The sequence below is a fragment of the Pinus tabuliformis genome, chromosome Q, assembly GCF_031772625.1.
Source record: "Pinus tabuliformis cultivar Carrire ecotype Pingquan chromosome Q, CPIR1, whole genome shotgun sequence".
Lineage (NCBI taxonomy): Eukaryota > Viridiplantae > Streptophyta > Pinopsida > Pinales > Pinaceae > Pinus > Pinus tabuliformis.
This window is the reverse complement of record NC_142296.1, coordinates 1118719691-1118791779: the sequence shown is the minus strand read 5'-3', so window position 1 is coordinate 1118791779 and position 72089 is coordinate 1118719691. Positions and strand designations below refer to the sequence as shown.

The 72089-nt window shown below is 34.7% G+C and overlaps 1 protein-coding gene across 1 annotated transcript; it reads right to left on the bottom strand.

Moving 5' to 3' along the window:
- Positions 1 to 34666: 34666 nt before the first annotated feature.
- LOC149223444 (peroxidase 11-like) lies at positions 34667 to 36276 on the bottom strand. Its single transcript, XM_089383301.1, has 4 exons — positions 36048 to 36276; positions 35692 to 35883; positions 35419 to 35584; positions 34667 to 35070 (listed from the first exon to the last, which is right to left on the bottom strand). The coding sequence occupies exons 1-4, from the start codon at positions 36270 to 36272 to the stop codon at positions 34667 to 34669; spliced, it is 987 nt and encodes a 328-aa protein (XP_089239427.1). The 5' UTR covers positions 36273 to 36276.
- Positions 36277 to 72089: the final 35813 nt, after the last annotated feature.

Sequence of the window (72089 nt, the reverse complement as noted above, 5' to 3'; positions counted from 1 at the left end):
TGTACATATCTAATTATGAATACCTCCCTAGTTAAGAGGGAGTGCTGACGAATGTAACTAGTGTCGATCTTCATAATTGTATTTGAGTTAAGAGGAAATGTATTGATCAAAATAAAGAAAACAAATTTTATTATAAAATAAAATTATCTATTAACATGAGTTTCATTCTTTATTATTTTATTTCTAGGTCAAATCGTCCACTCTAGGCGACTGGGGCTTATGTCAAGAGTCCTTGTCCATGTCATCATACAATAGACACTTCTTGGGCTTTGTCTATCTAGAAATAAAACTTATTTTGATGAAAAATGAGTCATTTACACCTCCTCCACCAAGTTAGACTCAAGGAAGAGAAGTTGGCCCAATTAGGAGCTATAATCCACTATATAAAGGCAATAACCTAACCTCATTTGGAGAAAAAGATGAGCAAGTTCGATATGTAGTAGCTAGAGAAGAGAAAGGGGAGAGAAATACCTAAGGAGAAGGAGAAAACCTAGGCAAAGAAGAAGGAGACACTTGTTAAGCAAAATGAAGCCAATTTATCTTTCTTCTACCACACATGCAATTTTCTGGGTTGTTTCTAGAGGGCTAAAATATTAGATCTGTAGTAGGGCCAAAATTCTAGAAGCTAGGGGTCAAAATTTTGTGTTGTACTTTAGTTGAATCTGGTTGACAAGAAGAGAATATTGTAATTTTCACAATCATCTTGGAAGGATGAATTGGTGGAGTGGGGAAGGTCTTTTGGTCTAGTCAAAGGTCTTGGTTTGTCTCAATTTGATTTACTAGTGAAATATTTTGACTAGGTTTTCCCTTTCATAGGGGTTTTATCCCTCGATGAGTGCCTACAACTGGTGTCATTGATCTTCATTATTTTGATTTGATAATTGCTTGATAAGAAGAAGATAAAGAACACAAATAAAGTTTATAAGAATGTAACAATATCACAAGTAATTGTCATATAAGAAAATATTTCTACCTTTCTAATTTTCTAATAGCTTTTTGTTTAACTTCCATGTCTTGTATTATTCTATTTACCTATGTTATTTGTACTCTAAAAATATGTGTTTATTTTTCCTTTACACATGTAACAATGAATTTCTAGAAAGTATTATGGGTACTTGTTTCAAATATGAGGGAATGATTTTATTTTTTTCACTAAAATATTTTAAAAGGTATGACATTGTAGTAGATAGAAAATAACATAGATTACAAGTAAGAGTCCTACTTTTAAGTGGCCAAGTTCTTGTAAATAGTTTGGAACGTACCTTAGTCCCACTCAATTATATATACTGGTCAGGTATCTAATCTATAGCACTACGTTTGTTCTGACTCTTCATAGAGCACATAATTTTGAGATATTCCATGTACCGATGTATATATCTAATTATGAATAACCCATAGTTAAGAATGATTGTTGAAGAATGTAATGAGTGTTGATCTTCATATTCGTATTTCAGTCATGAGGAAATATACTTATCAAAAGAAAGAAAAATAATTTTACTATGAAAGAAAATTATTTATGAACATGGGTTTCATGCTTTATTATCTTATTTCTAGTTCAAATCCTCCATTGTAGGCTTCTAGGGTTTATATCAATAGTCCTTGTCCATGTCATCATGTAATAGACACTTCTTGGGCTTTGTCTATCTAGAAATAAAATTTATTTTGATGAAAAATGAGTCATTTAGGCCTCCTCCACTAAGTCAGCCTCAAGGAAGACGAGTTAACCTAATTAGGAGCTAGAATCCACTATATAAAGGAAACAACTCAACCTAATTTGGAGAAAGTGACAAGAAAGTTCGATCTAGAGTAGATGGAGAAGAAAAAGGTGAGAGAAATACCTAAGGAGAAGGAGAAAACCCTAGAAAGGAAGAATGAGACACCTTTCCAACAAGAGGAAGCCAATTTATCTCTCTTCTACCACACGTGCGAGTTTCTAGGTTGTTGCTGCAAGGCCAAAATTTCAAATCTATAGTAGGGCCAAAATTCTAGAATCTAGGGGTGGAAATTCTGTGTTATATCTTGGTTGAAGCTGGTTGGCAAGAAGAGAATACTGAATTTTGCATAATCATCTTGGAAGGATGACTTGGTTGAGTAGGGAATGTCTTTTGGTGTAGTCAAAGATCTTGGTTTGTCTCAAATTTATTTAGTAGTGGTAGAGTTTGATGGGTTTTCCCCTTCATAGGGGTATTATCTCTAGCTGAGTGCCTACAACTACTATCATTGATCTTCATTCTTTTAATTTGATAATTTCTTGATAAGAAGAAGATAATGAGAATAAAGAAATCTTATAAGTATATAACAATATCACAAGTGATTGTCAATATAAGAAAATATTTCTACCTTCCTAATTTTCTAATAGTTTTTTGTTTAACTTTCATGTTTTGTATTATTCTATTTACTTATATTATTTATACTCTAAAAATATGTGTTTATTTTTCCTTTTCACATGTAATAATGAATTTCTAGAAAATATTATGGGTACTGGTTTCAAAAATCAGGGAATGATTTTTTTTCATTAAAATATTATAAAATGTATGACATTGTAGCAAATAGAAGATAACATAGATTAAAAGTGAGAGTCTTACTTCCAAGTGACCAAGTCCTTGTAACCAGTTTGGAACGCACCATAATCCTACCCAATTAGATATTTTGGTCTAGTATCTAATCTATAGCACTACGTGTGTTGTGACTCTTCATAGAACACATCATCTTGAGATCTTCTATGTACCTATGTATATATCTAATTATGAATACCTCCCTTGTTAAGTGGGAATGTTGATGAATGTAACCAGTGTCGATCTTCATAATTGTATTTGAGTCAAGAGGAAATATATTTATGAAAAGAAGGAAAATTATTTTTATTATAAAAGAAAATAATTTATTAACATGGGTTTCATGCTTTATTATTTTATTTCTAGGTCATATCATCCATTGCAGGCTTCTATGGTTTATTTCAAGAGTCCTTGTCCATGTCATCATGAATTAGACACTTCTTGGGCTTTTCCTATCTAGAAATAAAATTTATTTTGATGAAAAATGAGTCATTTAGGCGTCCTCCACCAAGTCGACCTCAAGGAAGACAAGTTGGCCTAATTAGGAGGTAGAATCCACTATATAAATGCAACAAATCGACCTCATTTGGAGAAAAGGACAAGGAACTTTGATCTACAATAGATGGAGAAGAAAAAGGAGAGCAAAATACCTAAGGAGAAGGAGAAAACATTAGCAAAAAAGAAGGAGACACTTGTCAAGGAAAAATAATTCAATCTCTCTCTCTTGTACCACACGTGCGAGTTTCTGGGTTGTTGCTGGAGGGCTGAAATTTGAGACCTACAGTAGGACGAAAATTATAGAAGCTAAGTTTTGAAATTCTATGTTGTACCTCGTTTGAAGCTAGTTGACAAGAAGAAAATATTGAATTTTGCGCAATCATCTTCGGAGGATGACTTAGTAGAGTGGGGAAGGTCTTTTGGTCTAGTTAAAGGTCTTGGTTTGTCTCAATTTGATTTACTAATGGAAGAGTTTTACTGAGTTTTCCCCTTGATAAGGGTTTTTTCCTTGGTTGAGTGCCTACCACTAGTGTCATTAATCTTCATTATTTTTTATTGATAACTGATTGATAATAATAAGATAAAGAAGTTAAATAAAGATGATAAGAATATAATAATATCACATGTAATTGTGAATATAAGAAAATATTTCTATCTTTATGATTTTCTAATAGTTTTTTTTTAACTTCCATGTTTTGTATTATTATATTTACTTATGTTATTTATACTCTAAAAATGCAAGTTTATTTTTCCTTTGAACATGTAACAATGAATTTCTAGAAAATATTATGGGCACTGTTTTCGAAAATCAGGGAATGAGTTTCTTTTTTTCACTAAATTTTTTTAAAAGGTAAAACATTGTAGTAGATAGAAAATAATATAGATTACCAGTAAGAGTCTTACTTCCAAGTGACCATGTTCTTGTAACTAGTTTGGAATGCACCTTAGTCCCACCCGATTAGATATGTTGTTCAAGCATCTAATCTATAACACTACATGTGTTGTGACTCTTCATAGAGAACATCATTTTGATATCTTCGATGTACCTATGTATATATCTAATTATGAATACCTCCCTAGTTAAGAGGGAGTGTTGACAAATGTAACTAGTGTCAATATTTATAATTGTATTTGGGTCAAGAGGAAATATATTTATCAAAAGAAAGAAAAATAATTTTATTATAAAAGAAAATAATTTATTAACATGGTTTCATGCTTTAATATTTTATTTCTAGGTCAAATCCTCCATTGTAAGCTTATAGGGTTTATATCAATAGTCCTTGTCCATGTCATTATGCAATAAACACTTCTTGGGCTTCGTATATATAGAAATAAAATTTATTTTGATGAAAAAATTGTCATTTAGTCCTCCTCCACCAAGTTGGCCTCAAGGAAGATACGTTGGCCTAATTAGGAGCTAGAATCCACTATATAAAGGCAAAAAACTTGCCCTCATTTGGAGAAAAACACAAGAAATTTCGATTTGCAATCGTTGGAGAAGAAAAGAGAGAGAGAAATACTTAAGGAGAAGGAGAAAATCCTGGCAAATAAGAAGGAGACTCTTGTCAAGAAAAATGAAGCCAATTTATCTCTCTTCTACCACACATGTGATTTTATGGGTTGTTGCTAGAGGGCTAAAATTTCATATCTGCAGTAGGGCCAAAATTCTGGAAGCTAGGGGTCGAAATCCTTTATTGTACCTCGGTTGAAACTAGACTTTGACAAGAAGAGAATACTGAATTTTGCGCAAACAGCATGGACAGATGAATTGGTGGAGTGGGGAAGGTCGTTTGGTCTAGTCAAAGGCCTTGGTTTGTCTCAATTTGATTTACTAGTGGAAGAGCTTGACTGGGTTTTTCCCTTCATAGGGGTTTTACCCCTAGCTAAGTGCCTACATCTAGTGTCGATCTTCATTGTTTTGATTTGATAATTTCTTAATAAGAAGAAGATAAAGAACATAAAGAAACTTGATAAGAATATAATAATATCACAAGTAATTGTCAATACAAGAAAATATTTCTACCTTACTGTTTTCTAATAGTTTTTTGTTTAGCTTCCATGTTTTGTATTATTCTATTTACTTATGTTATTTATACTCTAAAAATCCGTGTTTATTTTTCCTTTTCACATGTAACAATGAGTTTCTAGAAACTATTATGGGTACTCATTTCGAAAGCGAGGGAATGATTTTTTTTTTTTCACTAAAATATATTAAAAGGTATGACATTGTAGCAGATAGAAAATAATATAGATTACAAGTAAGATTCTTACTTCCAAGTGACGAATTTCTTGTTAACTAGTAAGAATACGATAACCTAAGTATCATAGATTAGTCACACAGACATGTTACAACAATTGCATTTGTCTTCTTGAATTTTGCTGCTAGCTTGTTCCGATCCTTGGCTCTAAAATGTCTATTATTTTAATGAAAAATTTTATCAGCTTGTAGAAAAAACTACAAGATTAAGAAAATATGTTAAAGAAAACAATTTCAAAGTCATACTTACTAGATAAAATATGATTTCTATGCATGTAGATATAGCTATGTTATTATTTTCTTTAACTATATCCCTTCTATTTCCATCCATTTATGCTTTTCAACAATATGCTAGGTTTCTTTCTCCATGTTTTCAAGTGTGTGCAGTCTATAAAAAAAAATTGTAGCTATCCCCTTGTCCTATGTCATGTTTTTTTTTCAAAGTAAAATATTGCATTGTTTTATTAATTTATTAAATTTTCAAATCTTATGATTAGTAAAACAATATTAGAAATCGTTTTTCCTCTCCACATAGTTTATGTTTTCATAGTCTTTGTCATCGCACATGAATTTCTTCTGTAGAGTATTTCACTATGTTCGTTTGAAGTAGTATGAACCAATAGAAACTTATATTAATACTTATCTAAAACTAATGCGCTAATATATGCCTTAGGTGGTTGATTGAGTTTATGTGATATTTTGCCAAAATGTTACTGAGAAACGGGGTAGTGTACTAAAACAATGTGCGAAGGGGAAATGTAGGCGAAGGATGAATGTGTGTGGAGATGCACGAGTGGGGGAATAAAGGTTCTCTCACACATACTCCTCTTCCATGCATTCTTTCAATCGACTATGACATATACTAGCTGCATAACCCTTTGCACCTTCTTGATTTGCATACAACTAGTCAACATTACACAATGCTTCAGAGTAAATATTATTAAGCACGAGAATGATGTCTTGATTATGCACTGATTCGCTGAGAAAATACCAAAAGTACTCACATTTACCGACAATGGATATTTTGTTAATCGTAGGATTAACCAGTGGTTCCTTTATATTAAAGATTTATTTTGTTCTTTCAACATAAAAAAACAGGTTAAATTTTTAAACAAAGTGATAAGTCAAGTTAATAATATCATATAACCTTTCCTAAAGGAAGGAAGAAGTCCCATCTATTTGGAATTGTGAAATTTTATTAGAAAATGAAATCAAATGCTTCCACAAATAACATTTACATTAGTATTATGATCCAATTTGGCATAATTTCTAGAATTTATGTCCCATGAACATGATTAAGTTATAAGTGATGCAAGGTTGTTGGAATATTCTACTATATGTTTCATGAAATTATTTGTTATACTAATTTTAGAAAATTGCAATAAGTAGCTTTTAGCATATACTGAATTGCAAGATTGGTTGAGCAAGTAGTAAAATTTGTTAGAAATTTTCTTATTAATCAATAATGTTTCCTAGAGGTTGGGGATCGTCCTAATTGTGCCTCCAGAATGAAGGTTTATTTTTTCCATTCATTCTTTGCAAGACCTCTTCTAGTTGAGCTATTATGGTGTCTAGTTCGAGTTTTAGCCACCTGGACCTTTTTTGAAGTTCCAACATAATATTCATAAAAATTAATATATTTTGGTTCATTTCATATAACGATTCCTATCTACTTATACCATTGCTTCCTTGGTCCATTTTTCTCATTGTTACTATTTCAATAGTAATAAATTCATTGATATATTCTCTATTAAATAACATAAATTGAGTGACATGGCACCTCTCCCCCCTGAGCTACCAGTTCTATGAAGCTACTATGATATCGTCTAATCCAACACAAAATTAATAAGGCCAAGAATATCAAAATTATGTTTCAAAATCCTAATAGAATTTCCATTTAAAGAAATTTTTCCCTAAAACAAAAATTAATTTCAAAAGGCACTTCACCAGAAAACATTTCTGACAAGATGATACTAGCAAGACACAAGAAATTAAAAAAAATAGACATATGATAAAGAAAACCTTGATAATTGTCACGAGCTTCAATACAAACGAACCAAAATGCTTTCCTAGATATTTTCAAAACAAATTCAGAGCCCATAGGCCTGCAACAAGACTCAACAAATTCAAAAAGTAATAGACATATAATTAACCAAAGCTCGATAACACTTGTCATTTTTAAAACAAATGAAGGAAACCACTTACCTATATCTTTTAGAAACAATTTTAGAACCAACATGCCTACATATAGTGTGTCGAAATTAGTGATAAGTCATTTAAATTATGAATTGACATCAAAGCTATGAAAGGACATTTGACTGTTATCTAGTTTAATGGTCTTCATTTTCCATTGATCATCATCAATCTAGCTAATCTTGATTTACCTAGTTTGCAATTGGAAAAGAATTTTCCAATATCGGTTACTAAAAACCATATCTATTTTTCTTAAATTCCCACTTGAGATAGTCCAATTCATAGGATTGTGTTTCATGATTACTGCATTTGGCACACTTTAGAAATCGATATCAACATAGTGTTGAGAATATTTTAATAGTGTCATTTAATACAAATTTAATTTTCATAGAAAGCTAAGCTAAAAAAAGAAGTAAAGGAAGGGAAAACCTCACCAACTTTTATTTTTTGAAGTTCATATCATATAATCATATTCAACTAAATGTTATTTTATTAATATCCTAATTCTAATTTATTTACGTTTATATAATGATATAGAGACATCCAAACAAAAATTTCATTACATTAACATTAAGAGTGTGTATATGTATAGGTATATGTATATGTATATATGTATGTATGTATGCATGAATCATAATGTTAGTAGCAAAACGAGGGCCAATGATATTCTATGTGTACCTTTGGATATGATCAAATAGAGAGAGTAGTGTTATTTTCTGTGTTAGTTCAAGCTTGATGTTGTATCTAGGAAATATATCTAAAGCAACTTATACAAAATATGAAACAATGTTTTGTTACAAAATAAAAAAACATAGGATCTCATGCACTAAAGCTGAAACTTTATCCACAACCCAATTTTGAGCTTGCTTGTGCACCCTTTTCCTGGATTCTGTTGACGTTATTAAGTAATTCACAATTATATATTAGCAATTCGCTCCTAGTTTAAACCAATTGGATAGTTTACAATATCAATTTCATATAAATAGAATCTAGAGAAGTATAATTTTGATAAGTTGGTTTAATAGGATAAATTGTTCTCACCTGATAGTTAATGTAAAAATAATTCCTTAGCTTTTCCTCAATCTTCTCATTCTTCAATGCTCCTGACATATCAAAGAATTTATCATCATTTATTCCATGCCTATTTAGCATTTCATTGTATGCATCCAAAGATATTAATTTTCCATTCAAGTTTGAATACGAAGGTAGATCCACTCGTCTTAAAATATCAAATCTACTATTAAATGAATCAATTTCCTTCTGAACCAATGTGAACTTCTTCTGCACCTGGTGGATAAAATTTTCTAGTTTTTGACAATATTTCCTATTTTCCTAGAAGATATTTTTTAGAACACTAGGTGACAAACTAGGGAAATGAGTGAGGCTGGGATATGATAAACTGGGGAAAATATGATGCCAAAAATTGGTTTCAAAACTAATTCCGTAATTTTAAAACTATTTTAAAATTGGAATTTTATAATTAATTTTGTAACTTGACTCCATAGGATAGGTAGCTTTTAAATTTTTAGTATGTCAAATAAAGGATCCATCGAAGAGGGGTATATGTGGGAGAACCTTTATTCCCCCACTTCAAAACTTCCATGTGCATTTTTGTTTAACACATTTCTTCCACAAATTCCAAAACATCCATTTTAACTAGGAGCTACATGAGTACTTTAGTTTTCTATTGGTTCATGTTACACTAGAACTAGCATTTTAAAAATAATTTCATAGATTTGAAACCAATTTCAAATTGGTATTTTAAACGGATTTCGTAACTTGACTCCACAGGATGCAAAGCTTTTGAATTTTTTGTGTGTGGAGTAAAGGATATATAGAAGAGAATATTTTTGGGAGAACATTTATCCCTCCACTCCCACACCTCCACACACATCTTCCACACACTATAAAAGGTAAATTTTCATGTTATTTGGAACACATATTTTCACATTCCATAGTAATGTTTTGGAGAAAATTCACATAATCTCCACCAATCTCCTACGCTGCAAATCACCACATATTAAAAAATTAATTAAGAATTTATCCTACGATTAATAAAATCTATCCTATCGATAAATATAAGCCTCTTTAGCATTTATTTGGCAAATCAACATGTAATCAGGACATTGTTCAAATGCTTAATAACATTTACTTGGAGGCATTGTGTAATCATCACTAGTTCTAAACAAATCAATAAGGTAAAGAGGGATATGAAACTAGTATATATCCTTGTAGATTGAAAGGATGTGAAAAAGAGGGGTATGTGTGGGAGAACCTTTATTCCCCCACATTTTCACCTCCACACATATTCCACATCTACACACTTATTCTGCACACTATGAAACATTAGTTTTCATGTTATTTGACACATATTTTCTCGTTCTCCGACAACATTATGGTCAAATGTCACATAAACGTAATAAACTTCGTACATCATAGACTAGAAAATATTAAAAAAATAATTATTCTTAGTTATATGATTCATTAAATTCATAACTTTGAAACTAAATTTTAAATTGGCATTTTAAAACTAATTTCGTAACTTGAATCCACAGGATTATAATCTTTAAACTTTTAGAGTGTGGAATAAAGGGTGTATAGAAGAGGTATGTATGTAGGGGAACCTTTATCCCCCCACATCCACACCTTTACACATATTCCCCCTCCAAACACTTCCTCTACACACTATAAATGTCAATTTTCATGTTATTTGACGCATTGTGTAATTCTCTTTGGTTCTAAACAAATCAAGAAGGTGCACAGGGCTTTGTAGCTAGTATCTGTCGTAGCAGATTAAAAGGATGTAGGGAAGAGGGGTATGTGTAGGAGAACTTGTATTCCTACACATTCACATCTCCACATAGATTCCCCCTCCACACACTTCTTCTTCGCACTAAAAAATGTCAATTTCCATGTCATTTGACACACATCTTTTCCCATTCACTGGCAACATTTTAACAAAATGTCACATAAAATCAATCAAAATCCCACACTGCAGAATGCATATTAAAATACTAATTAAGGCTTAATACTACCATTACATAAAGCTCCCTTAGCAGTAAATGTAAATCTTTTCAACATTTATTTGATGAATCAACACGTAATCAATACATTTCTTAAGTGCTTAATAGAATTTACTCTGATAACTTACTTCGTAACTAGCTAATGTTTTAATTTGACTAGATTTTTGTTCAATATTTAGATGTTTATTTTGATGTTTCCTTCACACACATTCCCAATTTCGCATATTCGTACACATTTCTTCCTTCGCATAATTGTTCCATACATTTCTACTCTACACACTACTTATTTTGCATACGTTCTACTTAAGATGATTGCTTTCTGACATTTTTCTTTTCTTGCATGTTGTGGTACTTAATGCTACCAATTGTTTCTACACTATCTGTTGTCCTTACAAATTTTTTTTGGCATAACCTTAATCATTTTTAATGGATTTTTACGATTTAAAATTTGGGTTTGGAACTCCTTACTTTTCATCGATATGCTATGTTTCTTTTTCCATGTTTTAAAATGCATGAGGTTTATGAAAATGTTTTATGCCTAGGTTTTCAAATCCTATAATTGGTAAAACATACATAACAATCACTTTATCTCCACAAATAATCACACGCCTTGATTCTCCTGTCACATAAATAATAAGTTTGTCTAGTTAATATACAATTATCACTAATTGTGGCTCTAAGTTTTTGTTGCATGTATGTAAATCATAATATGTATTAGTTTTTCTTCCAATACATAAAACGTTACAAATTTGTACGAATATTGACTTTTCATTTATACAAAAAGATTACATTGTTCAGAACAACTTAACAAAATCTTACCAGCCTCACCCTTACCAAATTTATTAGCCAATTATTGTTTTTCCTTTTTTGTGTGCGAATCTATTCATTTCATTTATGAAAATTTATTGTAGCGATGTTACTAGCCTCACCCTTACTAGATTTATTGGTTGATAAGTAATTACTAGAGAAATATTACAAATTTCAAAAACGACCTCACTTTCCAAAAATGAAAAGGAACATGGAACCAAAAACCCTTAGGATCAGTCCACAACCAGGAGCCATTAACTAACATGGGAATTTACCAAATAGGATTCTTTGTTCATGAACCAGGTGACAACGAATGTTGCAATACATAATGTACATGTTTCTCCATGTTATCCAATCTACCTTCAAAGTGATCTAGTTTCTCTTGTAGGTTCCGTTGACCCCTTTCCAGAATCGTTGATATGTCTTTCATGAGCCACTAGTTGCATTGGAGATCATTTATGAATGAGATGATCATATTTTGGTTATCATTTCTCTCTTTCATGATTTGTTCTAGAAGCATCTTGAGTTGTTTTAGATGGTTGCAATTTTTTTTTATTAGAACTAAGCTCATTAAAATTAGTTGTATTGATAAGGGTTGGGGTGTACAGATTCACCCTAGCCAATGTTCTCTAGGTTATGATGACTTAAATCCCCTCACTCATCAAACCTACACCTTACACTAACTCATTGATGTGTTATCTTGTATTTCACAAGGAAACAAAATGACTCAAATACAAAGATAGTAGGGACAAACTAAACTAACAAAACCTTCGATGTCAAATAAAATTCCAACCCATCCCAGAATAATAACAACCCACCCACTCTTACAGTTTAATAAACTAGGATGTAGTCCCAAAAGAATTTATCTAAATGAATATTCACAAAATAGAATAAGAAAGATACAAAACCCCCAAGAAGGCAACAAAAATGGGGGTACATAAGCATAAAGCTATTCTCCTAGAACTTCCTACTTCGATGACACCTCTAAAACCCAAACCACAACAATAACCACCAAATGGAGTTGGATCATAGAAGTGTTGCACCTTACCTCATTATCAAACTAGGAATGTAGAGGAGGGATGGTATGCATTTCTATGCATCCCCTCCAAAGAATGACAAATAGTGACTTATCGACTTACCAATTGAATAACGTTTAATTCTCATGCATAACACGTACCTATATACATATTTTTAATTCATTGGTTATGCCCTATGTCAATGTAGATCGCCACTAGTTTAGATATTATTGTACTCTGGGTGAAAAAGGTCATTTTTCCCATCTTTCTGTAAACGAAAAAAGGTTTTCCTAATTTTAAAATATTTTGCTAATTCAACTTTGGAATTTGTGATAGATTACAAAATAATTTTAAAGTAGGAAACAAATGAATTACGTGATTAGTATCTCTAGAGACTTTGACAATGCTATGATGATTGCCCTCATTGATTTGCAAATATCCACAATTCGTGTACATTATGGGGGGTTGTAATTGTGGTTATGCTACATCTCATCAACTGTTCTCTCTGACGCAAATTCTACTGTGAACTCTCGACAATTCAATTAGGACACACACTAATTCTTTACGAAGTAAATTGAAAATTCATGATGTCAACAAATTGCAATATAATAATAATTGATTGGACTCTATAACCTAAAACCGTTTTCCTAGTATATCAAGTCATCTAAAACCTAAACCGTTTCCCACAATTTGCATTGGTCTAAGAGTTATGCAAGGTTCTTTGAGGCAATTTTGTAAAAATTGCACTAATTTCCATAATCCTAGGATCATGCCTAGAATTGAAATAAAATGGAAATTAATATCATATTTGTGTCTCCTTGATTATATATTGGTTGTACTTTACTCTCATTGATAGAAAGTATTTACGATTCGATTTTTCACATTGTTTTAATGGAGAAAATTTGTATTGTGAAAAGAGTAGAAAAACATAATTATGTTAAGAGACAACAGTAATCCATTCCATACTCTTATGTCCTTGAATTGAGTTTTTGGGGTTATCCCCCTTTGATAAACTCAATTATGAGATTATTTTCCATGATGCAAAAGGACTTCACAATTATTTAATAAATTCATGCAAGGTTCTCTTTAATCTTAGGTGTATTTAAGTTTATTTGCATTCTGTGGTTTATATTTTGTTTAAGGGTGCGAGCCACTTGGTTAGGGCCCAACCAATGTAGCTCACTACCACTCCTATACATTATTTTGTGGATTGGTTTTTTATTCATTAAGGTGTGAATTTATTTCTTTTGCAGAGGTGCATAGAGTGCTTGGATCTATTCTTAAACCTAATAAATTTGTGTTTACAAGACATGCTTTGCCTCTTTCATGATTTATTTAATTTACTAGCAAAGATTTTGGTTTGTGTCGAGATTTGTAAATATTGTGGATTTTGGAGATGAAAAATGGTAAATATTACAATACATATGATTGGGCTATGATCCTTTTTCATAATTTGTGATTACAAATTTTTATGTGCTTTGAAAATGCTTATTTCATTAATACTCTATTCTAAATCTTGAGTAAGTGGTATTGGTGTCGAGAGATTTTGAAAGTATATATATATATATATATATATATATATATATATATATATATATATATATATATATATATATATATATATATATATATATATATATATATATTGATATATTTGGTCTATAACTCTTAGTACAAGATCTAGAGGTCTAATTATAAACTCTCTGACATTTGACAAAGCACAACAAACTTATAATATTTCAACCTTTCTATTTCTTGGATCAAAATTTTAGTATGAGATTTTCATCACTGGTTGGAAATCAATCAATATGCATTTGATATTTGATGATATATGCTTGGTGGTTTAAATATAATTTAAGACTATGGATCTCGGTTATAAACCTAAAAGGCTACTCAAAACTCTAATGCAACCCTACTACCATGAAATGTACTTCTTCATTAATAAGAAACATAGGTCATATATTTTATTTGTGGTTGTTGAGGTCTGTATTCTTTGTGACCATTATATTTGGTCTACGGAGTTGAGGATTCTAGATCTTCTACGAGTTGTGGTTTGAATTTATGATCTATTTGAAATCTCTACTAGGTATCAATAACTAAAGAAACATGTTGTGTGAAATAAGCCTCATTGTTTCAATCAGATATTCCAAGTTGTTTTGACAAGTTTTCTTACAATTCAACTTACATCTTTATCATTTTGTACCTGTATAAAGCATTGGTCTCCAAGATAGACATCTATTATTTTTTACTCTTATATTAATAATTGATCGAAGAGTGGCAAGTTTATGGTTTATTCTTGTAGATTTTGAGAGTACCTTGATTACAAGGTTTTTAGTTTGTATTCCTAAATAGTAGTTCCTTTCTTGGATTGATTGCCACATTATTTCTAATGTTTGTTTGAAGAACCAAGATATAATTTGAGCACATGAAAATATTGTGTTAGTTCAGAGAATAGAACATTATTTTGATATGTATGTAGTATCTTATAATTAATACACTTTGGTTTGGTAACACCTTAGGATGAATTTTCATCCATCCATTTGACTAAACAAAAGATTGTTAGAAGAAAGAACAAGAGTGTAGGATTTCTAGCTAGGGTTTATTGATTTCTTTGGATTGAGTATTTTTCTTGATAAATATAAGAGTTTTATCAAGTTTTCATTTATTGTTATATTAAGTCAGTCTTCATGTTTAAATTTATAAGTCATTTAAGGAATTAATACTCATGTTTTCTAGATTGATTAATAATTAGGGTTTGTTCTTTTATTGTTACTAGTTAGAGTTTACTTTCTCATTTTCCAAAAACTAAGGTTTTCTTACAAATTGTTGATGATTCGCGGGATTAATGTTTATGGCTTAATTTCTAAAGATTGATTTTGAGTGCATGATTAGCAAATAGATTGACTAGTGCAGGAATCCAAAGGTATGAGCAGTTTCTAGACAAACTAGGGTTTTGTTTTGCAGGTTGTTGAAGTCTCTCTATGGAATTTCTAGTGTTTCCCCTCGAAGTCCATGGACCCCAGATTGACATTAAATGTTGGTCCATTAATCCACCTTATACTTCACCAAACGTTTTGGAACCGTTGCTGACGAGGTTCTTAGAGGATTGACCTTGGTGACTTGTTGTAGTTTGGTTTTCTTGACTTTACGTAGTTTTTCACAAAAGCTTTTGTTCCTTTATTGCACATTTTGTTTCCATTTTTAGGGTGTTGTAAGAACCCCCTATATATACTTATCCACATGTTGACGTAATATACCAGCTCTCTTGTTGAAGAAAAGAGTAAATGGAATTTTGAGGCAGTTTTCAGTGAGTTTGAGGCTAATATCAGTCATCCAATGAACATATTTCACTAGCCAGTTGACAACAACATTCAAAGAAGGAGTCTCAAAATAGTACAAGGATAACTTCTTCTATTTTTGGATGAAACAACACACATTATAGCCTTTGAATTCACTATCAAAGGTCAAGGAGGAGTGGTACAAATGTATAATATTCGCCCTTATGCTCTATCAAAATTTCAAGTTTTTGGAAATGAAGGCCTAGATACATTCGTATTTGAGTTTGAAGTACTATGTAGAGGATATGGTTATTGTATTAATTCTCAAAGGTTGTAAGTGTTTCCTCTTATTATTAAAACAACAACCCTATAATGGTTCATGAGCCTTGGAGGGAACTACATTCAAACATGGGAAGATATGAAAAATGTATTCTTTGATAAGTACCAATACTACTGTGAGACTAATGACGATAATTTTTGAATGATACAAGGGGAAGAGGAAAGTTTGGAGGACTATTTGGGGAGATTTAGATACAACCTTAAAAGATAAAAACATAAAGATTTGGCAAAAGAGATGTTGAAAACACTCCCACTCAAAGGAATCAAATATAAATTTTTAGAACCTTTAATTCTGATAGGAGTAGGTGAAGTTTTTCACTTGCCAAATGATGATGTTTGTAGATTATATATTATCTATTGAAGAGGAATCTCCATGACAGGTAAGAATTCTCGAGAACTTTCTTCTCGAGTTTTGGAATATGCTACAAAAATAGGAGTTATGAAAGCCTCTCTAAATTTACAATTGGATGATTTGAAGGAAGAATAGAATCGGTGGAATGAGGATCACTCGATAAATTTCCCATCACTGTTAAGGTAACAATAATTATTTCAGGAATCAGTAAGGAAATAAATAGACCGAAAGGTATAACTCAAAACCAATTGTCATTTAATACTTGGAATACTATTTATTGTCACCAACAGGTTCCTCAGCAGAGCTATAATTGTACAGTTTCATTGAAAGCTTATAGCCCTATTCTTATTCAATTCCACATCTTATGTCTACAATGTCCCTCTCCCTCGAGTCAAATATTTCCGTAGCCTAAAGGATGGTTTAGAGGCTCTGCTCTAGAGAAATTTACCATGAAAACTCCATTACCTGAGCCACAAAAGCTACAATTCTTGTCTAATGAACCACCATGTTATCCTTCTCTATGGTCCTAGCCATTTGTGCAACTAAACCCTAATCGCAACAATCAAGTTTCACATCAATTTAAAACACCTACTTTTCCTACTCACTCCCATATCGAATGTAATGCCATATATTTTAAAGAGGGTAGACGAGTGAATTCTGAAACTTTCACTATTACCACACAACATTTACCTTAGGAAGAACCTTTAATCCATAAACCATTGGAGGAGTTATTTATGATTGAAACTTGTTCGAAAAATGTTGTTGAAGCTCATGAACAATATCAAGAGAAAAACCCTATAATTTCCCTTAACCATTCTTATCAATCTACAGAGAGAAAACATCAAGTTGCGGAAGAGATGTACAAATTGGAGAACCATGAATATTTAGGTCATATTAAAGTTTGGATTCAAACAATCATCAACACACCCCATTCCTTCATCATTCAACATCCCTTGGTACGATATCAAATAAATAATTTGGTCTCCCATACTTTGGTATGCATTAAATGTTACTTTTTGAACCCAAGTGTGGGTATGTTCATGTATACTTACATTACATATAGATTTGATATTTAAAAAATGTTTACATCTGATGCCTACACATCTTCCAGGCTATTGTTATGTTATATATATAGCCGACATTTAAAAATTGTTTACATATAACATCCAACGTCTAATGCCTACACATACCCCCTATATTATGCTCTAGAGCACCTCTCAATGCAATTATCAATAATTATTAGGAGGATGGTTGAGATTTAACCTCCATGGAATATGCTTGAATCTTCATAGTAGCATTCATCCATCAATGGTTAAGATTTATCTCCAAGTTATTCTCTTTTAATTAATTTATCTCAAATTAATTAGTTAAAGAAAATGCCATATCAAGATCTATCATATTGGTCATTTGGTATTGGTAAGCCATAGTATTGAAAGAAGAGCTATTTAAAAGTTAAGAATTTCCATGGTAAAGTGGGGCTGAATCTCCATGGTTAAGAATATTGTCACATGTCTTTTAAAATGTATATATATTTAACCCATATATTGATTCATTTTATAATAGTAATAATAATAATAAGATAAAGTAAAGTTATAATCTAGGTAACTTGTATCATTTTTTTTATATGGGTAATGTGAGATGTATAATGGGGTAAGTGTTTTGATTTTCAACATGGATTGATGCCTATGGCATTTACTAGTCATTTAATTTATATGACTGCACTAATATATACATAAATATTCTACTTAACATACTTAGTGAGACATTTTTTTATAAACTACATTGTACACAATTAAATGTTTTTTTGTTATTAATATATGTTTAAATACATGCTAATACTATTTAAACATACATATTAAATTTTTATATTTATAACTTGAATTGAATTTATTTTATTATTTTTAATATTGTAAATGGATCAGATTAATTTTATATTAAAAATTTGAATGAATTACACATGTTGGTGAAAATTAGATATGAAGCTCTTAGGATCATGTAATCACCCTAGTTAACTAGATATCAGGCTCCTAGGATCGTGTAAGAACCTTGGTTAAAAATACATGTAATAGAGTTAATAAAGGAAAAATAAGATGAAGGTAATGGGACACATATTCCAAGCTAAATTTTGGGCAAAAACATAGTGATGGGGAATCCCTTGTGATTAATTAATGGCTATGGAAATTGGAAAAGGATATGGCAAAGGCTTTAGAAAGGAAAAGTGGCATTAATTGGAATTTATTTATGAAAATAATGGAAAATATGAGAAAATGAAGGTGAACGGTCGTGGGATTCATGTGAAGAGGAAAATGAAGGAAAATAATGGTAAATGAAGAAAATAGAGGCCTCACTGATAAAAAGGCTTCTGAGGATAAGTTCATAAGATTGTGTTAGTTCTATCTTGGAACTCTCATTCTACTCTCTCTCCCTCACACTATTGCACACTTAGAGTTCTTAGAGAGGTCTTGGAGGATTTTGGGCATACTATGAATTTGGAGAAAGAAGGAAAAGTAGGAGAAGGATAAACAACTACAACGAGTTTACTTTGAAGGTACCCAGTTACATATATGATTTCCTTGCTAGTTTTCCCATGCATGGTATATGCATGTGGTTGTTGGTTATGATTTTTCATTGGCATGGAGGATTTCCTAGATTGAAAATGATTTTTCCTAGCGTTTCCATTTCCTGGATAGCCATGGTGTTGTGGGTTTTCGTTTTTGTTTTCTGATTGGTGCTCATGTTCCATATAGCCATGGGTTGAGTTACTAGATCTTGGAGCCTTGGTTGAACAAACACTCTGAAAGCCTTGTAACAGCTTGGGTTCAATTACTAGTGCTAGAAGCCTATGTTGGACAAACTCTCTAGAGCCCTTGGTGGGTTGAGCTACTAGTCCTCGAAGACTTGGTTGAACAAATTCTCTGGAGCCTGGCAGGAGTTGTGGGTTAAGTTGCTAATCTTGGAAGCTAGGTTAGAACAAATGTTTTGAAGCCATGGATAACTTTGGTAGAGACTCATCTTGTGATGGTTAGTGGTGTCCAACCATGAGGTGGAATCACTGGTTAAGGGTTGAGGAAGTTTGGCCTCTAGAAGACCTAGTTTGGTTTTTCCTTGGTTTATTCCATGATACCCCACATACATGCTTGGAATATGGCTCAGAGGTGATTGGATGAAAGAGATATTTTCTTTGGATCTCATTGAGTTCACAGATTTAGATTGGGTTGGTGAAAACCTTGATCGCAATTCCACCTCCGATTATGTACTTAGTTTGGTATCCGGCCCAATTTGTTAGTCAAACAAGAAGCATGTTTCCATTTCTTTATCATCAACAAAGGCCAAGTACAGAGGAGCAGTGAATACCTTTATTTAGGTCATTTGGCTACAATATTTCCTTTTTGAGCTTGGTATCAATGTCCATCGTCTCACTATCATATGGTGTGATAATCAGAGTATACTAAAGCTTTGCAGAGATCCAATGTAGCAGAAGAGAACCAAACATATTGAGATCCACATGCATTTCATTAGATAACTGATTCATGATGGGATCATCAATCTACAATACTGTCCCAGTTCTGAGTAGACTGCTGACATCTTCACCAAGGCATTCACTAAGCAAAAGTTTCAATTTCCATGAGATTGTCTTGAGGTGAAGGACACGACTGCTTAGCAATTGTCTTTTCTCTATTTTTTGCATTATATTTTGACGGGGGGGTTTCTTCTCACTGGGTTTTCCCTCTTTCCTCTTTTTCATGCATTACACATGGGTACCTAAAATGGCCTTTTTTTCGGGACTCATTCATTTTGCATCACACTCACCTAAGTTATGCTTAAGGGGGGGTGTTGGTGTACATGCACCTAGTTAGCCTTAATTAGCTTCAGTTCAACTCTAGTTCTTGCATGTGATGTGCACTTAGTTAGAGTTAGTTAAATCTAGTGCTTACATGTGGTGTGCACTTGGCTTTAGTTAGTTAACTCGAGTGCTTACATGTGGTGTGCACTTGGCTTTAGTTAGTTAACTCTAGTGCTTGCATGTGGTGCATGTGCACATTAACAGAACATAAAGCACACTTAGCTTTAGTTAGCTTTAATTATCCTTAGTTATTGCATGTACAACTAAGCTTAAATTAGTTGCTTTATGTATTGATTCTCAAATCAATATTGGGTAATCAAATTCATTCTCAATTCCAATTTTCTTTTTCAATTCTTGCGAGTTTGTGCAATTATTCTTCAGCTAGATCCGTAATTGTACTCTAATAATTTTACAAATTCTTCACTGTTGAAGTTCCCCAAGGAATTTAGAGGGTGTTGAATCAATATATGCAGTGAAAAAACTAGTTTAAACAACATAGAAAAAAAAAAATTGGCCACAATTTTAGCTAAAGACTACTCCAATAATGTATAGGGTGTGGAATTTGGGTATTGATGATGGGGAGGAGTTGGTTGTGTGGAGAAATAATTTTGTGGTACAAGTTGGGAATTAATGTGATTGTATGCATGAACATTAATGGGATCACGGGGTTTACCAGGGAGAGAAGAGTGGCGTCCATCATGTCTCGATTTTGGGGACAGTTGGTTCTCAACAACAGAAGGAGGGCGGGGTTTGGAAATTAGTGTTGAAGGGAGGTGGATAAGAGATTTATCATACCATGATTACACTAATTGGGATTGGAAGGAAATTCTCTTTTAAAATTATGTCAAAAAAATGATTTCCGCAAAAGTTATGAACCATTCATGCTTCCCTGATTGAATCACGAATCACCATAGCAATAGATGAAAACATTAGTAATAGGGAATTCATGAACTCGAGGTTGGCAGATTTCCCTTTGCATATATGAAATTCTTTATAAAGCAAGAGTTTTAATGTTTTTTAAGCTCTTTTATTTAATTATAATTATATAATTAGTGATAATTAAACTTAATTAATGTTAATTCAGACCACGTACCTTTTTCCAAGGTGTGATTGTGTATCACTTTGAGAAAATTCCACCACTAGACGAGAAATATGTATGTTAATAAATGATAAACTTAATGTTTTTGTTTTTTATATTTATTTTTTTTAAAAAGCACTTTTCATTAAGTTGAGTTGGCACCTGCTAGCGTCGTTGATGACATGGTTGCCCATGGAAAGGTTACATGGAAAATGAAAAACTTAATTTGGAATATTGATTTGGCTGAAAATGGTTACACGTTGCAGGGTTGTGGAGTGACATGTGACACATGATAGCCACATGGTGCCAACGTGGAATGTGGTGGCCATGTCAATGTGGGACTCATTCACCACCGATATTTCACAGTGTAATGTTGAAAATCTACGTGAGTTTTTGGGAATGTTCCCAATACATTTTCCATCTCCAGTACTACTCCATCATGAGTAGCGAGGGCAAGGATTGTTAGCATTAATTGAGAAACTTAAGCTTTCCTATGTTTAGGTGTTTGTTGCTTTAGAATAGGATTGAGATCCTATTTGATAGGGAGTGGTTCAAACCACCCGTTAGTATGAAAGCCTATATATTAGAGGCTCATCTGGCTCATTGAAATATAGATAGAGTGTGTGTATGAGTGTTTGTACACTCTCCAGATATCTCACCTGGAGAGTCATTTAGTTAATATATTGATTTTTTATCATGGTATCAAAGCTTCAAGGTTGTCAATCCTATAAGCTAAGTGGAGATCGCGACTAAGGCGAAATCGTCGCAAGTTTTAGGTGCATAAACGCGTCAATCCCACTATAACCCTTATCGTGCTATTATTTAGCTGACCGTCATAGGTCTGTCATGTACAGTCGCGAAGGTCTTCATGAATGCGTGATGTATATTCGTGCTGACCCTGTTTTAAACAAAAACCTGCGTGTTTCTTGTTGAAATCCTGTGTGACCGTGGCTGCGTGGTGGCTCAAAGAGCTGTGTGGGTGAAGTGTTCCCATCCTATATTAAGAACAACCCCGTGGGTGAAGGATCTGCTTTACGGTGGAGTATCATTAGTCGCCCGAGTTTGGTGCAGTTGCTGCATCATTTTTTAACATCTGTGGAAGGCATGATATGGTGGTGAGGACTACCGACATAGCATTAAATAATTTTTTGCTATGTGTGGAGCTCGAGAAGAGTGTTGAGGCCTACAGAGAGGCTGTTTGGAAGAGATCAGTAGCAGCATAGATCGGACCTGCATGCAGTGGGATGAGAGAGGCGCTACATGAGACTTGCGGAAGCACAGAAGAAATTGTTGTTCGGTGACTGTTGGATGTCGAGGTGAGGTGCAAAGGCTGGATCACCATGAGGGTGGATTGTCATATAGAACCAGAGGAAGTGTTGTGCGTTTCCTATCGACAAGTTTACCATGCTTCTTTTTAATGGTTGCATGAGAATTCAAAAGAAGATTGTGGTGCTGAGATCCATTGAAGGACGGAGGAGCTAGCAGCGCACGGTCATTCACAGCGAAAGCAAAGAAGGGGGCAAAAGGGGGCGTGGCATGCGCCCCTGCTGCTCCGACTATCAGCAAAGAGCTAAAATCGAGCACAACTATGGGGGCCAACATCTTGAAAGAAGGAGTGGATCTCCTCGTGAAGCCAAACAACAAATACCTCGATTGGTTGTGGCACTTCCTTGACAAGTAGCCACCTCTTAGCGAATTGGAAAGAATTAATTCTATGCATGAACATTGTGGAGAGGGAGATGTTGCGGTGTGGAGATTTTTTTTTTTTCTGAGCAACATATATATAGCTATCAATGAAATCAATTGTTTATCTTGGCACCCACCATTGGGCTGAGCTGAGTTGAACTAGCAATATGCTAAGTTCCCTTTTCCATTGGTTGCATTCGTCGTAGATGAGAATTCTGGAGTCTTTTCCCTGTGCCCTTTTCTGAGATTGGAGGATATATGCCAAACCCAAATAGACCGCCTTATCCAATAACTGTCCTCACACAACTAGAGATTTTTTCATTACCGTTGTCTGCAATGATCGCTGCTGAGAATTGTTGGTGGTTGTAGGGTTTTTTCTGCAGAACCAGATAAAGTCAAAGTGTTGTACTAGCCACTTTCTACAACAGCTCAAGAATTTAGGACTACCCTCGTGGGGATAGTCTGAAGGAAAACGCCAAGTCATGCAAGCTGATTACGGTCATCATTAATAAGGAAAGCATGCCCCTAGTGTTGTATTTATCGATTTAGAGCACACTCTAATTGATAAATTTGTTGCTACTGGTGCTTTGGTTGCGGTGCTTTGGTGTGGCTGCTAGAGAAGACTGAAGTGCATAGCCGTGAAGCGTGGTGGATCAATTTCCAGAGAAATTGATAGGGGAAAAAATGGGTCTTGAAAACAAACTAAAAGAGTCTCGTAGAAAACTAAGGAGAAAGCATCACAGGAGAAATGAAAAATATTGTTTTGCTGAATTTAGTGATGTGTTTCAGGTTAACGTTGATGGACCAGTAGTTGATCAAGATGCAGATTTGGAAATTGGTGAGATTATTAAATGGTTAATGCCAGATTTACAGTCCTTTTCAGGTATGAATTATGAAATATGGGCAAATGAAATGAAAACAGTATTATGGAAGGTAAATTTATTGGATTATGTTGAAGATGTTATTAATTATAATGGGGACGCATTAGCATTACGTCTTATAACATCTGCAATAGATGACAACATCATACCCAACATAATATATGAATATGGAGAGATTCTTAGTGCAAAATTCTTATGAGATGTTTTAGAAATGAAATATTGTTTGAATGAGGGCAATGATGCTAAAGATATTGCTCTTGAAAATTATCCCATATTTGATTGTGAAACTGAAGATGCAATGATGGGTGATGAATGTGTGTCTGTAACTGAAACTTGTAATGATGAAAACACATGCATTATTGTAGAACCTAAAATTTTTCCAGATGCAGAAATCAAGTTTGATGAGACTTATATACCTCATGATGAGTGGATCAATTTGATGACTGAAAAACATCTTATTGATGAATTACTGTTTGATGAGAAGGAAGGCCTATCCTCACATACAGATCAAATGCAAAACATGCCTGCAGCAACAAAACTAAGTGAAGAAGCTGAAGGCATAACTATGTCAGCAGAGGGATGGAGTAGGGAGAGATGGAGAAAAGAAAGCTCTCTTGAAGGAGTAAGAAGACAAAAGAAAATGTGGTCCTCTTTATAAATCTTACATTTCTTTTGTGTAGATATTCGGAGGCAAGAAAAAGCAACGAAGTTTGAAGAAGAATTGAAGTTTCTTGAAGCATGACTTGAAAAACCATGTCTTTATGAAGTCAACACAGAAGTTGCATTAATGAATGATGAAGACATCATCGTTGACGTTTAGATGATTGACACCAGAAATAGTGAGAAGAAAAATTCTCCTATCCAGCCTGCCATAATTCTGATAAGGGCGAGAATAAGAATTCAAGATCTCCTTCACAGGGGAAGAAATGAGGTGAAGATACAGCACTACCTCATGGCAAAGAAAGTGAAGATGAAGCCTCATCCACAAATGAACAAGTATGGGCTCTGCTGCAAGAAGACAAAAATGAAAGCTCTGTCTTTTACCACTGTAAGCCTAGCTGAGACTAAGACCAGCAAGCAGGTGTCATATATCATTTTAGTTTTTTAGTGAACTCTTTCTCCATTGAAGGGGAGTGTTAACATTAATGGAGAAAGTTAAGCTTTCCTATGTTTAGGTGTTTGTTGCTTTAGAATAGGATTGAGATCCTATTTAATAAGGAGTGGTTCAAACCACTAGTTAGTATGAAAGCCTATATATTAGAGGCTCATCTCATCTGACTCATTGGAATATAGACAGAATGTATGTATGAGTGTTTGTACACTCTCTAGGTATCTCTCCTAGGGAGTTCTTTTAGTTAATATATTGAGTTTTTATCAAAGATGTTGGCAAATATGACGATGATTATATATATAAAACTTCGATTAATAAAGTGAATAATTAGATTATAGATTTTCAGATATTTTGAAATCTGCGTTAAAACACAAAATACATGAACAAAGCAGTCATGAAAATGCAGGCAAAATATCGAGGCTGCCATACAAGCTTCTTTCAACGTTACTAATTGCATCTCCTCGCTTACAATGGGAACTGCAAGGGGGCATGACTATCGTACTAATCTGCAGACAATAATGGAGCTAGAAATTCTGTAGGAATCAGAGCAATGGATGCCCAAGCCACAAGCAAAATCGCTACGAAAATAAGAAGCTTGTTCATTTTCCCAGGTAGTCTAATACAAACTTTCTTAGCAATGTTGGAGGCTGATAGATTTGACTGAGGAATAGCCTACTGGATATCTACAATGCAACCACTTTATAGAAATTCTTAATACTTTCTGGAGTCGAGGAACCTAACAAGAACTACTAAATGGCAAAGTTGAGGTTGCACCTGTTATCTTCTCCACACTGATTAGCAACACAAACATAACTATTTAACTTCTGAATACCGACAGAGTTGATATCGCTTTTCTGCACATGAGGACACATACCGTTGGGTAATGGGTTATCTTTTTGTTTTGGAAAGATATTTTTAATTACTAATTTTCTAACGTTGGCCTCGGTTGACCGGTTAATTTTCTAACATTGGGCATAGTTGAGTGGTTGGTTTTCCCAATTAGAAGATACCTTAATTTTAATAGTGAAGATACCCTAATTTTTGTAATTAATATAATGGTCCATATAGTATAACATAATAGAATGAAAAAGATTTGATTATATCTTTCAAGGTAAAAAAGGAAGTATGACCCTTTTTAAATGACCCTTTGCTACAAGTAAATATAACCTTGAATGGTATAAGTGGATCACTTTTCATAATGATATATGGTCATTTCTCTTGATAAAGGTATTGCACTCATTCTTGGAAAAAAAATCTTATGACTAATGAGTTTAGTTGCCTCCCACTATAAACAAGGGAGCCACTGCCGTGGCTGTAGTCCCTGCCGGGGTCTGCCACAACAACACAATACAAACGCTTTGTGCAACTTGTCTTGTAGCATGCAGAAATACAAAGACAATCAGAAGATGCACAATGTCTTGTAGCATGCAGAAATACAAAGACAATCAGAAGAGTTGTTCCGAGATGGCTACATCCATCCCTCTTCATCTCCCTGTGGCTCTCCGGTGATTTTGCAACCTTGAAAGGATCGTTCATGGTGCCTGTATTGAGGATTGGGCATGAAATTGAGCCAATACAATTCTCTTACAAGCTTACAGAAAAATTATTTTGACTAGCATATCGGTGTAGGATACAATCTCAAAATTGATGGAAGGTGTTGTCCTGCAACACGATCCGATGGATCATTGAATGAAGGGTTCCGAGTGAGGTTGAAATATGAACGTTTTGTCCTACCGCCGAAGCTCTGCCACTTCTTGAAAATACACTTCATTTTGGTCACCTTGCTTGATGTCTGCACCATCCTTCTGAAAGGGTACTAAAGTTATCATTCTTGCTTATCCAAAGGCCTGTGCAGATCCCTTGTCCCTTCTTTTTATAATAACTATCACAAGCCTAATGCAGATCTCTGTTATGGATTGTGATAATTTAAAATATGGAATATCAAATATGCAAGAACAACAAGATATGGGCGATCTATTTTACTAGCATTTGCAGGTCTGCTTCTATAAGCAATAAACCTCCAAGATTGCTATTATAAATCGCCCCTTCTGTAACGCAGTTGATAGACACTAACTGTAGATTATACTGTAATCGTTGAAACAAAAATGCTATGTCAGGAAACCCTAACTTCATAAACATAAATTAATATTTCTGCACACCTTTCTCTTTTTAAATCTAATACTTAACCAAAAATTTTAAAAACAAACTCAAAAGCAGTCTTCTTATTGCATAGGTGAAAGATTGACTTCCAAAGTTATTTTAAATAACTAAATTTAAGACCATACTAAGCAGGATTAACACTGGACACTATTTATCCCACACTGTTATTATTCTCAACACCGATGACTGTTGATGCACGGAGCCCCCTCCAAAGTGACAAATACAACCTCCTCGTCATAGAAGTAAGTTTGTTCGAGCTTATGTTGATGATTTAATGATACTTCAAACTTATTCGGATTCGTTAGACCTTATGTTTAGTTTGTTCATGACTCGTAGTTTTTAAGATTCACTGAAGTATGGCGAAATGGCCAATATTAATAGTTTATATTTATTGATAAAGTTATGTTTTTAAATAAATTTAAAAATGGTTTGGATAATTAAATATTTTTATGTTTTGGTCAATGAAGGATGATAACAATGATGCAGCGTTGTAACTAACCCAATTATTAATCATATCTATGATGCAGCGCTGTAACGAACCCAATTCCATAATCCTATCTATGCTGCAGCGCTGTAACGAATCTGATTCAGTTCTCCTTCCCTGAATTTCTCGTAATCATGGTTCATAAAGTCAAGTCTCATGAGCAGACAGGATCATTTGTTGTTGAAACCATGGAAATGGAGTTCGAGCTTAAACCCTTTTAGTTGCGAAGAGTAAGGAACCTGTACTGATTTTTTGAAGAGTCTTAAAATTGATCTTCTCAATTTGGAATCTTGGCATCATGAGGCCTTTCAAATTGCAACTGGCCCGCTTGTCATTAATTTTATAATTGTCTTCCTAATCTCATCGTTTCTTCTTGTTGCTGACGATTGTAAAAGAGAATATGTATGCATGTTACCATGATAACTCACACGGAAGAAATTAAATGCATCACTGCTTCTTTAGGAGCACTATATTCCAGTCAATCCAAAGATTCAATTCAAGAAAATCCAAATTCAAGTCGCTACGAAAAGCTTTAATATATTTACTTATTTATTTAAATAAAATATTAAATCTTAATAATTGAAATAAAATAAAATATTAAATATTAATAATTGAAATAAAATATTAAAAAGGTAAAAGAGTAAAAAACTTTTGGGTAGCATGCCTGGCATGCATGCACCACGTGTGCACTCCACCTGGCGTTTTCTCAATATAACAACTGCTGTGTCGATCCCACAGCTTCTCTGATCCTCTACCTGGCGTTTTTTCAATACAACAACTGTTGTGTTGATCCCACAGCTTCTCTGATCGTAAAATCTCCCCATGATTCCTGAGTTTTATGTTTGGGGACTTTCCTCTACCTGGCGTTTTTTCAATACAAAAACTGTCCTGTTGATCCCACAGCTTCTCTGATCGTAAAATCTCCCCATGATTCCTGAGTTTTATGTTCGGGGACTTTCCTGAGTTTGATATGTTTCTCATGGCCGGCTGTCCTACCTTTTTGTTCTCGGGGCATCGATTAGGAGTGGTGCATCGAGTTCTCTGACGGTCTCTCCTACAGTTTAGTAATTGAAACCGGTCCAGCTAGAGGATTAGACGACTACCTCCTATAAAACCATAAATGTGACACCATTGAAAGAAAGGGAAAAAAATTAATAAAAAGTAAAAAACCATTCTAAATATATATTATATGAAAATGAAAATAATCGGTGAATATTAATTTTGAGAATAAACTTTTTTTTATATTTCTCTAATAATTTAGTTATTTATATCTTTGAAAATAGACCTTATTTTTATATTTCTCTTATAATTCAATTATTTATATCTTGCTTAAAATATATACCATCTTGATGAATCACCTACTACTCTGACAAATTTTTCTTCCCATAACTACGATCAGTGTTTCAATGCCTTACCCATTTAATATAGTGCTCTTAATCAATTTTACCCCAATAAGAGTACTTCACAAATATCATTTTTTAAAAATAACATCACTTACCATAAAACGTTTTATATAAAACAGAGTTAATAGAAAAAAACAGCACACCGCATCGTATATCTCTCATTTGGACATTTCTGCGCAGAGCAGATTCAAGTCGAAGAATGGTGGCTTTGTATGGAAGCTTGTGGTACACCACTGCTTCCGAACGAATTCATCCATGAGCCTGGAAAACGTGCTCCTTCATTTCTACCTTTTTCCTCGCAGATTGGTCGGCTCTCCCGACGGTTTTCTAAATATGGAATGCAATGACAAGGGTGCCCAATTTACAGAGGTCGTTGCAGACGCCACCATTGACCAGATTCTCCTTCACAAAAGTCCTGGCTATATTCGGGAACCGTTGTTTCCTCTGAACCATTCTATTTGTGCAGACTGTCAATCTCTTCCTTTGCTTGCAGTTCAGGTATGTGATTGAAAAACCTCCTAATTACAATCTGCATTTAATTAATGATTTGAAAGATGTTTTCTTTGTTACAGTTTACTATACACAGATGTAGAAAACAGACTTTTCTACAGTATATATATTTTTTGTCAGTTACAAATTTGATAAGAATTGGGTAGAATCCAAACTATGGTCGAAATATAATCAATTTTTTGACCACCCAACAGTTTTGTTCCATTTAAATAAAAATATAATCAATTTTTTGAGCACCCAACAGTTTTGTTCCATTTAAATAAACTTAAATTATAATAAAATATGAACAGAATTGTAATTCAATAAAAACTCTACTTTTCCAGTTTTGCAGAATATTTCGGCTCATTCTCTCGAATGCACCAGAACACCTTAAAGATCTTGAGAATATTAAATGGGAATACTAAATTAGGCATTTACGGTTATTTACCGTTGAGTTTTTGAGTAAGTTTTTCATGTTCAATATCATTAATATTGCACCAGAACACCTTAAAGATCTTGAGAATACTAAATGAGAATACTAAATTAGGCATTTACGGTTTGATTTTTTGAGTAAGTTTTTCATGTTCAATATCATTAATATTTCGGCTCATTCTCTCGAATGCACCAGAACACCTTAAAGATCTTGAGAATACTAAATGAGAATACTAAATTAGGCATTTACGGTTATTTACCGTTGATTTTTTTAGTATGTTTTTCATGTTCAATATCATTAATATCACCTGCAGTAAATAAAAACAGTTAAAAGAAAAAAAAATGATGTATTTAAAGGAGAGGAAATTAAAGAATAAAATAGATGCATTTCTCGTTGAGTTTTTTATTAAGGTTTTGGTAATTTCACTTTGAAGCCACGATGCTAAATTTATGCTTTAAATTAACAGGTTCTCCATGATCCTCTGCAGGTAGATCCCTTGCAGCTAGTGGAATAACACAAAATAACAAGTAAGGTACTTCTCTGGAGTTAGTTGCATCTGAAGTTTGCCCAAATACATAAAGATAGTCTGATACATACCAGGTCTGTCAGGTTGCAAACTACAATGCCACTGCCTTCCACAATGCCATCTTGCAGACTCAAGCGACTCAATGGCATCTTGCAGACTCAAGCGTGTAGATAACAGAGCACGTCCAAAGACTGCAATTGTAATCTTGCAGACTCTTCTGAGCACGTCCAAAGACTGCGATTGTAATCTTGCAGACTCTTCTGGGCAGGCGGCGAGTATCTTTTACCATACCATACGAGAGTTGCATGCTAATAGCCATATGGAAGGGGCCTTGCATGCTAATAGCCATGTGGAAGGAGCCTTGATATACATGTGTAAAGGACCTCGAAAGGGCTACTCTCTCTATGAACTTTGGATAAAACTGTATTGCCGAAGTTTTCTTGCATCGGGCCACCTGAAGCCTATAATAAGAGGTAGAATGCTTTCAGTCTTAGAACTTTGGATAAAATAACCAAAGCGTACTTTGGATAATCCAAACTTTGGTTAAAAAAAAAAATTGGATTTGGAAATTCAGCAACCCGGCAATAAGACCTCCAATATAAAACTTTGGATAAAAAGCAAAAAACATCAAAGCTCTAAAATAAAACTTTGGGTAAAAGCGAAAAACATCAATTAAATGCTCCGGTCAACTCAAATTAATAGGAAGTCAACGTCTGATCCAACGCTATTAGTCCCAGGCAGGGACTAATAACGTATGTTGATGTGATGTGCGTGATTTTATGGATTTTGTTTTACTATCATTAAGGGTATAGTTGGTGTTTTTAGGACTATATTAGTTGGTGTTTCTATGACTATATCCCTCCAGAAGTATTGAATATGTTCCAATTATATATTATGAAAAATATGTTTTTCATAATAGATTAAGCTATTTTTATCTACGTAATATGAATTTTTTCAAAAGTTAATGTTTATTATAAAAGTTCATTTTTTATTTAGTTTAATATTAATTTTTTATTAATTTAAATTTAAAATTTTATATTTTTTTTATTTATTGACTAAAATATATTGTTTTTTAGTATTAAAAATACATAATATATTAAATTAAAGATAATTTTTTTACATTTATCTTTATTTTCATTTCTTTACAAATGGTTTTTAATTATATTTCTTTCTTTTTCTTCATAAACTTTAAAAGTAAATGTATCACCATAACACATAATCAATACATCATGGACTTCCAAAACAAAATGGTGTATTACCAAGATACCTTTTTGTTGCCTTGATGTGTGATACACTTTCTTGCCTATTTATAAATTTTAGATATCTGTTTATCATTTACATAACAAATAGGAATAATAAATTAAATATAAAGTAAGCTGGTCAAATGTTCTTAGATTATTTACATTATTTAATAATGAATTTTAGTATTAATTTCATTTACAAATGTGTAAAATATTAATATATTTTTTCCTTTCACTTTTTTACTCTTTAATCAATAAAAAAGCTTGTTTACTCTTTTCCTCAGTATACTAAACAATGCATATTTGAGAATTTGAAATGCAAAATTGACAATATTATAATTGAATATGAAATTATAAAAATTTAAAAAATGTAAAATATAAGTTTAAAAAGTCAAAAGTTAGGTTCAAAAGAGTGAATATCATATTTAAAATATAAAAAATGAATTATGAATTTTTAAAAGTAAATATATTATATAAAAAGTATAGATGTCTTAAATAAAAGTATGAATATTGGGATTTGAAAATATAATATTAAAATTTAATTTAATAAATATTATATTTCAATATGACTTATTTTAACATTTGTTCATACATGATCTTTACATTTATTTGTACAGATCTTTCATATTACTACCAAATATTAGTTAGTCAATGCACTAAAAAAAATTAGTTATAAAAGATAAATTGTCATGGTGTCAATATTTAGAGAAGAAGGAAAAATAATATAAAAATACTATCATACCATAATTTTAGAGTTCTTACATAGAACAAATAATAAGTTACCACATAATTCTTCTTTACACAAGTTTCATTCATTGGCAATAGGCTCATTCTTACCATTATCTTATGTTTGAAATATTTATACCTCAATTTTCCATCAAATTCTTTTTCAATTATTTTTACTTTTTCAAATGTTCATCATATTGTTTATTGATGACCATATCTATATAATGCTATAAATATTAATAGGCATTGTTCTTCTTATTTCAATTTTTAAAACAATTTAAGTACAAAACTTTCTATAATTTTGATACTCCCCAGAGACTCCTCATTTGACTCTTCCCTTGTATATTATTAGTACATTTTATAATATGGTTTTACTCATTGTACTATGAGCATTTATATCTTAACAACAACAAACTTATTAAGTAAACAACTTTCAATAAAATCATATGTTCTAGTCATTAAATCAGAAAGTATTAGTGGTTATGATAAGAGTTTGTTACACAATTGACTGTACCAAATTGTTATGCCAATCATCCTTTTAAAAGAGGATATAAAGTTTATTTTAGATAAATATTATTGTTACATAATATTAGAGCATTTACAATATTTCTCCATATTTAATTTTTTATATATATTAACTTTTAAGCATCCAATTATGATATATATTTTCCTATATCATCATTTTGATTATATTAATTTTTAATGTAAAATTAATTCAAATGTTAATTAGAGAATTAAAATGTATTTAAAAATTAACTCTTTTCTTTATAACAACACATTATTTATATAAATCTACAATAATAAAACATAAACTTTATTTTCATATTGTTAATTTCAATCTTTATATTTTTATTCTCATTATTACTCATAAAAATGCTTTACATCCCAGTATAAAAAAGATTTATTATTTTATAAACTTTTTAAGTTAATCAAGTTTTATAAAAAAAAAAAAAATAATAAATAAATAAATTAATAATTAAAATAAAATTTACAAAAAAATATCTAATTTACTATTTTTAGCTTTTCCTTGAAAATCCAACCAAAAATATAAATCGGCTGTAAAGAAAACAGACATTGTCAACGTGATGACTCATGACCATAAATAAAAGCAGAATGCAAGTGCAAATCTCCCCCTGCAGAGATTTGTCCGAAAAAGAATACGCTTGGCACTTCCAACGACACAATGAGAGCCTTCAAGTCATGATGGTCTATCTTCGTTATTTTGTAATTCATGACTTTTCATTAACAAGATGCTTCGACCATAAATAAAAGCAGAATGCGAGCGCAAATCTCCCCATGCAAAGATTTGTACAAAGAGGAATACCGCTTGGCACTTCCAACAACACAATGAGAGCCTTCAAGTCATGCTTGTCTACCTTCATTATTTTGTAATTCATGACTTTTCATTAACAAGATGCTTCTTGTTTTCCCTTAAATTTACTTCAAACGATTTGGGTTTTCTTAAAAAAATATTGCCTTCTTAGGTTTACCAACCTACACTATCATTCCATCTCGTTTATTTTACGTACTTCGAGAGCTGTTTAAATGCAGTTGTTATATATATATATAGATATTAAGATAAATAGAGAAAAAAATTGTTTTTTTAATAAAAAAAGATAATAGTGTTGTCTAATGATTAAATATTTTGGAATTTTGATTAGAATATGATTTAAAACAAAAGATATCTTGATTTTTGTTGTTTAAAAATCTATTTTTGACTACAGATGAATTTAAGGCTCTGGAAAAACTTTGAAACACTTAAATTGTAAAAAATTCACCACTCAAACTTATTATTTTAACAAATTTTTACTAAATTCTAAATAAATTAACAAACAATATGCAAAATAAAAACCCAAAAAATATAACAAATACATTGTCCCATTAACATCTTACATTTTTCCTAAATTTATCTTTTTTTATAAAAACTGTTTTAAATTTTTAAAGTTCCAATTTTTTTTTTTATTATTATATTTTTCTTAACTTTATTTAAAATTAATCGCTTAAAATCTTATCGCAATATTACCTAAGAAAAACCAAAACCCATACGGAAAAATTAAACTGCACCTTTATATAGATGCTATTTGACAATCTTTTACTCAAATGCAATACTGAAACATAATAATAATAAATATCATTTCCATTGAAGAAAATACTATAAAAAATATTACAATCCTTCTGCAAAGAATGAGGACAAATGAGAGATAGAATTATACTTGCTATCGAGAGTTCACTCTGTTATTTTTCCCAATTATTCATATTTTATGTAAATGCATCCCAAAGATGAAGTCCTTATTGGTTGACTATGCGGCAGTTCTTCCTAACTTCACCAGCCAGTAGTGTTGCAGGATTCACTATATTTCCCATCTTCACCATTGAATCCGAGAAGTCCTTGGCAAATCCGAGAGGGTCAGTTGCATACTCTTTGACAATAAGCCCTGTTATGCTCCCCAGGCCACTTGAATACATCTCTTGGTCAGAGGGGAGGAGCCCTTCTCCATTCAGTAAGTTAATGTAAAATGAATTATCGAACAGCGTGGGGCTTACATGATCCAACGGTGACAAGTTGTCATCTCCACCAGATGCAGGGCAGATCGCTTTCAATCCAGATAGATAGACTTCATTACCTGCATTCGGGTCATTATAAAGCCTTTGCCTAAAACTTGTGCATCGAGCTTGTCCAATTGTGTGTCCCCCTGTGCACAATGGCCAACCCTAGAAACGTTAACAAAAGTGTGATATTTTTATATCAAGTTTAGATTTTGGAATATTTTAAAAATTGGATAGATAAAAGTTAAGTTGATTATCTGATTGTGTTACTGTCAATCAAGTTTTTAGAATATTTCAGAATTTGTAATTGAATTATTTTTAGCAAAGTGAAATAATTATTTTTATGTTAATTATGGATTTCAAAAAAATATTTCAACAAACCAATGGAAAAAATTTAAGGTTAAAAGAGTGGTAAATTGTTTGACCCCTCACATTAAAAATAATCTAAAATATTCTAGAATTCTACCATCTACATAAATTCAACATTCACTTACCAACCAGGGCTACCATATCTGTGACTGACAGACCTTGCACTAAAAACTTTCCAATGAGATTCTGGATAGTTGCATTGGGCATGGGAATATTGGTGTTCGCCTCAACCAAACTGGCGGTTGTCGAGTCCTTTCTTCCCACAGGAACGTCCCAGTATGGGCCTCCAGACTGAGAAACAGGAAATATAGTTGAGATGTATGTATAACAAAGTTAACACTGGATCTATGGATGTTATATTTAATAGGGCTATGGTTATTAATATGAAGATGGTATACCAGTACTACTCCATCTCGAGCAGCGAGGGCAAGTATGTCGGCACAAGACACAACACCGGGGCACGCAGTCTCCAGTCTTTCCTTGATGGCGTCTATAACTTCAAATCCTCTGATCGAATTTATATTTGGATTTGCTGTTTTCTCGCCTTTAAACGTTGGTGTGTCATCCAACAGCACAGACGCATCGCAGCCCTGCATTAATTCCAAATATTCTAGTAATGACTAATACTCGAAGTAAAATAAGATATCAATATTTTGGAATTCGACAATAATGGAATGTTATCTTTTTTATCCAGTTTTAAATTTTAAGGCCAACAATATTTTTGGCTTATTGTAAAATAAAAGAAACAAAATACCTGAACAAAGCAGTCGTGAAAATGCAAACGAAGTATGGAAGCTGCCATACGAGCTTCTTTCAACGTTGCTAATTGCATCTCCTCGCTTACAATGGGAACTGCAAGGGGGCATGTCTTCTCGTAATAATCTACAGACAACAATGGAATTGGAAATTCTGCAGGAATTGCAGGAATGGATGCCAAAGCCACAAGCAAAATCTCCAAGAAAATAAGAAGTTTGCCCATTTTCCCAGGCTGTCTAATACAGGCTCTCTTAGCAATATTGAAGGATTGATAGATTTGACTCAGGGATACCTTGTTGGATATCTAGTAGTATCTGGCCATTTTATAGAAATTCTTAATACCTTGTAGAGTGCAGGAACCTCCAACAGGAACCAGCTAAATGACAGAGTTGTGGTCGCACCTGTCATCTTCTCCATACTGATCAACCACACAAACCAAACCAAACTTACAAAGTCATTTAACTTTAGATACAGACACAGAGAGCTGACATTGCTCTTATGCACATCAAGACACATACCGTTGGGTAACGTTTTGGTCTTTTTGTTTTGGGAAGATATTTTTAATTACTAACTTTCTTACAGTGACCATGGTTGATTGACTGGGTTTCCCACTGGATTGGTGGAGAAACCTTAAATTAAGGATTTTGCGTATGCGTGCAGTTGGACGGTTTTCATTTATTTTTATAAATAAATCGCTCATGGATGAAAGGGTTTCATACGCATACAGAGTCATGACTCGCTCACGTTGAACAGTTGTGGAGAATTTTTTTCCAGATTTTTCAAGATTTCCCATTGGAAGGCAACGTAGTGTACTCGGATTACTAAACCTTATACAGCACGTTAAAATGTGTCGTGCAGTTTTAAACAATGAAAGACGTTGACAGATTAAAACTAAATTCTGTTTGATGATTGGCCCAGTGTCATGATTAGATATCTTTGTCCTTTTAGATTTGTTGGAATCTCATCCAGGTTCCGGAATTTTTAGAACGTTCGTAAATTATAGTTATATCGCGTGCATGCATTTTGCGTGTTAACGAGCTATATCGCGTGCATCTCCGGGTGCATTTAATACTTGATATATGGCTCGTTAGGCGCTGCCATTTTGAATGGCTGAATTCAGTTACCGAAGCAAATTTTTTGGATCTTTAAATTTTATGAATCAATAGAGATCTATTTTAATTAAGATTTATGAAGTGTGGATACGTATTAAATTTCTAAGAATATATAATTGATTTAGTAAATTGAACCATTTTGTATCTTTTAATTTTAAGAAGCATCGTAATGTTATTTTAATTGAGATTTTTCAATTTTTAGAGATTAATTTTTTAAAATGTAAACTTTTGTTTGGGTGTACCTAGAAATTAAATCTCTGGCAATGTAAATCTCAAAAAAGTTAATTTAATTGAGATTTATCAATTTTTAGAGAATCAAATTTCTCAAGTTGTAAACTTTTTTTTGAGTGCACGAAATTAAATCTCTCAAGATGTAAACCTCAAAAAACACCCAGAGGCATCAAATCTCTCAAGATATAAAACTCCTTTTTATTGTACCTCTCAAGATATAAATCTCTTTTTAGTATATCAATCTCTCAACATCTTTTAAAACTCTTTTTGAGTGCACCTCAAGAAAATTTATTTCTCTCTATGATTTAAGCCTTTTTTTTGCACCTCAAGAAATTTGTTTCCTCTCAATCATCTAAACCTATTTTTGAGTACTCTCAATGATTTGCTAGCATAGTATCATGCCATCTAGTAATCATTATTTTAATCATTATTTTATTTGATGATGATTTGTTAGCAACACCAAGTAATCATCATTTTAATCTATATGATTTTTTTATTAGAGGAATTCACAAGTGGGTTTGTGTGATTCATCTTGCTGATTTGTTCGCCTAGTACCATATCACTAGGTAATCATTATTTTATTTGATTCCACTAGATGATTTTTCTTGTATCCTACCAAGCCACCACATAATCATTATTATAATTTATACAATCTTTTTTAACTAGAGAAATAATCATTATTTTATTGGTTCCTCTTGATGATTTGGTCACTTGGTACGAGGTCAACTAGAGGCACTAACAACTGGACCAATGTGATTCCTCTGATGATTTGATCACCTAGTACCATGTCACCAAGTAATCATTAATTTATTTGACTCATCTCCATGACTTGTTCACCTAGTATCATATAATCATTATTTTATTTGATTCCTTTAGATGATTTTTTCACTTCTTAGAACATTGACTAAAAAATAACTAAATAATCATTATTTTAATTTATATGGTGTATGTATACTCATAATTACTCTATTCAAGAATTAGAATAAGTCAAATTGTAAGACTTGAACCTACTAAATCATAACAATTATATCTGACGGCCAAAGTTATATAAGAAATTAATTAAATACATCTATTAATATTATTATAAATACTTTTTATTTATTATTTATTTTAATTAAATAAATATTGTTATTTGCTACCTTATTATTATTATATACTGTATACCGGAGAGGTGTTAGAATTCAATACAAAGATGTAAACATTTTTTAAATTTGTGTTCTATTATATTGAATGATTAATTTATGTAAATGAATAATTAAACTAAGTTGATTAATTGAATTAGCAATATTTTTTCATACCAGCTAGGTGTGTTGTGTACAACTCAGTAGGTTGTGTACATTGGGAAAATTATGGGTACCCAGAAGACTTCGGTGATACTTCTCTTGGTTACTGTATTTTTGGTGATAATGTTTGTGCATCCCAAGGTGGAACCACAGGATTTCCATGCTCCAACTCTTTAACGACGAGGGCGGGTTATGCACTCTCTGGCAGCCCTACCAAGCCACAGTCATGTGAATGTGTCAAATCAGAAATTTTGATATTAGCAACCATCAGGGATTCTGCAATAACCAGTCTTCTTTCCAAGTGCCGTGTTAATTTTCCTTTTTGGCCTAACGTGAACTACAATGGGTAAGACTCGCAATTTCTTGATTTTAGGTAATTCTTGAGCTTATTTTGATGGCTGATTAGCAAAATATTTGACATTTAGATAGATATATAACAATTATTTGATTCACCACGTCTATATCTTATATCTATCTAATTACTAAATATTCAACAAATCAGTAAACAATATAAAAATGGTAAGACTCAATTTTATTGATAAGATTCAATTTTTTGATTGTATGTAATTTTTAGGCTTATTTTGATTGTTGATTGTTGATTGGCAGAATATTGGGCAATTAGATAAATATAGAACAATTATTTGATTCACCACATACATATCCCACTGATTACTAAATATTCAACAAATCATATCCCATATCTATCTAATTACTAGATATTCAACAAAGGAGTAGCACTTTTTTTTTCATTTTCTGCCACATTAGACTCACACTTTCTTGATTTCCAAATTTGATTCCATTCTGTAATTGAATGTGTTTATTTACTGACTGTCGTCACCCCGGGCAGATTAAGAACAACAGGCCGAGGATTTGGGACGTTCATGAAATAAATAAATACCCATAAATATGATACACCGTCATGAGTCACTCACGTTGAACAATTGTCGAGAATTTTTGTTCAGATTTTTCAAGATTTTCCATTGGAAAGCAACGTAGTTTACTTAGATTACTAAAACTTATACAACACGCTGAATTGTCTCGTCCGCCATTAAACAATGAAAGACGTTGACAAATTAAATTCTGTTCTGTTCGAAGATTGGCTCAGTCTCACAATGGGATGTTTTTGTCCTTCTATATTTGGTGGAATCTCATCCTCGAATTTTTTTGGTAGGATCTAAAATTTTTAGCAGGTTCCTGAACTATAGTTATTTGAATTATTTGTTCGAATATATAAAATGTTTTAGTAAATTGAATAATTTTGAATACTTAAGTTAAGTTTTATAAATTATATATTTAAATTTAAAAAATAATTACAATTTTCACATAGAATCAAAAACACATCTATATAGAAGTATCACTTTAAATTAAATTATATTTAAACACTAAGTATATCTTTTTACGTTGATATTGTATTAAAGACTAAGTATATCTTTATACGGTGATACTGTAATTGTAAAGATGGATTGAAAGTAGGTAACCATGACCGATAATTCGAGATTTGAATTTTTTATAAACCAAAAGCAAGTTAAGATGAATCAAAATCACTTATGTGTATGTTTATTTTTCAAATAATTTAGAAGTCATACTCACTTATCTTCGAGAAAGGAAAATATTGATCATTGAGTGTGTATTTAAATACAAAATTATTGAACTACTTTCAGAAAACAAGTCAACCATTGAAGGGGTTTGGACACGAGGATTTGGGCATATTAAGAAAGAAAGTTGATTTAACTATAAAAAGAGGGTTTGGCCATGAGGGTTGTGGTTAAGGATTTGGAAAAATTTTGTTAGCGATTTATGATCAATATTTAGTAAATACAATGATATATATATTATTGATAAGTTTATGATTCAATTTCCATTTTGCTTTAAAATGAAGTGATAAAAGAGTTATTTTATAGCATATTTTGAGTAAATAAAATGATACATATATTATTGATAAGTGTATGATTCAATCCCATTTTCCTTTTAAATGAAGGGAAAAAGAGTTATTTAATAGAACTTTGGCAAAAGGATGGACGAAATTGACTAGACATAGTACATTCAAGCTTATTTATTACTCTAAGGTGGTTATGGTGCCATTTTTTAACTTCCCTGAAAAGGATTTGGACATTCTTAAATATGGAGGATGAAGTTTCGATTTATGAAATATGGTTTAAGTTAAATTATTTTGAATAGATTTATCTCCAAGAACTTGTTGGAGATATTAACTCCTACTTGTGTTATGTTTGATGTGTGATATCCATAATTACATAATGATTGCTAACCAGTTAGATTTAGCTCCTATTTTTAGGTGTGGTTGAGATAATATCTCAGCTAACTAGATTGGCTAGCTAAGATAATCAATCTATCTTATGCCTAATTTCATGTATTCTTATATATTAGAGTTCCAGTGTACTCTTCTAGAATGTTTTATTTTCCAGTAAGTATGAGTTGTAATCATGGAGGAGACATTATGATTCCAGTTGTAATTGGTTGTTATAGTTATTTATTTTACCTATCCCATTACTATAAATATGGGATTCTATCGTGTGTTTGGAAATGGATCAAATTTAATAAATCTCTCTTTGAGAGAGTTTGGTTTCTTTATGGTATTTTTGAGTGTCTTCTAATTCGGTATCAGACCTAGTAGCTCGAGGTATCACTCCCTTACAGGAGGGCCCAAAAATATGTGAGAGATGAGACATTAATCTGGTGTATATTAGATGAGCTTAGGTGTTTTCATATTCTTTGCTTTTGTGCTTGTGTAGTAGGTTTCCTAAAGTGTGACAAGCATCCATACTTGGTTAGTTATTATCCACAAATATGTGTATGGGTGAAAAATTGCATGGAATTTTTGCATACACCATTGAGTTGTTGCAATCCATCAATTTCGATTGGAACAATGCAAGGCATGTAGGCTTGGTGACATCAAGCTCGCAATGGCAGTCAAGGAATGCTATTGTTGTTGTCATTGGTAGAAACAAGAAATTGGGCATGAAATTGTATGTCAATCAGTAAAGGAAGATGTCATAGTGATATTGATAGTGGCCTTTATGAGCATGTGGGATCCTTTTATATTAAAACTCTTTTTAAGTTAATGGAATAAATAAATGATGATGAATATAGATGAAGGTCATCTTCTAAGATTGACTCTAGGTACATTAAGTATCTAGATTGCATTCCTAGATAGCTGGCAAGTACAATAGTGGGCCATGCATCTTGGTAAATTAAATTATGTCAATAGAATTGCTAGCATTTTAGTCATTACAAACATGAAATTGAGTTAGTAGTTTGAAGCAATTGCAGCTTCAAGGGATAAAGTGGAAATATAACTCAGTATGGATGGTTATTATTGAGCTCAAGCTATGAGATTTCAAAAGTGGATAAATATGTTTGTTGGGTGCTTCATTTTTTTATTGCTCAATTTTGATTGGAAATTAGTGGTAGAAAGAAGAAAGTGAGAAGCGGAAAATTGATAGTTGGATTGATTTATTGGAAATGCTAAAGTGAGCATGAAAATAGGGTTGACAACATCAAGAGAGCAGGAGTTAAATTGATTTTTTAAGATGCAGAGTAAAATTTGATAATTCCATAGGAGTTAGATTGATCTCATCAAAACTTATGAGTGAAGTTTGAAAATATCAAAGGAGCGGGATGATTGATGATGTCAATAGGAAAAATCTATAAAAGAATATGCTTGCAAAGTTGCGGGACATGCATGCAGACAGGCAAACGAAAGAGAGAAGTCAGTGAAGGGAATTGACGTGTAGTTAGAAATAATATTCTTGTTGTGATCATGCTCTTTTGTTTCTGTAAATGTGGCTTTGATGAGGTCTTATGTAACCCTGTAGATCGGTGGAAGTGAAGTTGTAATCTATGTTTCGGCATGATACTAATGAAATGAGACAATTTTCAGGGGTATCTCTGGTCTAATGTGTGTGATCCATTCTTTATTTTAAAAAATAATAATTTTCTAATTATGTTTATTTTTAATGATCATTTTCTTGTAATGTTTGATAAATTATTTAAATGGTAAATGAACTTGCTCGTATTCTAAAACCCCATCAACATACTTAAATTCCTAATAGCACATCAGGTGAGACATTCTTCCCTTATGAAGGAACCAAAATGCCAACGTATGATACATTACAATGGAACCCTTTTGTTGGCCCCTAAAGAAGATCCCTGGTCTTTGCATTATTTTGCACCAAAAAAATGGACCAATATCGGGACCCTAAAATTTAACTGGGGCTTTTCGATAATGGTCACTAGGATCTTAAAGAGCAGTATTCAGACATGGTGGGAGGAAAAGTGTGAAACTTTCATTCTTCAATAAGAAGAGTTATGACAGAAGAATCTTGACTAGATTCATGAAGATATATTTTACTCTGAGCCTACTCGCAACCAATACAAAATATTTTTGGATGAATTCCTTACAAAATTATATTAGTGGTTGTGGCAGTTGTGGGAGTCTTTAAAAGATCAAAGCTCTAGTTAGCACTATCAGAACTAGACTCCATTAGATAGTTGCATTGCACTGCCTAAATCATAAACTTACAAGGGTTGTTGATTTCATGGTGAAAACTACATTGAAAGGGTACATTATTGAATTTGTTGTAGAAAATCATTAATATTTCTCAAAATTAGAATCAATTTTCAGGTTTGGGTTAAGAAGAAGATTCTTGAAGGAAATCCCTTTATGGATCAATGTCCCATTGGTGGAAGAAAGGTTTCTACCCTTCCCATTGACTAACGGGTAACTTAAAACCTTCATAATAGGGGGAGGATATTGGGGGAGAAGATGACCAGTTGCGGAATATAAGAAAGAATTGTAATGGAAGGGGAACAAATATTGAATGTTAGAGATTTTAGGGTAACAAGAATGGATCATATATCTAAGGAATGGAGGGAGAGAAAGATGAAGAAGATGAGAAGAGTTGAATAAAATAGAGGAGGTTATGGCTAGCCCAAAGCTGAGAAAGAAAGGATTGAGAGGAGAAGAGAGTTCTAATAAAGGAAAGGAATCTAGAGAGAGTTAGGAGAACAAAGTTGAAGTGATGATGCCCATCAAGAATCAAGTGAATCCCAAAAACTAGACCAAAAGACCATGGTGATAGACCCTAATACCCCTATAGATGAAGACATGAATTTATTGATGTGAAGGTTGTTCCAAGAAGACACTCCATCCCTTGAAATCAATATTCCACATGATACCAGAATAATTGGTTCTCTTCGACCCATTCCCTTTGTTCTTGATCAAAATCTAGTAACTTTCTTTTCTAAGATTTCTAAGACTTTGAAGCTTCACAATACTCACAAAGTAGATACAAGTGGTAGTTCCTTTAGTTGTAGTTGGCAATATCTGGTGAATTTTTTACAACTTGGTCCCGATGGGTTTTTTTTGGCTTTCCCTAATCCTACTCCAATGGTTGGTGATTTCGCAATATCTTTCACCATGTACCCTAAATTTTTGGGATGGTGAGATGACGATGTTGAACAAAACTGGTACTTATGCAAACCCATTTGGAGGTCCATAGAAACTCCATATTCAACTAAGTTGGTTGAGTTCCAAACTACATTAATGGGGAAAGCCCTTCGATGGTACATCAAGTATGTCCAAACCCTTCAAAATTTGACTTTGGATATATTGAAAGAGGATTTCATTAAAGAATTTAAACTGCCTCAATCTAAGTATCAAGATTTGACTGAGTTGTGGGACATCAATAATAAGGAAGGATAATTCACATGGGAGTGTATACAAATATTCAAAGATGATGTTGGGAAGCTAAACCATCTCATCCATCTAGATCATTTAAAAGAATGGTTCATTCAGGAATCATTTCCATTAGCAAGAATACCCTTGACACAATAAAAGGTTACCACTTTAGTAGAAGCCCTAGAGAAAGCAATGAAAATTAAGGCTATGGTAGGATATCATATCAATTTCAAGTCAAGCTCTACTTCTAATGATCTTGCTCTAACTGATCTGCAGAACCAAATTGTTGTTTTAACGAAGAACTTGAAGGAGATGAATACTGCAAAACCTAGCCATCCTCAATTTTGGTGCACAGCTTGTTACACCGAGTGTCATCATGTTACAGAATGTCCAAGGTTGTGAGGTGTAAGATCTTCCAATGTTCTGTTAGGACCTCCTCCTCCATATAAAAGTCCTTCAATAGGAGTTTCACAAGTGCCTTCAACTGTTCCTTTTCAGGGACACTCTCAATATCATGCCTTCCCAAATCAACAAGGTACATCCTCTAGTGAATATTATGAAAAAAAATCTCATGGTAATTTGCCTTAGTTATGCTCTATATTATAGAAATATTTAAATGTTACTATTTCCATATTTTGTGACTTTTGTGGATCTCCTACGCATAGTACTAACCAGTGCAATGCTTTGGATGTTGTGATTGATCAACGAAATCACTCTACCTTCTGAGTGAATGAAACCACTCACAGAAGGGGAGTAACAAGGTATAAGGGAGGAAGAAATGCCAGGAAATGGTGAGTTAGATGTTAAAATTTTGATGAATAGGGACATGTAGCCAAATATTGTCCACCACCAAAAACACCATGGTGTTCACACTTTCATGTTAATGCCCATGCAACATAAGATTGTCCTAAGTTGATTTCTCAGTGGGAGGATCAAAACTGATAGAGAGGGGCCAATTCGATTAAATCTAATCCGTGGAAACCTGAACAATTCCAATAGATGATCATTAATGTTGTTACCCAATGATGCACTCAAATTGTTGTTGATAAGGGAACTTTCAAACAACTCATCATTAGAAAGTTTGAACCCTCACGAGCCAAGTATGATCCCATTCAACAGAATAGGTACTTTAAAGATGTCACTGATATATTTAGGGAATTAGTTTCCTCTTCTCACAGTGCTAGAATTGCAGAACATTAAGAAAGGACAAATTTTATTCCTTGATAAGAGACCATTATCTAGTCCCCATTTTTCTCACGAATCTTTACAAATTATTACAATGTGGTTTCAGTTATTCCTAGACATTGTTAATGATGGGCACCTCTCTAATTAGTTGTGGACAATTTAAAGGGCATAATGAGAGATGAAGGATTTTTTGAACAACCTATCTCTGCAAGCCTACCAAAACAGCACCGTCGAAGGGTCAGGTGTGATAAAAGAAGAACTGGAAAATAATTCAGAATAGGTTTTGAGATTGTAGGTTGTCAGATTAAGCACACTATGTTAGATCTTGGATCCGATGTCAATATTTTTACCAAGAAAACTTGGGAGGTGCTAGGACATCCCAATTAAGTATTTTCTCCAATTTAGTTGTGAATGGAAAAGCAATATTGCATTTTCTCTATTGTTCTATTAGAAGATGTAGAAGTGGGTGTAGCAAGTGTCAAAACCTATGCAGACTTTAAGGTCATTAACATTATTAGAGACAAGGATCCATATCCTACTTTATTAGGGGTTGATTGGGATTTTAAAAATTATGCCATTATTGATTTGAAGAGGGAGACCGTGACCTTCGAAGTTGATGGGGTTAGGGTTATTTATCCCTTCGATCTTTATTAGGGTATTAGATTCACAAAACCTATTGATGAGGCTAAAGATCCTAATATTCTTAATTAGTGGTATCAACTAACTGCAAGAAAAAGGGAAGATTACATCAACCCTACAACTAATGTATTTATCAACTAGTGGAGTATCAAAAACATAGAAGCAATTTCTTATGTTGCACTAGAATAAGGGAAGCAAGGATATCGTGAACTATATTCCCGAAGATGTGCAATTATTCAATCTTCTCGATGGATTGGGACATAGGTAAGAAACTCTCCCAATTTTTATGATCTTGTTCCTATAGCCATTTTTCTAAGAGATATTGAACTTACTATTATAGAAGAACAAATATTTCCTTTAATCAATGTTGTGTTGCAAGCTACTCTTGCCCAGTGGTGGGCTACCATCACAAAAATCTTTTATATTGGGAGATAGCTAATTTTTCCCTTCTATGTAGATTTGTTGAACCAAAGAAAGGAGAAAATTGTATGCTTTTATATCAAGGTCACAAAAATCCTAAAAAGCATGTTTAGGCTTGTGTCATAGCCTATGGAAAGAATAATTTACCTCATGAATTATTGGTGCACCAGTTTATTCATACTCTAGGAGCTATCCCCAAAGCTTGGTTTTTGAAAGAACAAATGCAAAGAGAAACCTCTGACTAGGATGAGTTAGTTACCCAATTTTGTGTTGATTTTAGCTTTTCATATGAAGATTCCTACATCACAAAAGTCCTTAAAGTGGTTAAGTGAGTTTTGTTTCCTACTGGAAAATGCCTTCCAGAATATTTTAAAAATATAAGTTATAGTACTTCATTTGACTTCGGTTTTCAAATGGTTGTCACTCACAGAAAGATTGATAAAGAACCAGATGATGATGATTTGGAGGAACTGAGACATTTGTCGTTTAAAGTATATGAAGGATAATGAAGTATTAAAGATGATCCTACTCAAGATGCTCCTCATTTACAACTCGTTAAGTTGCAGAAATTTAATATTAGTTCGTACGAGAAGCCTAAATTAGCATCCATAGGAGATTATTGGGATGAGGAAACAACTAAGGATATATTTAATCTGATGCAAGGAGAATGAAGACTTATTTCTCGCATTATTTTCAGAACTAAAAAGCATCAAAGGAGATTTAGGTGAAATGTAGTTTTGAAACCAAATGCATGACCAAATAAAGATTACCCATATTGGATCAACTCCATAGTTCAAGAAAAGGTTAAGAAGAAGATTGAAATAATGTTGGAAGTAAGGTTTATTTTTCCTGTAGATGAGGTTGATTGGACAAGTCCTGTAGTCATCCATGACATGAAGGATTATGATGATATCATAGTTTGTGTAGACTATCACAATTTGAATAATGCATGTGCTAATGACCCCTTCCATATTCCATTTAATGATGAGGTCTTGGATAATGCTGTAGGATAGGAGGCCTATTCTTTTATAGATGTCTTTTTAGGTTATCATCATGTTAGGATTGCAGAAGAAGTCAAAAGAAGACCAATTTTAGTATAGAATGGGGATTGTATGCTTACTATGTAATGCCATTAAGAGTCAGTAATTTTCTTGCAATTTTCCCCAGGATGCTCTTTGAAACCATAGTTAAAAAGTCTCGTCAAAATGAACAAACTCATATCTTGATTGCAAAAAGTAGGGTGATGATTTCAACCTTTGTCCACTTTTATTTATAGAGAACAAATTAGGTGATGAATTAAGATGATTACTTGTACTATTATCCTATCTCCCTATATATTCAATACAATAAATTTATAGATTCGTAGTATTACTCACTTTATATATGATTTCAATACACAAAACATAAAAAAATTTAGGGAAAAAAAATATTTTACCCTGAAATCCATATGATATTCATACTAATAATTCGATTTGGTTCTATTTGGTTCTGGACTATGCCCTCAAACTACTTCTTCTCTAGAGTATGCCCTAAAAATACTTCTACTTGGCTAAGAGCTTATCTTCCTTGAACGTAAGTAAATAGGTTAAAGGCCCAAGACCAAGAGGCATCTGGCAAGAGTGAAAGTCTATCCCCTTACACGAACCACAGAGGGCATGATTTTCCTTGAATAACGATAATGTGTCAACCTGCATTTGGGGATAAAAGCCATAGATTGCTATCCTTACTATTGGTTTGACAACCAAGTTACGATAGGTTTTCCCATAGTTCCAAAAAATCACTCTACTAGGAAGACACAAAGCATAAGCAACGCCATTTTCATAACTGAGTTGAATTTTACAGCGTCGTTTTCACGATTGAGTGTGTTTTTATTATTCTGACATAGATATAGCAACTCATATCTCTACTTTAGATATTAATCATACAAAATAATTAGAACCTACGATGAAAGAACTTGCATGCTCACAATTGTATTATTGATCTATGCCTTCCTTTCAGGACCTAGCTAGGCATATTCTTCATTCCCGCTATAGTGAGCATGAAGTCCAAGAAAAGAGAAAAGAGAAATATTTAATGAGGCTCAAAGTTTGATCTTGTGTCATGGAAATGAGGAGGATAAGGGACGCATGCAATATGCACTGTGAATTCTTCTTTCCATGGGGATCTAATTGCAAGCAATTCCAGGTTATTTGGTACCCCTTGATCCCCAATATCATTTTTACTTATCAATCCATTACAAGTAAAACTGAGTGAATCCAAAAATGGAGCTACAAGTTGATACCAAGTAGAAAATACCCATAAAAATTAATAAGTTCCTATGACCTCAAAGTGCTTGCAATATTTCAGGATATGATATTTGCTAATTTAGTAAAGAGATTTGGTGAAGCATGTTGCATGGAAACAAATGAACTTGCTATATTAATAACAATGTGTGCATTGAACTCTGATATTATTTTCACAACAACTTCTACAATTTTGTCCCTCTCAAACCAATAAAGGAATTCCCCACCAATTAGGCATGGTTGCTCTTATAAGACAAGGTATAAAAGCTTACACAAGATGTTGTATCAATTGTTTTTCATGCTATGCTAAGGTCATCAGTTCCATGTATAGATTATTTGAACGTTACTGTTGAGACGATCATTGTAGCATTGGTCACTGCAATGTTAGTTTCTCTGAATGAAAACTATCGACCTTTATAATAGAGGAGTACTTGTTGTAACTATTTGAAAGGGAGAAGGAATATAAGAATCATGAGAATGATGGGGAGGCATATAATATAATTTACAAGTATTCTTTAAGCAATATTTTTTGGAAAATTTTCTCGTTTATTTTCTAATTTAATTTGTCTAGATTTCGATTGGGATTCATTAAAATCACAAGTTTGGCAGGTGGACTTTCTTGGTGTACATGCACCTAGTTAACCTTAATTAGCTTCAGTTCAATTCTAGTTTTTGCATGTGATGTGCACTTATCTAGAGTTAGTTAAATCTATTGCTTACATGAGGTGTGCACTTTGATTTAATTAGTTAACTCTAGTTCTTAAATGTGGTGTAAACTTGGCTTATGTTAGTAAACTCTAGTGCCTGCATGTGGTGCATGTGAACATTAACAGAACATAAAACACACTTAGCTTTATTTAGATTTAATTAGGCTTAGTTATTGCATGTACAACTAAACTTAACTTAGTTTCTTTATTTATTGAATCTCAAATCAATATTGGGAAATCAAATTCATTCTCAATTTTAATTATCTTTTTCAATTCTTGTGAGTTTGTACAATTATTCTTCAGCTAGATCTATTTCTTTGCTCTAATAATTTTACATGGCATCGAAGCTCAAGGAGCCTGGAGAAGGTGCATGAACAATATTTTGCAAGTTTAAAGATCAAAGAATTGGAAATTATTCGGAGATTTGATTTGTGGATTAGAATATTAGAGAATTGTTGCAATTGTTACTACAGTTGTAAAGTGAAAGAATGGAGTTCCCATATTTAACTATTCCCACTCTGTATAACTACTCCCAATGGAAGCCATAGATTTTGCCTCACCTCAAAGGCAAAGGCTTTTATCAGATAGTTATGAATACGGAAGATGAACCAAGTTCCGCCATTGAAAAATCCAAATACTTCAACAGGATGGAAGAGGATTTTGATATTCTATTGTTGTCCATATCTCCAACATTATGTTTCCATGTGGACACATGCAACACTTTGAATGAGGTATGGAAAACCTTGGAGAATTTATTTGGAAAGAAAGATGAGATGCAGGCTCATATTCTCGAAAATAAGATAAATTCCTTATATCCAAACAACTTTGAGAACACTCAGGATTTCTTTGCGAAATTCAAATCATTTCTTCTACAATTACAGGATTGTAGGGTCGATAAATCCAAAAAAAAGGGTTAATTTATCCTTTCCATTTTGTCTAAATTAGGACTTGAATATATATATATATATATATTTTCTACATTTCATATAGTTAGACTTGCAACTGTAGATAAATCAAAAGTGCCTAAACTTGATGCATTTGTTGAGTCTCTTATTCATGAGTGGGATAATCTCTTCAAAATGGGTTCATTAAAGTTTTCAAATGCACATGCACTTGCCATGCATGAAAAAGTAAATTCCAACTTGAAACCAAATAAGAAATCTAAAGGCAAAGGAAAGGCAAGAGATCAAAATCCAAGAAAGGGAGGAACTCCAAAACTTCTAGATGATTCTTCGAGCTCCAAGGGTAAGAAGGGAAAGAAGGGAAACTCCAAATGTTCTTGTTTTAATAGAGGCTATCATTTTGAATCTTCTTGCATGCAGAAGACTATTGATTTGATGGAAAAGACTCTTCAACAAAATAATATTGGTCATCACATTCCAAAAAGTGCTAAGAAGAAAGAGGAAAAACCATCATAAGCAATGTGTCATGCTTTGATTTCCCTTGATTCTACACCACACGAATGGATTATTGATTCAAGAGCTTGGCATCATATGACTTCTTAAAAGGAATATTTTTCTTCTCTACATGTATACTTGGGACCTCCTATTCTCATGGGGGGAAAATTCTACAGTTGAAGCAAATGGACAAGGAAGAGTGTAATTCAAAGATGAAATTTTTGAGAATGTCTTACATATTCCAAGGATTTATGTGAATCTTCTTTTCGTGTATTAGTTGAAGTCCCAACTAGACCTCACACCATTTGGAGTAGGAGTCTGTTAACGATGCTGGACCCCCCAACATGTCAGGGGATCTACTCGGTAATAATTCCCAACTAGACCTCAAACTGTTTGGAGTAGGAGTCCCAGCAGTGGGTAGTACAATAGTGCGTTAACTGGGGTAGTGCGTAATGGTAAGTATGATAACTTTATCGAAAGCAAGTGTGTGACCTTGCAACAAGTCAATTAAGATGCATGGCGGTTCTAACACACATAGGGGGGAGGAAAGTGTGTCCCTGTTATGAAACTAGCTCACAAAAAGATAGAAAAGATAGATGAACACCTTACAATTCAGCCTCTTCGAGGGGGCAACCTCCTTTAGATTACACAAATGAACAATTCTTGGATCATACAAATGACAAAACCTCCTTTCCATATATAGGAGTCTAATGGGTCACAATATAACCAAGCCGACCTAACAATAATAATATAAAGGCACAAAAATAATAATACAGGGATTCTATGGGGCATAGTAATAATAATATGGGGATAATAGGGGCACAACAATATTAATAAGGGATACAACTACAATAGTAATGGGGGAATCACTAGTATTATAGGGACCTAACATGCCCCTTTCCTTCAAAAAGGTGTTGTCCTCGATGCTTGAGTAGTTCTAGATGCTTCTATATAAAACTCTCATCCTCCCATGTGGAATCTTCAACTGATAAGTTCTTCCACTTGATGAGATACTCCGAAATTGATTGATTTCGTAGCTGTTGAGTTCTTGTTTTTGTGACTGCTTCTGATTCCAATATAATTTTTCCTTCCTCGTCAAGTTCTGGCAATATTATTTGAACTGGGAGCTTGTCACCTATAACCTTTTTTACACATGAAACATGGAAAACTGGGTGCACTCGAGAAGCTGCAGGAAGCTCCAATTTGTACGCCATAGTACCAATCTTTTGCAACACCTTGTACAGACCATAATACTTTGGTGATAATTTATTATCCTTCTTAGCTTGCTTGAGGGACATTTGTTTATATGGTTGTAGTCGTAGGAATACCCAGTCACCTACATCAAAACTTCTTTCGTTGCGAAGTTGATCTGCCTGTTGTTTCATTCTATTATGCGCCAACACAAGGTTATCCTTTAAGAGTTGGAGAACTTGTTGTTTATGCTTGATGTGATGGATGGTCACTGATATCCATAAAGTGCCATAAATGGGGTCATTTTTGCTGCAGTATGGAAGGACGTGTTATACCACCATTCAACCAGAGGCAACCATTTGACCCACTGTGTTTGTTTATCATATACAAAGCAACGAAGATATCCTTCCAAACATTTTTTTACTATCTCAGTTTGCCCATCAAATTGAGGATGATAAGATGAGCTATGAGCTAACTGAGTACCAAGACAAGAAAATAATTTTGTCCAAAAATTTCTAGTGAAAATGAGATCTCTGTCACTTACAATAATATTTGGGTTTCCATGTAGCTTTTGAATTGTTTCCATAAATGCAGTAGAAACTTTATTGGCTTTAAATGGATGTTATAATGCACAAAAGTGTGCATACTTGGTAAGTCTGTCAACTACCACCATGATGACACTCTTTCCCTCAGACTTGGGTAAACCTGTGATAAAATCCATTGAAACCTCCTCCCAATGTTGGCATGGAATGGATAAAGGTTGTAATAGACCTGGGGTCTTAATTATTTCAACTTTATTTTGTTGGCAAACCAAACATTCCGCCACAAACTTTTGAATATCCGATTTAAGACGATCCCAAAAAAATTCCTTCTTAACCCTGTGGTAAGTTTTTAAAAATCCTGAGTGCCCTCCTAAGGGAGAAGTCTGTAATTCCATAAGAATATTTTGTTTGAGTTGGGAATTCTTACAGAGGTATAAGCGGTCTTTGTACCATAACGAATCATTTTTCCAGCTAAATGTGTCAGATGTACTGGAATGTTGTTGTAACTTTCGAATAAGTGCCCACACTTCTTCGTCATTCTTCCATTCCTCCCTTGCTTCGTTTATCCAATCTGGTTGGATAACAGAAATGACGCACAACAATGCTTCCACATCCTCATCCTTTCTTGAGAGTGCATCTACCACAATATTTTGCTTCCCTTTTTTGTAGATGATTTCAAAGTCATAACCCAACATCTTTGTGACCCATTTTTGTTGCTCTTCAAAGGATAATCTTTGTTCTAAAAAGTATTTAAGGCTATCATGATCTGTTTTTACCTTGAAGTGTCTTCCCATTAGGTAAGGTCGCCATTTCTTAAGTTCATGTAGTATTTCCAACATTTCCTTCTCATAAATAGCTTTGTGTAAATACTTTCCCTTGATTGGATGACTTTCAAAAGCAATGGGTCTTTCATCTTGCATTAAAACAACACCAATTCCATTTCCTGAAGCATCACATTCCACAATAAAGGTTTTCGTGAAGTCTAGTGTAGCTAAGACCGGTGCTTGGCACATTGCCTCTTTAAGATGTTCGAAGGCCTTTATTGCTTCTGGAGTCCATGAAAATGCATCTTTCTTCAACAATGTTGTTAGAGGTGCTGCTATTCTCCCATAATTCTTAATAAACTTGCGATAATACCCTGTCAACCCAAGAAATCCTCATAGCTGCTTTATGGCTGTGGGGATTTTCCATTCCTTAATGGCTTTAATTTTGCTAGGGTCTACCTTAACTCCTTCATGAGATACAATATGACCCAGATATTCCACCTCTTGTACTCCAAAGAAACATTTGGATCCTTTTGCATATAATTGTTTCTCCTCCAATAGCTGTAGCACCCTATCCACATGTTCAACATGATCCTTCCAAGACTTGTTGTAGATTAGTATATCATCAAAAAATACTAACACAAATTTTCTAAGGAAGGGTTTGAAAATGGAATTCATCAAACCTTGAAATGTAGAAGGTGCATTGGTAAGGCCAAAAGGCATGACCAAAAATTCATAATGACCCTCATGAGTTCTAAATATTGTTTCTGGAATGTCTTCAATCTTCATTTTGATTTGATGATATCCTGAAAGAAGATCCAACTTGGTGAAGTAAATTGATCCATGCAATTCATCCAATAATTCATTAATGACAGGAATGGGAAACTTATCTTTAATAGTGAGCTGGTTGAGCTCACTATAATCCAGACACATGCACCATGATCCATCCTTCTTGTGCACCAATGCTACTGGAGCATAGAAAGAAGTTTGAGGTTGAACTATACCAGCTCCTAGCATTTCTGCAACCATACGTTCAATTTCACTCTTTCGGTCATAGGGATATCTGTACGGCCTGATGTTTGGAGGAACAATTCCTGGAATCAAATGAATAGCATGATCATGATCACAAATAGGTGGGAGACCTTTGGGAGTCTCAAATACCTTGGAATGATTCTCCAAGACTTTTTGGAGATCTGGAGAAATAGATTATTTCGATGTGGAAACATCTAGCGATCATAATTGTGTAATTACACCTCATTGTTCATTTTTTAGGAGCTTTGTCATACTGTTAGAGCTTATTATCTTTCCCAGTTTCCCTACAATACTGCTTAATTCAACTTCCTTTCCTTCCGTAGAAAATTTCATGAAAAATTCTTGAAAATTAAAAGCTATTGTACCCAAGGATTGTAGCCATTGGACTCCTAGTACAACATCAGCACCTCCCATTGGAATGGAAAGCATTGGGCTATTCAATACATATTCTCCCATGGATAGCTTGATATTATGGCACTTTCCAGAGCAATTTATGATTCCTCCACTTGCAACCATCACTTGACACTCTGGTGCTAGATATAGGAAGCAATTCAATTCTTTTGCTATCTTACAATGAATAAAATTGTGGGTACTTCCTGAATCAATCAACACTATTACCTTTTTCTTCTTGATATGTCATTCTATCTTGATAGTTTAAGAAGTGGTAATTCCAGCCAATGCATTACAAGATATGGTCGGATTCATTACTTCTTTATCTAGGGTTTGTTCCTGGTGTATATCCTCTTGTTTTGACATTTCTTGTTCGTTTTCTTCCTCCTCTTCACAATCTATGTAGAATAATTTCTTCTCGGCACACTTATGACCTTTAGTGTATTTGCTATCACAACTGTAACAAATCCCTTTTGCTATTTTTTCTTCCAATTGTTGTGGTGTCAGCCTTATAGGTTGTGGAAGTCTAGGGGCAACAACACTTCCATCTTTATAGTTGTGAGTGGTAGGCTTCCTAGTTGCCATAATTTTGCTTTCCATTTTTCTTGCTAACTTGAATGCCTTCTCCAATGAATCGGGTTCCCAAAGGTGAACGTCATGTTGGATATTATCCTTTAAAGTCCCTATGAACACATCAATCCTATGGTCCTCGGGAATATCTTTTACCCTTATGTTCAATTTTTGGAAGTCCTCAATGTGCTCCATCGTTGAACCCTTTTGTTTGAGACTTATAAATTAGCTAAAAAAGGTGTTGCTTTCTGTATCCTCATAATGTGATGTCATTTCTTCCGTAAAAATTGCCCAAGTGACAGTTTTTTTACGAGAGCAAAGCCATCAATACCATACAGACTGATTTGGTTCCAAATATAAATTTGTAATGCGCACCTTTTGTGTGTTTTGCACATTATGGAGATCGAAAAATTGCTCCATCTGTAGTATCCATGTTGCGGGATCCTTGCCATCAAACTTCCTCATATCAATTTTTGGAATATGGTGGTTCTTCAATCCAACATTAGAGTTTATGAAATCATGATTAACATCTATTTTGTTCTCATCATGAGTTTCCTTTACTACCCTTTCACCATTAGTAAGCATTTCTTGTAGAAACTTTGTCAAATATGTCTTCAAATCTTCCATGCCTGTCTTCAAATCTGTCTTCAAATCTATATTCAAATCGTCCATCTTAGCTTCCACGTCATTCATCTTAGCTTCCACGCCATACATCTTAGCTTCTACATCTTTCTTTAAACCATCCATCTTAGATTCTGTTACTTTTTGTGTGAGTGACATTTGTTACACTTGGTCTTGTAATTTTGATATATCATGTTGCATTTCTTCCTCTTCTTCATGAGTCATGCTAGAGATTTCAGGTTGCTTACTAGGTGTTTGAATTTTCTTTCCTCGGGGCATTAAAATTACCGATAATAATGCTTTACTATGCCTTTTGAATTCCTTCAAACTAATTTTTCAAACCAAGCTTATGCAAAAATTAAAAAAAACTACACAGCTTTTTTTCACTTTGTAAGAGCTCGATATTGAATCTGATGTATCTATGTAATTGAAAATCATCTAGTTCTAAAATTGAGACTTGCAGTAGCCCTCTATGTCCTCTTTCCAATGCCACCAGTCTGATCAAATTTAGATTCTCCAAGAAATAGCTATGCACAATCTCCCAAGATGACCTGATTATATACCTTTTCAGAAGAGCGAAATTGTATGAAGTGCCACGTGCCACTTTTTTGACCTTCAGATCTAAAAAAATATACACAGTAAACTACAGTCCGTCCTCTTTCTACAACTTCTTACGAAATTTTAATCTGATTCTTAGAACAAAAGTTATGAGGATTTTCCCCAGGTCACCTGTTTGGAATGTAATTCAGGAGTCTACAAAAAGGAAAACTTCCTCAAATCGTGTCTCTGCAAATATAGCGCGAAAATATTTGAAATTCGAACCCGAGGTTTAGAACGATTTCGGCCCAAATGGGTTTTGTTTTTAGCATCTGAAACATTGCAAAAAAAAAATTATAGCGCAAATTCCACGATGACCTGTTTGGAGAAGCGAAACCCCAGAATCCAAAGCTTTGATACCAAATGTTATGAAACCAGCTCACAAAAATATAGAAAAGATAAATGAATGCCTTACAATTCAGCCTCTTCGAGGGGGAAACCTCCTTTACATTACACAAATGAACAATTCTTGGATGATACAAATGAAAAAACCTCCTTTCTATATATAGGAGTCTAACGGGTCACAATATAACCAAGCCGACCTAACAATAATAATATAAAGGCACAAAAATAACAATAGAGGGATTCTATGGGGCATAGTAATAACAATATAGGGATAATAGGGGCACAAAAATATTAATAAGGGATACAACTACAATAGTAATGGGGGATCACTAGTATTATAGGGACCTAACAGTCCCTTAGAATCCTGTAATAGTACGCAGCCTGAAAGGAACACACGAGCTCAATGACATCACGGGATGGAAGTGGAATAGTCCACAATCCAAAGTCACAAGTTAATACAAGTACACATATTCAATAACATTCGTACAATTTCATACAAAATAGTTCATACACAAATGCATAAGTTACATAACTGTTGTAGCAGCTACATCCACCCTCTAAAGTTTTGCCTTAGCTTTGTTTTGGAGACTCCCTACCAACCATCCTCAGCAGCATGTATTGCACTGTCAAGTACATGAACTTCATTGGTTTTCTAGTAGCTTTCCAGTCTGTGCATGATAGCTTGCTTCACTCCCCTCACAGGCTGCTACTCCAAACTTGGTCCAGCTGATGGCTGAGCAGCTCCCTCGGGAAATTGTGCAGTTTTGGAGGGGAACCAGTCTTCCCTCCAAAAATTGCACAAATCTAAATGGCGGCCTACTGGGCTCATATAATACGCAATCCTGTCAGACAACCTTCCCAGTGAAAATTGCGTAATCTAGCCCAACAGTGTTGTTAAGCCCAGAAATAGTGCAATTCTAGGAAGTGATCAGCTGCTCCTCCAAAAAATTGCACAATCCCTCTGGACAGACAACCCAACTTCTTGCCAGAAATTGCACAAAATTTCCCCTCAGTCAAGAAACCTGTTGCATGTGCCCTCAGGTTGATGGGTTCCACCTAGGACCGAGAAAAATTGAATTTCATGCATGGGCTACTTGTTCCTGAAATAGAAAAAAGAAACATGCAAAAAGAATCCTTGGATTTTAGGGAGCTATTTTTAGCAGCTGGAGGTTACATGCAAAGATCATTTTAGGAACTTTCCTCCAAGTGTCTCTTTTCCTAGATTTGTGGCACGCACGTCATGAGCCTCAAAATTATTTATTTGACGCTCCAAAGCTCATTCTTCACATCGATCTTAGAGCTTTTGACATCCCACAACATATCTAGGAATCTTTGACACATCTGACTCAGATATTTCTGGGTAAGTCCGCTTTACTTGTCTTTTGGAGCATTTCTGTTGCTTTTTGTGTTTTGGTTTGTGTGAGTTTTGTCTGCTTGATTTATGTGAACGCATTTTGTCATTTGCATGCATGTTAGCTTGTACAAGCATTGTTTTAGTTTTCGTTAGCATCTCACTTTTGTCGCATGCATGACAATATTTTGCACGAACAGTCGCCGACTCGGCGACTCGTTTCACACACATGCATTTTGTTTCACTTTCTGAATCTTGCATTCACTATTTGCAGGCATGATCATTCACTCCTTATGCTCAGTATTTCCACGCATTCACATCTTCATTTGCTTTCAGTTTCCCGTGGGAGGGTCTGGGCAACCTTAGCAGGGACTCTGCCTCACCAAGACAACATTGCGCAATTCTAAGAGGGAAGGCTCTGCCTTCCTCCCATAAAATGTGCAATTTTGGCTAGTGACTACCCTCTAGTCTTGCCTTGCACAATTCTAAGAGGCAGTGACTGCTAGCCCAAAATATTGCACAATGCAGTCCTTGGGCCTGCATTACTTGCTAGTTGAAATTGCACATTGTGTAATCCCATCACCCAGCAGGCTAGTCTAGATTACGCAGTTCTAGTAGTTAACCAACCTCTCGATAGTCTAGACTACCTTTTGTACAGTTTCAATAGTCAATCTCCTGGCCTCCTAGTCAAAATTGTGCAATCCTTGCAGTCAGTCCCCGAGTCGGTTTGCTTTGGTTTTAGCTGACAAATCTATTGCCATGCATATCACCATGTCTCCATATATAGCAGGTGTTCATCTGTCTCTCAGCAGTTCAGGATCAATGGCCTCCCAGAGAGCAAGATCAAAGGACACTGATGGAAGCGTGATTGGAGCAGCAGTTGAGCGAATGTCTACAAGTTTTCAGATCTATGAAGACACCAAGCTTATCATAGACAAAGACATCAAGATGAAATGGCAAGAGGTCAATGATGCATTATCAAGCACATTTGGGGAAGATCTCGAAGATCACCAAGTCTATGTGAACATTCAAAATTCCAGCTTGTACCGGATTGCATGCAAGTATCTTGCATTCCCATACGCGCACATGATACATTGGATCATTTCGCACACTGATCCTAAGATGATGACATTGAGTAGTGTCAGTGGAACAGATATTTCTACCTTTAGGGAACATGATTATCAACGTATGTACCATTTCTCGAAGCCAGTGATCACCATGGAGACACCCTTCAACATACCCAACAACAATGCCAACTCCAGGGATAACTTGAAGAGCTAGGTAAAGGAGCCAGCGAAATTCAAGATGACACCCAACCATATTTACAAGACAAAGATATTGTCGAAGGAGTATCAATACTTGGTCATCCTTTTAGGTCACTTGTATGGCCAAGAGAGCACAAAGACCTTCCCGCCAAGTTGGGTGACCACGTTGGACCAACTAGCTAGTCAAGGAAAAGCATGTAACTGGACTGACATGTTGGCTAATAAGCTAAAGGAATAGGTAACAGGAGCTCAATAGTCGCGCAAAGGTCAGCAAGAAGAAATCTACATGTCCTCTTACATCTCAGATGCAATCTGTGTCCATCAGGAGTTCTGGGGCTTGAAGTGGGCATGGACATCAGCGGAAACCTCTGTCAACACTTATTGTAAATTGTTTTCCAAATGCAGCTTCAGAGGAGTTATCAGACAACTGTTAGATCACTTTGTCACCCTAGTGTACAAGATGATATTTGAGCAGGATCCACCTTGCATGTCAAAGGCAGTAATGGAGGCACTGATCAACATAGTGGATTGGTATGCCTAACCGTATGGCACCTTCGTAAAGATGTACAGTGCGAGGAAGAAGAAGGAACCTTGCCCATTCTTATGTTGTGGATCGGGTTGTATGAGATACGGAACCTCAAGCATTCAGATGTCGAAACAAAGGAGATCAAGAAATATCCTTTCGACATCCGAAGCTTCAATCCGTATGACCCACATTGTATTGTGAAAGATCACTGCGCAAGAGTACAGTGTCAGTGGATCCACGAGGTATGTCTTTGGGAGGAGGAAGACCCATGGATATTGTTACAGCTTCTCCAAGCCCAATGAACCTGTCAGCATTTTTGTGGAATGGTTAGCGAAGTAGCGTGAAGTAGCATCCCAGAGAGCAGTGGCAACAACAACAACAGAGGTAAACATACCAGCACGTGACAAAGGTAAGAGGCAGATTGTCGACAGTGCAGAGGTAGAACAAATCTTCAAGTTCAAAGAAAACCCCATTTGTGCAGAAAGTAGCTTTGGCAATAGAGGAAAGGAGGCCACAGTGTGACAGGAGTACCGGGCAATGGTAGAGAGAAAAACAAAGGATGGAGGAAACAATGAAGGAGTTGCATGAGTTGAAGGAGAAACTATGAAAGGAACAAGAGATACACAGATAAAAGAAGTAAGCATAGAAAGAACAGGAACAACAAGGGGCGCAACATGTACAGACAGATGAAACTACGCCTGAACAGCTGGCACCAAGTAGACAGGGTGAGCAGTCATAGGAGCAGGACTTTGCTCAAGAGATTGAACAAGCACTTGAGAAAATGGATATGGATATGGAGGAGGAAGAGTTAGAGCAAGACATGGCCTCATGCCTTACAACCAAGAGGTCAACCCACCAGCGTCATTGGACCCGGAAGCAAAGCAAGTCCCAAGTAACCAAGGAGATACTAAGATCCTTGGAGATAGTATGAAAGGAGGGATGCACAACATATCATTCGACGAGACACAACATAGAGTTGTGTAATCACACAGAGTGTCTACTCCAAATGGAAACACATATCCTATGCAGTTTGAAGAATGAGCGATCATGTCTAATGTGTACAAGCATCCAACATCAGTGGTCAATGCTACTAGAGCATATGCCGAAGCCACTAGCTTCAGTGTTCACTTCTTGATAACAGAGAACGATCGAATGGCTAAGAAGTTACAGACGACCAAGCAGGGATGAGAACTGGTTACAACATCCGCCTGAGCAGAGTTGAAGAAGGCGATACTTGATGAAGTATCATCTCTTGAGACAGTCATGTGGGCACTGTATTCCAAGTTTGGTACCGTGCATAACGTAGTTGTCCATCTCAACGGTTGGAAGCAGCGATGTGCTAGGAGAGCACATATCTTGTCAAACGTGTATACTATTTTTTACTACATGAAAACATGGACAATGAGATACAAGGGAGCCCCGTTACACTTTCCCAAGATGATGAAGCCCAAAGCGGTTGAGCTGAAGGCATGCATTTGGAGTCAGATTCGGAACTATGAAGATCTTCTGCAGCTCATGACTAGTTTGTGGGCTTCCCATGCATGGGTATTCAAGAGTATGGATGTTGTTGTGCATGCACATGTAATCCCATCTATTGGGACACTCACTAAGGTAAAGCTAAAGGCACAAGTCTGACTGGAGTTTGACTCATACTTTGACGAGTTGATGCACATAGCCACCAGCGTAGACTTTGTGATCAGTGCAAACACCATGCATCCATATGTCGTTGGTTCAACTGCACTCAAAATAATGATGTGCATGTTATTTTACTAGTTGGATAGAGGAGCTAGAGTTATTTACCTAGATGCAATGGAGGCAAGAGTTCATTTCTAAAAAGATGTGACCACAGAGTACATGGACACTATCGCGAACTACCAAGCTTCGCATTAGTTCGCCATTGTCGACCATCATGAGGATGTCGAAGAGCTGGTCTTCCCACAGCTGTTTGAATCATAGTGATGTCTTGTATGGCCTGCTCAAACCTATTTTGTCTCACATGGGTACATGTGTAGATTGTATGTAACATCTTGTCAAGTGGAAGTTCAAGTGTCGATAGTTGGATGTAACAATCATAGAGTAGATGAAGAGTCATGAGGGTAGATGAACAATCACAAAGGGGAATGTCAAGGGCCACCCCACCCTTTGCTATATATAGTCCCTCATAACTCATTATAGAGGCTTTTGGTCAGCCAAGCTTCCGATAGGAGTATCTTAGAGAAAGCTTGGAGAGTATTGTAATGAGCCTTGGCTTCTCCACTGTGCAGAGCTAGTATATCTCTTTGGAGGAGCAAGCGGTAGTGACTGTAACGTTCCACTATCAGAACTAGTGGTTGGTCATGGTTGTATTGTATGACTAGAACTTTCACTTCTTAATATAACAGAGCCAACACGTTTCATGCATATGTCATATTGTATTTCAGCTATCTTGTTTACTCTAAATGATATATGCATATGCTTTCTTACGCATGTGTGTATAGGATATTTCTGTATATGTATGTATGAATCTTACTAAAATGTGTTGCTAGTTTAACCATCGCTTTGGATTGCTAGCTTACTTGCCTTCCAATTTGTGATACATCTTTTCTTGTGTGTTCTCTTCTTAACTCCATGCTTTCATAGGTTTCCAAGGGGCACACTCACCTCACCCTCCGCGTGTTTGAACCGTTCATGCACCTTCCTTGACTTATTGCATATGTCACATACTTTCTACCAATAGGGACATATTACCTACCTCCGCGCGCATCCGTGGTTAAGACTATACCATACAACCCATTGCTAGGACTCCTACACCAAATAATCTAAGGTCTACTTGGGACTTCTTACTGGGGAGATCCCCTGACATGTTGGTAGGTCCAACACCATCAAAATTTTTGGAACTAAAAGGAGGGCCAGTTGAAAAGTTGTGTTCTCTCATCCTATTTTGAACCTTTGCACATCTGTCATGGATTCTATTACACTCATCCCTCCATGATGCCCTTCACATGTTGAACCTCTCAACATCACGAGGGCGTTTTTTGATGTCTTGTCTGAATTCATGTATGATGGTGAAGGTGAAGTAGCCTGGACTAAGTACTTAGAAGACTTCTATGAATTCCTTGATAATGTAGATGAGTTCTATGCAGAAAAGGTCAGTCTGATGTTATCCTACGCACTTTGTGAATCCCCACAACAGTGGTGCTGCAGTCTGCCTCTTGGCAGCGTGCACTCACTTGAGTAGTTTTGTGATCTCATTGAATCTGCTTTCCATCATTTTGATCCAGAACCTCTTGACCAAAAATTATTACAACAACAGAAGGCCTCGCATGAATCACCTATGGAATTTTGGGAATGCTTCCGTGTGTTATAGTTTCAAGCTCCGAAAAGCTAGATGAAATTTCCATATCTTTGGGATAGATTTGAATATTGTCTTAACAAATCAGTCAATCCCAAGAAGAAGTTCAAGCGCAAGCCCTGCTCAACATGCTTTGGTGATGGAGCTGCACAATCATAGAAGGTCACGGTCACTGTCACAAGTGATTGTTTGTTATCCCCTCATCAAACAGCTTCACCACTGTACAGTAATGTGGGAGAACATGCACACACGTCCGTTCAACTATCACATCCTCCCAACATCACTTCTCTCAATTTTCGTGCATGTTGCGAGTGAGACCACCCTAGGGCTTTGGGTTGAGAACCCCAATAGAGCAAAGGGAAAACCACAACAAGAAATGTTTAGGAAATCAACCTAAATTCTTATTCTATTGAACTGTGTAAGAGTGTCCTTACCTAGGAGTCCTACATTTGAGTAGATCCCGCAGGGTGCAAACCCTCAGCTTGTCCTAATGTTATTTAAGCCTGAAATTATTCAAATGGAACATATATAGCATTATAAACATAAATCATGTTCATTATATTAAGCTTAAATCATATAAATGAATGACCAATTATAAATCAATATAAGATTCAAAAACGAATTACAACATAACTTGATGCATAAACACATTTAATATCAGAAACAGAACAACATTCCTTTTATTGAAGTTAGCCACAAGTAAAGTGGAGAAATGCCACTTGAGTCCTTCTCTGACTCCAAGCGAAACCGGCCTCTGGATCTGTCCTTTCCTAACCTTCAACAATCTTCGTCCATCACCAATACAAGGATATCTCAGGCAAGATGAAGGATATCTACAACAAGGAAACAAGGGTTTCCTGAACCTTTGGGTAGGACAAGAGGCACAAGGATTCGTCAGACCTAGTCAGGGATAATCACACTATAGTATCAATATCTCATATCTTCTCCTTTAAGGCCTTCCCATGGAGGTTTATTTATACTTCTCCAAATTAGTTTTTTCAGTTGGGAAACAGTTGGGGTACAAGCAATAGGAGGTGAGTAATAGGTAAAATCTGTGAACTCTGCCTGAAATTAAGGAAATTTAATTTTTTTAAGTGTTTTAACATATGTAGGTAGGTTGGGTATATGCTAACCTGCATGTACACTTTTTTACCACAGGTTAATGTAGCGTATAGGGAATAAAACAATATTTTTTAGATTTTGGACCAAGTCTGGAAGGAGGGGTTTCCCTAGGCCCTAATCAGAGCATCAAATCTACCAAGAGTGGTAAATGGTGTTATAACAGATGCCCCCTAATATATGAGGTTAGAAGGGGTACATGATGGTCGAAATGTATTAAGTGTGTGGAACGAATCATGCCGAGACCGAGGAGGAGTTAACAAGAATTCAACCTTCCAAGCTAGCGAAAGAGATCAGAAAGAAACTATTGTCTGAGGCGAGCATACCCATGCTCAGAAATAGTAAAGCATGTTCGTATGTCAAGTGCAAAAGTGGATCCAATATGCATACAAGTATAAAGGATCTGGAAATACATAATGGATCATCTAATCAAAATCAAGAAAGTACATGTCTGCATATCACATATAAAGTGTTGATCAATGATGCTGAAGTATGAAACTGATCCAAATAGTACCAAGTGAACATGATGGAATAAATGGTACTACACTGCAACTCAGGTGCCAGCATATAAGATGTCGATGTAAGGAACTGCAACATGTAAGGTGGATGGCATCAACTAGCAGAAACAGGAGCAACTGAAAAGTGAACCAAGACATGTTGATGCAAACCCGAGGTCTTCATTAACGACCGTGGTACATTTCTACGCAATGGGAATGAATGATCTGAAGTTGACCATGTGAGAAATAGTTTGATTATCGGTCATTGATGTATACCGTTAACAAATGTGAGGCTAATCACCAATAATGATGATGAGAGTCAAGGTACCCAATACAATCTAACAAGTGCGAATAAATGAGTTGTAGTCGAACACTTGAAAGAATCTATCAATCAGGAGACAATGATGTTTTCCCACTATCGATAGCGTAGGGATATGCCACTGATAACTATAAACCCTAAGGTACTCTGAAATGGAATCTAGATCTCTTTCCCAGAGCAATGAGCTAAAGTCGATGGGAAAATATCCTCTAGAAGGAAGGCATTAAGGCATCCTTCATCAATCTAGCATGAATGTAACCTATAGGCAAATAATGTGGAAGGAATTAGATGAAAAATGATGTATCAACCCAACCAAAGCACATTTTCGGTGTACACAAGATGTGTCTAGCACATGATAGAAACCCTCTAAACCAACCAATAATGAAAGCTGACACAGAGGTGAGGAATCCACCAATAGGGTCAAATGGAAACCAAGGCACTACACAAATCCCAATGTGTGATAATGAAAGCTGATGTCGAACACAAGGGAAACCACTCAGTCAAAGACCCATGATATTGATTGATGCTGAGCACAAGGTGACCTATCAATAATGAAAATAGGGCTAGGGTGCGGCTCTAGATCTACCCTCAGAGCAATTTGTCATATTCGATAAGAGCAAGACCTACCAATAAGAAGTCAATGGAGACCTTCTCAAACCAACACAAGAAAAGGACCAATAAAACTGATGTGATAACGATCATGACGCTGAAAACTAGGGATGGTCGACTAAAAAATAGGTCAAGAGACACTGCGGAGAGGTCAATTCAGGTTTACTTCCCCTGAACAAAAGCACAACTCAACTGTGACAATATGGCAGCATATGATAACTTTGTATAAGTTTGTCATGCAGGACACATAAGAAAAATCTCCATATGATTGGAAGAGGTAATCAATCGGAGGAGTACTGACTCAATAACAAGGTTAAGGCTCTCTTAAGTCAAACTAAAGCCCATCCCAATGGAGGAAAGACTTACTTTTGAGTGCTTTGTTCAAGGGTGACACAACTAACTCTAGCTTCCATCAAATATGGAAATAATGTCCTGTTCACACTCTTTTTGGAATATATTATCGTTTTGTCTTTTTATTTTATAGGAAGCTTGAAAAAGAATAAAAGAATGCTATAGTACAGTGGAAAGAACAAGTGTCGAAAAATAAAATGTTCTAGGTCCTCGGAGGGGAACATTACTATGCTCAATGAAAGAGGTGAAACTGGTCAAGGACACCCAAAGGAATGCTCTTTCCATGGGTAAAAGAGTGCGTCAAGTCACAGAGGCTAAGTGATTGCAAGGTTGATTTTTCAGAGGACATGGTTGAAAAGTGGCTTAAACATGAGTCCATGTGAAGTCGGCTCAAGGCCAAAAGGTGCAAGTAGTCAATATGCAATGCAGCAGTACAACTCAACACAAATGAGCCTTTAGGGTATAAGGCCAAAAAATAGTGCAGAATGATGAGAATGCATCTTCAACGCATAAGTCATGGTGGGACTAAAGAGGACTCCCGAGCCTACTCAATATAGCAACATGGGCAACAAATGTCAATGAGGATCTAAATAAGATGCCCATGTAAAGGTTGGCTCTACCATCGCATCATGATTTTAAAGTCGGTGAGTGAAAATGGTTTGTCAACCAAGACACGATGGGGTCGACCCTATGGAAAACATATCACAATATGGAGGCTGGTATACAAAATGTAGTGGAAAGTGGTATTCCCTAACCTATATGCCAGTATGAAAACGATACCTGCCATGACGGGTCTACGGTCATGGGACCAAAACACTTTCTCGAAGAAGTCTCCAAAATTTCTTGTAAAGCCAACCCATTCCCGGCACTCCAAGCCAAAAAGTCAAAAAGTCCATAAGATAAAAATCAATTTTTGAAAAAATAATTTTCATTTTGCAACCTATATAAGGACTTTTGGATTCAAATTTTTGTCATTTGTGTTTTGAGCAAGGAGCTCTGGGGACAAACTCAAACAACTTTCCTCTGTCTAATTCAATCGTTCAAATCGCTCCAAAACTTCCAGGTAACCCTTTTATCATTCTTTTAATTCATTATGATACTTTTTAGATGTTTTCTTCAAATTTTGACTGTAGGAAAATATGTCAAAAATTTCAACTCTGCGTACACACAGGTTGAATACATGTAAACTGCATATATGAGGGCCCTACAAGTGACTGTGTTAAAAGGGAACCTGCGTGTGCATGAGTAAAAAATTTAAAACATAAATCTAATGCTTTGAAACATCCTTTTTGGGAAATATGATCATCACCTGGCGAGAAAGGGAGCATAGTTCTATTGATAAACAAGTAATGGAGGAACAAAATGCCTTGGATGCTTTAAGAGGCTATGGCTTGCTAAAATTCTTTAAAATGCCAAATATGAAAGCCAACAAATGGTTGCTTGAGTTGCTGATACATTACTGGAGTGTAGAGGATGATGCATTCATGATCGATCAGATGCCCCTAAGGATCGAGATTGAAGATATTTACTTCATTACCAGTCTTTCTCGAAGGGGAGAGGTAGTGCATTCTACTTATAGGATGAGGGGTAGTCTTAGTGTAGAAGACTACGTCCACATAAACTACCCTAGTCACCCTGAAAAGATTGGAAATCAGATTCCAATCAAGCATGTAGAGAACTTGTCCTTGAAAATTATACTATTTACCATTGCCAAGGTAAATGGCTCTACTACTTTACATCAGGCCTCATGAGTATCCATGAGCCTAGAAGTGGAATGTCTCACCATAATGTTTGATTGGTGCACACCTCTACTAACCAATATGAAGAACCAATTGACTTCCATTCAGAAGGGTCAGACAAGGAATCTTGGATATGGAACAATCTTATGCTCGTTCTTCTTTGAGAAAGTACTTGGGATTCGACCCAAGGTGTTATCGACCATCAATAGCCCGAGGGATTCGTGGATGGGCAGATGCGCTGACCTGATGAAATGCCTAGTGGGTGGTGATGTCCCCAGGATGACTTTTGATGATGATTTTTTTGCATGGTGGGATCAACAGGTCATCATAGTCGATGACTACCCCTACGCCGGAATGGATTTCTAAGGAGGTCCAGATTTAGTATTAACACCAGATGCAGCATGGGGCACCATAGGTAACAATTTTTTGATTTTTTATTTATTTTTTTATTTCTTAAGATTGTTTGGATTTTTAATATAAATGAACTTAAAATTTTTTTTTTATGAGACAAGACACTTACAAAATATATGTTCATGTTTTAGATGTGGGGCCAGTGAGACTTGATGGATTTCCCCGATATAGGTGTCATGGAAGATATGTCAAAGGGGCTGTAGCTGAGATGGAGAGAGTTCTCCATGCAGTTCAGAGGAACTTGGTGAGACTGACTCACCAAGTACCCATGATAGCGATAGAGGACTTACCCGAGGAGATGCAGCGTCGCATGGTAGGAGTACCACGGGACTGGGTGTGACTCTTCTATCGTGTGGTCAGTGTCGTTGTTTATTTTCTAGTTGCTCATCCTGAGCTAGCCAGAGAGATGATCAGATCTTTTTATGATTATACATGATGATGGGCATAAGCCCAAATTTTGTAGGGCATTTTTTCCTGACTTTCGTATATTATTTCGGACACAAATAGTCTATATATATACATGTGATTTTATGATGATCATCTATACAGATGATACTTCGATCATTTTTTTATGTTTTTTAATTTGATAAATGATTTATATGCCAGTCTAATGCTTGATTAGCAATAGAATCTGCTAATGAATTTTCTGGTCATGGAATGTGAACATATGAGATATAAACAAATGATCATTGCAACAATCTCACTCTCAGAAATTGGCGATACAAATAGCGATCTCGTACCGGATAAATGTTATTCAGCTGAAATACCACCAGTTGTTATTCTAAATAAACCACTAACAAATCAATACGAAGAGATACCACTACGAATAGCAAATTAATAATGACAGTATATTCGGCAATATTATTCGAAGCAAGACTGATACATACTCCTCTCGAAACCATCAACTAGCCAGATGGATAATAAATCACCCAACCCGTGGAAGCAAGGTTCCTGGTATGCCTACTCGCACCATCGGCAAATCCTAAATATATTGAATCGTCCATCAATACCTGCCAAATCAGATCAAAAATATCGAAATCACTAAAACCAATAGATAGATATGTACAAACATACAATATATACAAACAAGTGCTTGGTCGAAGCCTAAGAAAAGTACTTCTTAAGGTAGATCCCATTTCTGGGCTCCGCTAACTTGTTTCCTTCAAAGTCAAATAATTCATAAGCTCCCTTTTTAAAATCTCGCTTGACTGTAAAGGGACTGTACCACATAGACTTAAACTTGCTTGCCCCAAGGCGTCTTGTCTTGATCATAGTCCAGGACAAGGTCACCTTTAGAAAAATTTCTAGGACGGACAACTTTATCATATTGAGTTTTTACCCTCTTTTTATGGGCTTCGTTTATTGTGATGACATCTCGACATTTCTCATCAAGATTCTCCAAATGAACTAGGTGCTCCTCAAGACTAGAAGTCTTTGGAAGAAGTTCAACAGCTAGTTTAAGGGAAGGAATTTCACATTCAATAGGAAAGATAGACTCCAACCTGTAAACTTGTTGAAAATGAGTAAAGCCAGTGGTAGTCTTAACTGACGTTTGGTATGCCCAAAGTGTCGGATACAACATGATGTGCCAATTCGATCGACCTTTATTAATCATCCTTTGCAGGATGATTTTAAGGGATTTGCTCACGGCTTCAACTGGCCCATTGGCCTAAGGATAATACGAAGATGAATGCTCCTACCAAAAACCCAACTTGAGAGCCAATTCAGACATCAGTTGATTTTGGAAATGATTGCCATGGTCAGTGACAATCTCTTTAGGGATACCAAATTATGAAATAACCTGATTGAAGAGAAGAAATGCCAATTTTTCACTGTCGTTTTTAAAAGTAGGCATGGCCTCAGCCCACCTTGTAAAGTAGTCTACGACCACAATAATGTACTTGTGATTTCATGCCAAAGGAAGATTACAAGTAGTAACATCAATGCCCCACTTCGTGAAAGGACTGATGATGATAACAGGGAAAAGAGGAGCTAGATGTGCATGCATTTTCCAAGTATATACTTGACAATGATGGCATATTTTGACCACTTCAATACAATCTTTGAAGATCGAAGGCCAAAAGTAGCCTGCTTGCAAAAAAAATTGGGTTGTTGCAAGCCCAGATAGATGACCGCCACAAGCTCCACTGTGGCAATCATTAAGAACTGACTCATCTTCTTCCAAAATTAAATAACGCCTAAGGATTGAATCGATCCTACGATGATATAATGTGTCACCTATAATAACATAATTCTTAGCGAGGTAATGCAATTTTCTACGCTCATTTTTGGAAAAAGTGGGCAGAAACTTCAAAGTCTAGAGATATATAATGATATCCCCATACCAAGGACCTTATGAAGAAATAAGAAATAGGTGTTCATTAGGAAAAAATTCCTTGTGAATAATTTCTTCCTCACAAGGCAACTCTAATGTCAACTCTACAAATACTAAAGATTTCTTAGATTTAGTTGACATGAATTCGAGATCGAATTCTTACAAAATGAAAATCCATCTATTATATTTTCCCCCAATCACTCACCTACTAAGAACAAATTGAAATGGATTGACAACTGCTAAGACGAACTTTTTTCGAAGAAGAATGTAATGTTGAAGCCACTAGATAGCATGGAAAACTGCCAAAGCCAATTTTTTGATGGAAGAATAGTGTATTTTAGCACCTACCAAGCTTCGACTTAGATAGTATATTACATGCTCACAGAAGAGATCATATTCCTGAACCAGAACCATATCAATGGTTGATTATGTTGTAGTGAGATACAAGAGAAAATCTCTGCTATAATCGGTTGGACTCAACAATGGAGCAGAGGTTAATGCTTTTACCAAATCATTAAAAATCGTTGCGCGAAATCATCCCATAAAAATGGGACTCCTTCCTTAATAAAATTCATAAATCCTTTTGTGATCTCGACGTAATTAGCTATGAATCTCCTCAAGATTTTTTTTTTTCTTTAGAGACCTTAAAGTTGACATATGGAAGACAAGGCAGGCAACTGAAGTATTGCCTCAACCTTGAAGGGATCAACATGAATCCCCTCTGTTGACACGGTGAATCCTAACAACCGACCAGATGTGACTACAAAAACACACTTATTTGGATTCAACTGGATTTTATAAAAATGACATTGCTCAAAGATCAACCGAAGGTGCTTAGGATGATCAATTCTCTTTCAAGAATGAGCACCTAGATCCTCTAGATATGCTTTGATAACGTGTTTGATGTCGTGAAAAGCATAAGACATGGCCTGATGAAAAGTGGCTCCAACATTTTTTAGGCCAAAAGGCATACTTTTGTATGCAAATGTACCCCAAGGACAAATAAAAGTTGTCTTGTGCTGATCTTCTGGACGAATAGTAATTTGATTATAACCAAAGAATCCATCCACGAACAAAAAAAAATTATTACCCACACATTCATCAATAATCTGATCAATAAAATGCATGGGGTAATTGTCTTTCGGACAAGCCTTATTTAGGTCCCTAAATAATACATACTT

Excerpts from the sequence above, each read along its gene's own strand:
- LOC149223444 (XM_089383301.1), bottom strand. The coding sequence starts at position 36,272 with ATGGGCAAACTTCTTATTTTCTTGGAGATTTTGCTTGTGGCTTTGGCA. Across the intron at positions 35,884-36,047 it reads TTCACGACTGCTTTGTTCAG|GGCTGCGATGCGTCTGTGCT; the intron begins GTATTTTGTTTC and ends GAATTAATGCAG. Across the intron at positions 35,585-35,691 it reads CTCGAGATGGAGTAGTACTG|TCTGGAGGCCCATACTGGGA; the intron begins GTATACCATCTT and ends CCTGTTTCTCAG.